Here is a 72,089-nt window from a genome sequence, read left to right as displayed (position 1 = left end):
GGCTATTAAAGAGCTCAACTATGATTTCAAACTTGCCGGTGAGAAAAGGTTATTTGACATTAGCTCACTTGATGAATGGAGAACCCAAGCTTATGAAAATGTCAAATTGTTTAAAGAAAAGGTTAAAAGATGGCATGACAAAAGGATACAAAAGCGTGAGTTTAACGTAGGTGATTATGTATTGATATACAACTCTCGTTTAAGATTTTTTGCAGGAAAACTTCTCTCTAAATGAGAAGGCCCTTACGTTATCGAGGAGGTCTATCGTTCCGGTGCCATAAAAATCAACAACTTCGAAGGCACAAATCCGAAGGTGGTGAACGGTCATATGAATTTGGTATTCGTTCGATATTTTGATGAGATGTATGTTGTCTACTCTAGTGGTGTTATGTGAACGTCGACTACATAACACTTCACCATTATTTGGGCCTAGAGGAAGGCATTGGGAAGTAATAAGTAGATGACGGGTTGCTAGAGTGACAGAAGCTTAAACCCTAGTTTATGCGTTGCTTCGTAAGGGGCTGATTTGGATCCATATGTTTCATGCTATGGTTAGGTTTACCTTAATACTTTTGTTGTAGTTGCGGATGCTTGCAATAGAGATTAATCATAAGTGGGATGCTTGTTCAAGTAAGAACGGCACCTAAGCACCGGTCCACCCACATATCAAATTATCAAAGTACCGAACGCGAATCATATGAACGTGATGAAAACTAGTTTGACGATAATTCCCATGTGTCCTCGGGAGCGCTTTTCTCTATATAAGAGTTTGTCCAGGCTTGTCCTTTGCTACAAAAAGGATTGGGCCACCTTGCTGCACTTTATTTACTTTTGTTACTTGTTGCTCATTACAAATTATCCTATCACAAAACTATCTGTTACCACTTATTTCAGTACTTGCAGAGAATACCTTGCTGAAAACCGCTTATCATTTCCTTCTGCTCCTTGTTGGGTTAGACACTCTTACTTATCGAAAGGACTACGATAGATCCCCTACACTTGTGGGTCATCAGTGGGCCACGGCAGTCAGACTCGTGCTTGGCAGCGAGTCGGTCCAGCAGCCGGGACATGCTGGCTCGCCAGCGAGCTCGCCGAGCTGAGCGACGACAATCAGACGATGGACGTAGCTTCCGACCAGGAGCCGGCGCCACTGTCCAAGCCGGTTCATGCCGTGTTCACAATAGAGCAGGTGCGGCCCACTTCGACGCCCTAATGGCGGAAGAGCTACCAGCCGCAGGAGGACCTGTGCTGCAACCTCCGTCTCCTCAACGAGCACCGATGAACAAGCGAACGACAATGCCGTCGCGGACATGTGGCCCAATGAGCAGCAGGCGCTGTATCAGACCATCCGTAGGGCCCGCGAGGCCCTCTCCGTCATCCTTCGAGTTGTTGCGCTCACCGTGGCGCCGCCGTCTCGCATTGTCAACATGGTCAACGGCATGAGGAATGAGGAGATGACTTTACTTGGAGAGGATGACAGTGGGGACCCACCAGGGCCATAGCCGCACGTACGCAAGTGCCTCCTTATTATATACAACTGTAATATTTTTTGCTTCCTCCTGGTTTCCTGACATCACGGTCCCACACCATTGTCAACCTATGTAGTCAATAAACGAGAGAATTGCACAAGGAGCGGCCGACAGCTGGGACCAAGCAGCTCGAGCAGTATTTGTCTTTTTGAGGTGTGAGCACTATAGAGTTTTTCTTGAGCGATGTTTTTGTTGTTGTTTAGAGGAGAGCAGGGTATTAACTAGGCGGGCTGTGGCCCATCTAGCCCAAGCCAGATATCCAGCCCAGATATTAATTCTTTTTAAGCTGAAAATGGCTAGCCCAGCTATACTTTTTTTTAGGAATACCCAGGCAAGGTCAACTTGTTATTCTCCGCCCCGCTGGGCTGCAAATCTTTCCTAGGAGGGATGCATTAGGCTTAACAAGAAAATGGGCTTTAAGGAATAATAAATGGGATGTAATTATAAAAATTGTGCAGTAACTATACAAAAATGCACCAAACACGTAATTACTTTATAAAATTATATTTTTGGATTTTGAAAATTTTAATTTCATTAATTGTTGCGCGCGCAATGTTTCGTTGGATTTTTACGTAATACAAATTTATATTGAAATTGTATTTAATCTGACTAGAAATTTCGGGATAAAAATATTTCGGATCCCATCAAAATGTGGGAAATTTTATTGAATTCTGTTTTGAACGGTTGGTTGAAATTATTAATCGTTGTCCTAGCTAGAAAATGGGCTGTACTTTTAACAAACTGTAAATGGGCTATAGTAAATTCCATTAGAATTCAAAAATGGACTGTACATTCTTACAAATCGCAAATGGGCTATAAGTTCTCCGCCACACACTTGTGGGCCTACTAAGTTGACGCGTATGCAAGGCTTTGTCAACTTATAGTCAACACACGGTTCTAGCAGCAGTGTCCGTTGGATGTCCATCCAACGGATGTCGTGCTTCTTCTTCAATCTCGGATATTCTAGCTTCAGCCGCCCAAAAAATGATTCATCCCCCTGACATCTGGGGCGCACCGTTTCGGAGGCTGGCCTGTGGGCCTACTAAGTTAACGCGTACCAAGGGCTTTGTCAACTTAGTCAATATAAACGATTCTAGCTGCAGTGACCGTACGATGTCCATCCAACGGCCGTTGTGATTCTTCAACCTCTGGTCTTCTTGCTCCAGCCGCCCAAAGCAGCGCCGACCGTGCCTCCTGCTCCTGCCTCCCGTAGCCGGCTGTGCTGCCGTGGAGGCCTCACCTCCCCCTACCACTCCCACCGCTGGCCAGGCCCTGCGGCGACGACATCCTCACACCGTAGCCGAACCAGTGAACCCTCATACTCCTCTCCCCGTGGGCATCCACTGCCGCGTCTTCCCCGGCTCCGCATCGTCCCCTTCCTAGGCCTCGCCATCATCCACCGCCTTGGTGCTCTCGGCGCGGCGTGGTCAATGTGGTCAACGACCGACTTCCATCGGAAGAGTACTGTACGTGGAGAGGCTGACAGCTGGGTCCACGGCCGCAGCAAGGAAGTGCCTCCTTATTATGCGGAAAATAATTATTCCTCCACCTGACAGCAGGGACCCACCGGACGGGCCACCGTATTTCGCGAAAAAAAAACGTTTCCCCCTGACTGCTGGGACCCACTAGCTACATCTTCGCACGCAAGGAAGTGCATCCATATTACGGGCAAAAAAATGATTCGCCCCCTGACTGCTGGGACCCACCAGCTACATCTTCGCATGCAAGGAAGTGCGTCCATATTACGGGCAAAAAAATTGATTCGCCCCCTGACTGCTGGGACCCACCAGCTACATCTTCGCACGCAAGGAAGTGCCTGACAATCGGGACCCACCCGGTCAAGGAGTACATAGCGTTGTCATTCTGGTCGCAAACGTGTACGTACATACTGGTCGATCGGTCTGTCTGCAGGCTGCAGCGATGAACTATGGTCGTGTAAGGAAGGGCACGTGTGGTAGTAGAGGCGCGCACATGTGGTAGTAGAGGCGCGCACGTAGCATGTACACGTACGTACAGCGGCCATGTTGCAAGAAAGTAAATACGGCCACGTACGTACATACGGGCGGGGTCTCGAACGCCTACTCGCGCATACGTATGGCCAGGGCTCGTTTACATGGCTGGGTCAGAACGGAGAAACCGCGTCGTCATCGTGTTCATCGGGAGGCAACAGAATGCGTCGTGTTCACCGGGAGGCAACGGAACGCGTGCTGTTCATCGGGAGCCAACCGGCTTGGACGGAACAGACAATGGAAACGAGGCCTGGCGTACCGCAGAACGGAGGAAATGGCCTTGTGTTCGACCGGACACGGTGGAAACGGGATACTGTTCATCGGGAGGGGTCTGGCATACCGCAAAACGGAGGAAACGGACCTCCTACGGTCAAAATGGGGTCCTGTTGATCGGGAGGGGTGTGGCGTACCGCAAAACGGAGGAAACGGACTTGTGTTGGAGCGCTACGGTCGAAACGGGGGTCCTGTTCATCAGGAGGGGTGTGGCGTACCGCAAAACGGGACTCCACGGGATACTGTTCATCTTCACCGTCGACCTCCTCCAGCCTCCACCTGCGCTGTTCATCCACAGGCTCCTGTTCATCCAGCCTCCACCGCGCGCTCCTCCACCGGCTACTGTTCAACCAGCCCTCTCCACGGGGTCCTGTTCAACCACCCCTCCACGGGCTTTTATTCATCCAGCCCTCCACCGGCTACTGTTCAACCAGCCCTCCACCGGCTACTGTTCAACCAGCCCTACACGGGGTCCTCTTCATCCAGCCCTCCACGGGGTCCTGTTCATCCACCGGCTCGATCGGTCGGGGTACTGTTCATCCAGCGGCAACGGCCTCTACTACCACGGGGTCCTGTTCATCCAACCCCCCACTGGTAACTGTTCATCCAAACCCCCTCAACAACGCTCACTATTCATCCAGAGGCAGCATCGATCGGCTTCAGTTAGCAGCAGTAGCGAAGGAATCACACTCGGGTTTAGTTAACAGCAAGGGATCGATCGATCGCTCGGGTTCAGTAACGCGTAGCCTGCAGTGCAATCGCTCGGGTTCAGTTAGAGCCCAACGCCTCGCTCGGGTTCAGTTAGAGCCCAACGCCTCGCACACACGCGCATACGTATGAGAGAAACGTGCATCGCTCGGCCCCCGAACAGCCACCGTAACCGGGAACTCCCCGATATTTTCCTCACCCTCGCTTCTACCACGGTTTTTTCCGTCATGGACGGCCCAAAGAATGTCATGCAGCTCTGTCTCCGGCCTGCCCAGGACGAAAAGCCCATTTTCTGTCATAGAAGTAGGAGCCCACCACATCCATGATGATACCGGGTTTTGTCATAATTATCGTCATAGAAGTGTCATAAGTATGACATAATTTTTTTTCGTTCGGCCCTAAATGTCACAGATGTGTCTTTTTTTGTAGTGCCTGGAACACATTTCACTCTCTCTCTCTCACTCCTCCACACCAAATCTTAGATCCCCAAGGGATTTGAGAGCTTTTGAGAGAAGTTGTCCGACCAAGTGATAGATCCACTCCTTCCCCATCTTTGCACCAAAGGAATCCGTGATTTGAGCAAGTCTTGAGCTTTTCCCCATCGTTCTTGTTACTCTTGGAGGTTGGAGACTCCTAGGCGGTAGGAGTCTTTCGGAGAGGAATCGACCATTGTGATTACCCCCGGAAAAGTTTGTGAGGGTTTGGAGACCACCCCAAGGTCTACCACTAGTGGTTGAGAAACGCCTCTGTGGTGTTGTCTCAAAGGGAGAATAGGGTGAGCCTTCGTGGCATTGGTGTGCCTTCGTGGTAACATCCACCTCTCTAACGGTGACGTAGCTTCCCTCCAAGGAAGTGAACATCGGCATACATCCTCGTCTCCCGGAGTTGCGGTTATCCCTAACTCTAACTCTCTACTTGTGGTTACTTGTCTCTTAGCACTTACTTATCTCTTATTGTGCTTGCTTACTTACATACTTGTGTTACTTGTTTATCTTGCTTAGCTCTTAACATCACACTTACAATTGTTAGGCTCACTTTCATATTGCCTAAAATTGCTAAGTAATAATTAAAATTTGTAATTGTACCTATTCACCCCCCCCCCCTCTAGGTCCATCTCGATCCTTTCACTCGCGCTTTTGTATCCTCTTGTCATACCATCTTTTGACTTTTTCTTAAACAACTTGGCATTCTCATAGGCTTGGGTTCTCCATTCATTAAGCGAGCTAATCTCAAATTACCTCTTCTCACCGGCAAGTTTGAAATCATAGTTGAGCTCTTTAACAACCCAATATGCCTTATGTTATAGCTTGAGAGGTAAGTGACATGCTTTTCCATAAACCATTTTATATGGAGGCATACCCATAGGATTCTTATAAGCAGTTCTATAAGCCCATAATGCATCATCAAGTTTCTTAGACCAATTCTTTCTAGATCTATTAACAGTCTTTTGCAAAATCAATTTAATCTCTCTATTGCTCGGTTCTACTTGACCACTAGACTGAGGATGATATGGAGATGCAATTCTATGGTTAACATCATACTTAGCAAGCATTTTACGGAAAGCGCCATGAATAAAATGTGTACCACCATCCATCATTAAATATCTAGGGACTCCAAACCTCGGAAAAATAACTTCTTTAAGCATCTTAATAGAAGTGTTATGATCAGCACTACTAGTTGGAATAGCTTCTACCCACTTAGTAACGTAATCAACAACAACTAAAATATGTGTATACCCATTAGAGGAAGGAAAAGGTCCCATATAATCAAAGCCCCAAACATCAAATGGTTCGATAACAAGTGAATAATTCATAGGCATTTCCTGACGTCTACCAATATTGCCAATTCTCTGGCATTCATCACAAGACAAGCTTACGAGCATCCTTGAAGAGAGTAGGCCAATAAAAACGAGATTGCAATACCTTATGTGCAGTTCTATCTCCAGCGTGGTGTCCCCCGTAAGACTCGGAGTGGCACTTGCGTAGGATCTGTCCCTGTTCATGCTTAGGTACACAATGTCTAATAACACCATCTACTCCTTCTTTATAAAGGTGTGGGTCATCCCAAAAGTAATGTCTTAAATCATAGAAAAACTTTTTTGCTGGTATGTGAAACTAGGTGGTATAATTTAGCAACAATGTAATTAGCATGATCAACATACCATGGAGTATTACGAGAAGCATTTATGACAGTTAATTGTTCATCAGGAAAGCTATCATCAATAGTCAGTGGGTCATCAAGAACATTTTCTAACCTAGACAAGTTATCTGCTACGGGTTCTCAGCTCCCTTTCTATCAATAATATGCAAATCAAATTCTTGTAACAAGAGAACCCATCTAATAAGTCTAGGTTTAGCATCTTTCTTTTCCATAAGATATTTAATAGCAGCATGATCAGTGTGAACAGTTACTTTGGAATCAACAATATAAGATCTGAACTTATCACAAGCAAAAACAACTGCTAAAAAATATTTTTCAGTAGTAGCATAATTCCTCTGGGCACTGTCTAGAGTTTTACTAGCATAATAGATAACATTCAATTTCTTATCAACTCTTTGTCCTAGAACAGCACCAACAACATAATCACTAGCATCGCATATAATTTCAAAGGGTAAATTCCAATCAGGTGGCTGAACAATAGGTGCAGAAATCAAGGCTTTCTTAAGTATTTCAAATGCTTCTACACAATCATCATAAAAAACAAAAGGAACATCTTTTTGCAAGAGATTAGTGAGAGGCCTAGAAATTTTAGAGAAGTCTTCAATAAACCTCCTATAGAAACCAGCATGACCAAGGAAACTTCTTATACCTTTGATATCTTTAGGACACGGCATCTTTTCAATAGCATCTACTTTAGCTTTATCAACTTCAATACCTCTTTCAGAAATTTTATGCCCCAAGGCAATACCTTCATTAACCATAAAGTGGCACTTCTCCCAATTCAAGACAAGATTAGTTTCTTCACATCTCTACAAAACTCGATCATTGTTGCTTAAGCAATCATCAAAAGAAGTTCCGTAAACGGAGAAATCATCCATGAAAACTTCAACAGTCTTTTCAAAAAAGTCAGAGAATATAGTAGTCATACATCTTTGGAAGGTAGCAGGTGCATTGCATAAACGGAAAGGCATACGCCTATAAGCAAAGGTACCGAAAGGGCAAGTAAAAGTGGTTTTCTCTTGATCATCTTTTGACACAGTTATTTGGAGAGAAACCAGAATAACCATCTAGAAAGCAAAAATGCGTATGCTTGGATAATCTTTCTAGCATTTGATCAATAAAAGGTAGAGGGTAATGATCTTTTCTAGTAGCTTATTCAATTTGCAAAATTCAATTACCATTCTATAACATGTAACAATTCTTTGTGGAATCAATTCATTCTTATCATTAGGAACAACAATAATACCTCCCTTCTTAGGGACACAATGAACATGACTTACCCATTTACTATCAGCAATAGGATAAATTATACCTGCCTTTGGAAGCTTTAGTATTTCATTTCTTACCACTTCTTTCATCTTAGGATTTAACCGTCATTGGTGATCAACAACTGGTTTAGCATCAGACTCCAATTTAATTTTGTGCTGACATAGAATGGGACTAATGCCCTTAAGATCATCAAGAGTATATCCAATAGCGGCACGGTGCTTCTTCAAAGTTTTCAATAATTTCTTTTCTTCATGCTCTGAAAGGTTAGCACTAATAATAACATGATATATCTTCTGTTCATCGAGATAAGCATATTTCAAAGTATCAGGTAATTGTTTAAGCTCAAACACGGGATCACCCTTGGGTGGAGGAGGATCCCCAAGGATTTCAATAGGCAAATCGTGTTTCAAAACAGACCCTTAATTAAAGAATATTTCATCTATTTCTCTTCTTTCATTCATGAACATATAATTTTCATGGTGTAGCAAATATTGTTCTAAAGGATCAGTAGGAGGCACGGCAATAGAAGCAAGACCAATAATTTCATCCTTACTAGGCAATTCTTTATCATGGGGTTGTCTACAAAATTTAGAGAAATTAAAATCATGAGACATATCCCCTAAACCAGCAGTAACAATATCTTTCTCGCAGTCTATCTTAGCATTAACAGTATTCAAGAAAGGTCTACCAAATATAATGGGACAAAAATTATCTTGTGCGGAAGCAAGAACAAGAAAATCAGTAGGATATTTTATCTTCCCACACAAGACTTCAACATCTCTAACAATCCCAATTGGTGATACAGTATCTCTATTGGCAAGCTTAATAGTAACATCAATATCTTCTATCTCAGCAGGTGCAATATCATTCATAATCTCTTTATATAAGGAATAAGGAATTGCACTCACACTATCACCCACATCACATAAGCCATGATAACAATGATCTCCAATTTTAACAGAAACAACAGGCATGCCAACAACATGTCTATGTTTATCTTTAATATCAGGTTTAGCAATTCTAGCAGCTTCATCACAGCAATAAATAACATGCCCATCAATATTATCAACCAAGAGATCTTTAACCATAGCAATACTAGGTTCAAATTTCATTTGCTCGGGGGTGTAGGTGTTCTAGTATAACTCTTACGAACCACAGTTGAAGCTTTAGCATGATCCTTTATTCTAACAGGAAAAGGTGGTTTCTCAATGTAAGCAGTAGGAACAATAGGATCAACATTATAAGTGATAGTTTCTAATAGGTTCTACTACTTTAACTTCAATGGGAGGATGGTATTTAAACCACTTATCCTCAGGGAGATCAACATGAGTAGCAAAATATTCACAGAAAGAAGATACTATCTCAGAGTCAAGTCCATATTTAGTGCTAAAATCATGAAAAGCATCGGTATCCACAAAAGAATTAACACAATCAAACTTGAGGTTTATACCTGACTCCTTACCTTCGTCGAGTTCCCAATCTTCAGAGTTGCGTTTAATTCTTTCCAGTAAATCCCATTTGAATTCAATATCCTTCTTCATAAAAGAACCGGTACATGAAGTATCGAGTATGGATCGATCATTATGAGAAAGCCGAGCATAAAAGTTTGGAATAATAATTTATCTTGAGTGCTCATGATTGGGGCATGAATATAACATTGACTTAAGCCTCCCCCAAGCTTGAGCGATACTTTCTCCTTCACGAGGCCAAAAATTACATATATAATTCTGATCACGATAAACCAGATACATAGGATAAAACTTCTGATGAAATTCCAATTTCAATCGGTTGTAGTTCCATGATCCAATATCATCACATAGCCTATACCATGTCAATGCCTTTCCCTTCAAAGATAAAGGGAAGACCTTCTTCTTGACAACATCCTTGGGCATACCTGCAAGCTTAAATAATCCACAAGCTTCATCCACATAGAATAGGTGCATATCAGGATGTAATGTTCCATCTCCTGCATAAGGATTAGCTAATAGTTTCTCTATCCTACCCGAAGGAATTTCATAATAAATATTTTTAGTAGGTGCAGTAGGTTGAGGAGCAACTCTTTGCTCTTCCGGTCAAGGTGAATATACCCTGAACAAGCCCCTTAAAGGATTATTTTCCATAGTAACAAGTGACAGTAAATTTCAGCACACTATATAAATGTTTCCTTACCAAATTCCACTTACCAAAGGCGCTTCACTCCCCGGCAACGACGCCATAAGAGAGTCTTGATGACCCACAAGTATATGGGATCTACCGTAGTCCTTTCAACAAGTAAGAGTGTCGAACCCAACGAGGAGCAGAAGAAAATGACAAGCGGTTTTCAGCAAGGTATTCTCTGCAAGCGCTGAAATTATCGGTAACAGAAGTTGTATGATAAGATAATTTGTAACGGGTAACAAGTAACAAAGGTAAACAAGGTGCGGCAAGCTGGCCCAATCCTTTTTGTAGAAAAGGACAAGCCTGGACGAACTCTTATATAAAGCAAAGCGCTCCCGAGGACCATGGGAATTGTTCTCAAGTTAGTTTTCATCATACTCTTATGATTCGTGTTCGTTACTTTGATAGTTTGATATGTGGGTGGACCAGTGCTTGGGTGCTGCCCTTCCTTGGGCAAGCCTCCCACTTATGATTAACCCCTCTTGCAAGCATCCGCAGCTACGAAAGAAGAATTAAGATAAATCTAACCATAGCATGAAACATATGGATTCAAATCAGGCCCTTACGAAGCAACACATAAACTAGGGTTTAAGCTTCTGTCACTCTAGCAACCCATCATCTACTTATTATTTCCCAATGCCTTCCCCTAGGCCCAAATAATGGTGAAGTGTCATGTAGTCGATGTTCACATAACACCACTAGAGGAGAGACAACATACATCTCATCAAAATATCGAACGAATACCAAATTCACATGATTACTTATAACAAGACTTCTCCCACGTCCTCATGAACAAACATAACTAATTACAAAGCATATTCATGATCAAGATCAGAGGAGTATTAATTATCATTAAGGATCTGAAAATATAATCTTCCACCGGATAAACCAACTAGCATCAACTACAAGGAGTAATCAACACTACTAGCAACCCACAGGTACCAATATGAGGTTTTGAGACAAAGATCGGATACAAGAGATGAACTAGGTTTTGAGAGGAGATGGTGCTGGTGAAGATGTTGATGGAGATTGACCCCCTCTCGATGAGAGGATCATTGGTGATGACGATGGCTTCGATTTCCCCCTCCGGGTGGGATGTTTCCCCGGCAGAATAGCTCCGCCGGAGCCCTAGATTGGTTCTGCCCAAGTTCCGCCTCGAGACGGCGGCACTTCGTCCCGAAAGCTTCCTTCTTATTTTTTCCAGGTCGAAACACACCATATAGCAGAAGATGGGCGTCGGAGGCCTGCCAGGGGCCCCACAAAGATGAGGGGCGCACTCAGGGGGTAGGGCGCGCTCTCCACCCTTGTCTGCTGGCTGGTGGCCCCCTCTGGTGCTTTCTTCGTCCAATATTTTTTATATATTCCAAAAATATTCTCCGTGAAGTTTTAGGACTTTTGGAGTTGTGCAGAATAGGTCTCTAATATTTGCTCCTTTTCTAGTACATAATTCCAACTGCCGGCATTCTTCCTCTTCATGTAAACCTTATAAAATAAGAGAGAAAAGGCATAAGTATTGTGATATAATGTGTAATAATAGCCCATAATGCAATAAATATCAACATAAAAGCATGATGCAAAATGGACGTATCAAACTGCTGCAGCGTCATTGGACGAAACTGCCGCGGCTGCATGCTCCAATCAAGCGCTCCATGCGGATCGGCTAATCGATCATGCGAAGTCAGCGGCATGCATCAATCACGTGGACGCTGGATCCAATACTCACGCGGTGGCTGGTGGGCCACGAGTGCGTGTGACTCCGCATTTGGGCCATACTCTCAGGAGGATCGATCTGTTTCAAGGCTCATGTCGCCCTAGTACGCAATACCCATCGCTCAGCCGCACGTCCTCCCTGGTCGCGCCACTTTGCTCGTACGCCGCCATCCTGTGACAGCCATCCCTGCCGATAATGTCTGGCCGAAACAACAACGCTACCAAGGGATCCACGCCGGCCGGGACAGCAACGACGAACCCGATGATCTTAGCAGGTTTTGGGGCTGCCGCCGGTCCGCTTCGCTTTGGCGCACCACCGGCGTACATCGCACCATCCGTCCCACGGGCTGCAGCACCGCCGCCGACGCCGGCCGTCTTCGGGGCCACCAATCAACCACCGCCCGCAGCTCCTGCTCGCCGCAACAAATACAAGCGCAAGGGGGGACGCCGTGATGGTGCTACCGCCGGTGCTTCCGGTGCCGTCCCTCCGGCTGCGCGACCTCCGCCGTTGTTCCCGCCACCACCGGTTATCGGCGCCGCCCCTGCAACGCTGACTCATGAGGCTACCAACTTTGCTCCGGTGGTTGCGGCCTCGACGAACGCCGCTGGACAGGGCCCAAAAGGAAAGAAAACAGGCCTTTGGTGCTTCAAATGTCGTTCAGATGATCATCTCTCCAAGAACTGCATGGTGTTAGTATTACCATATTTGTGACAATTACAAGCACCCTATGCATCGTTGTCCTGTGCTCAAGCAACCAAGGCCCATTGCGTCGCTCGGTGGATGCGGTCTGGTAAACGCTATGTTCGTGCAACTACCTGACTCGCTCTTCAAGGAACATCTAGCACCACCAACACTGCCGACTGCTCTGGTCACGATCTCCGGTGGTTCTTTGTGCGCTGCTGAGGTGGATGTAGAGGTCGTTAAGAGCGCCTTGGTCCAGTCATCTTGGAATTGGGAAGCCGTGCCGCATGGAGATAATGCTTTCCTAGTTTGTTTCCCTTCCCTTGAGATTTTGAAACATGTGGCAGCTTTTTAGTATAATGTCAAATCACACGACGTGAAGGTTGCATTCAGTGAATGGATAGCTGAGGAGGTCACATCCGTTCTTCCTTTGCAGCTCTATGGGTTCACGTCACTGGCGTTCCACCACCTCTCCACCATTTCCTCGGTTTGTGGGCGGTTGGATCAGTTATAGGAGCCACACAAGATGTTGATTTGGTTTCTTTGCGCCGGCATGGTATTGTGCGAATTCAAGTGGCTGTACATTCTTTGAATATTTTCTCCAAACAAGATGGGTATGTTGATGCTTCGGTCTCCTCGGATGTCTATGTTAAACTTAATGGCTATTCGCTTCGGTTTGTTGTGCAGGAGGAGCACTACGTCCCGGATGTTGACTTTATCCCACGTATTTGGGAAAACCATGATGATGGCCATGAGGACGGCGCTAACCAGGATGAGGATATGCCTGACAGAGATGCTAGCAAAAGGTCTAAAAACGTCCAAGCTGTTGGTGAAAATACGACGTCGGATGCTCAAACTAGTTTGACTGTTCCCATGAAGTATGTACAGAGATCAGTACAGGCAGCGGATCTGGGCTATTCGGCCGGCCGACCAGACGTGAATGTGGCAGCAACGGGTTTGCCCGTGGCCGCCGCTGCTCACGTGAATGAAGTGGACCAAGCGCGGTCCACGGCTGCGTGTGCCATACATGCAGCCCGTGGAGGGCCGGCCTATGGCTCTCGGCTGCATGCGCCATGCACCACTCACAGAGACTGGCCTAGCCGACCATACAAGCATGGCGCTCAAGGAGACAGATGTTGCTGCCCCGATGCAGCATGCAGCTGCAGCGCATGCTCCTGCCAGGGATTCAACGCCGATAGAGCCGGTCGTGGGTCCTGTCGCGCCACCAGTCGTGTCACCAGCTCGTGCGGTTGTCGCCACGGTTCCACTAGGCTCAACACCTTGTTCATTCTCGCTGACCGCTGGGACTGTACGGACACCTTCGCCATCGTTAAAGTCTGCGCCAACGGCTACTCTGTCGACGCTGATGGGTACTATGTTTGGAGGCCTGACCACACCCCTTCGCCGTAGTAACTGTCATTCCCTTGCTGCTGATGGTTCCTCTGCGACTGACGAGCACTCCCTTGAGAAGGCGATGCGTCGTCAGGCCTTGAGGAATTTGGACCCCACGCCAGGTACCTCATCTGCTCAATCTTTTCTTTTCTTTCCAGATACTCGTATTACTAGTAGCTTAAAGAATGCTGGCGTATCTATGGGAAAGAATGATAATGGAATCAATCTGTCGGTTGGGGCACTTAAACACTTGGAGATTGACTGTTTAAAGGTTTCTCCGAAGTGTAATAACGCCCCACCAAACCCCGAAACAGAGGACAATGATGAAGCGGATGCCAAATATGATGGTGCGCTAATCTCCCACTTGGTTGGTGAGGTTACCGAGGTGGGTTTAGATGATGCAAGACCCGGGTCAATGTTTTGTGACTTCACAGTGTCTTCGCGGAAATCTAAATTGCACTCCTCTAAAAAGAAACAAAAACAACCCAAGAAGGCGAAAAGTTCCACACCAATTCAGGTTTTCACATGAGAGGCATGGTTTGGAATAGCAGAGGTCTCTCAGACTTGGCTAAACATAAACACGTCGGTCATTGTGTGCGAGAACATGAATTGGATTTTGTGGCAATTTCCGAGGCTGGTAAATGTGACTTCTGCCCGCACGTCCTCGATCACCTATCAGGTGGTTTCGACTACACATGGCATAGTCTACCAGCTCGTGGAAGGTCTGGAGGAATCCTTCTTGGGATACATACCACGGCCACGGACTTGTTGGCTTTTTCGACCGGTGATTTTTATATCAAATTTCACCTACGAAACAGAGCCGATAATTTTACATGGAGCCTGGTCGCAGTGTATGGGGCTGCCCAAGATGAGCATAAATCTGTTTTCCTCCATGAACTAGTGAACCTGGCTAAGGATAATCCGTATCCAATGCTTATTGGAGGGGATTTTAATATCCTTAGGTACCAGGAAGAACAAAAATGACCGCTTCGACACTCATTGGCCTTTCCTATTCAATGTTGCGATTGACAGTTTGGATCTTCGGGAGGCCTGTATGTCGGGGAGGCAGTTCACTTGGGCTAATAACCGTTTTGTCCCGACGTACGAGAAGCTTGATAGGGTACTCATGGATATCGAATGGGAGCTAAATTTTCCTATGGTAACCGTGCGAGCCCTAGAGCGAATCGAGGCATTATCGAATCATGCGCCAAACATTCTTGATTCTAATTCTACGAGCCATTCGGCCTGTCGCCCTTTCAAATTTGAATTGGCATGGCTGCATCGGGATGGTTTTGTAGACATAATCAAGAACGTTTGGGAGAGGCCCGCCGTTGGTCGTACACCGATTCAGAGATGGAATTATAAAATAAGGGCCATGAGGCAACACCTCTCTGGATGGGCGAACCACACCAACGAATTGTACAAAAAAGAAAAGTAGCGCCTTTGTGCCATCATTGATGACCTCGACAAAATCGTAGAGACATGCACCTTATCTCAACAAGAGATTGAATTGAAAAATCAATCTAATGAGAAGGTTGCCCATCTATTGCGCGAAGAGGAGATCAAATACTACCAGAGGTCCAAAGCTGACTTCATCCTAATGGGATACAGTAATACAAGATACTTCCAATTGGTTGCCAATGGTCGACATAGGAATAAATGTATTCATAGTCTCCAGCAGGATGCGGGGCTGATCAAAGGTCAGGAGGAGCTCAAAAAGTATATCACCAGCTACTACAAATCTCTATTCGGGGCGCCAGATGAAGGGAATGTCACCCTTGACGAGGCCCGAACAGATGATATTTCACAAGTCACGGCGGAAGAGAACGATATCCTCACGACACTTTTCTCGAAAGAGGAGGTGAGAGCGGCGGTGTTCCAAATGGAACACAACAAAGCTCCAGGCCCTGATGGTTTCCCCGTAGAATTCTATCAGAATTTCTGGGATATCATCAGAACTGACCTTTTGGAGTTGTTTAAGTGTCTTCATGCCGATCGACTTGACCTATTTAGGCTAAACTTTGGCGAGATTATTTTGTTGCCAAAAATTAAGGAGGCCGAACGGATCCAATAGTTCAGACCCATATGCCCCTTTAATGTTAGCTTCAAGATTTTTGCCAAAGTGGCTACAAATAGGTTAAATTTGATAGCTCACCATGTTGTCCGCCCATCTCAAATGGCCTTCATGAAAGGAAGGAATATACCAGATGGTGTAGTAATCCTTCATGAGACCGTACATGAGATGCACCGAAAAAACATGAGTGGAGTGGTATTCAAAATTGACTTTGGAAAAGCCTATGACAAGGTCAAGTGGTCTTTTCTCCAACAGGCCCTAAGGATGAAAGGTTTCTCTGATAAATGGCGCCAATGGATCCAAAATTTTGTAAGTGGAGGTTGTGTGGCCATCAAAGTCAATGATGATATAGGTCATTACTTTCAGACAAAAAAAGGACTACGACAGGGTGATTCCATGTCCCCAATGTTATTTAACATTGTTGTTGACATGTTGGCTATTCTGATTGAGCGCGCCAAGCAGGATGGACAGATTGCGAGAGTAGTGCCACATCTTGTGGATGGTGGCCTCTCTATTTTGCAATATGCCGATGACACAATTCTTTTTATGGAACATGACCTGGAAAAAGCTCGAAATCTGAAGCTCTTGCTCTCAGTGTTTGAACAAATGTCGGGCCTGGAAATTAACTTTCATAAAAGCGAGTTGTTCTGCTTTGGAGAAGCCGTTGAGGCGGCGACCGATTATGCTGATCTGTTTGGTTGCGCACTTGGACAATTCTCGATTAAATATCTGGGAATACCGGTTCATTATCGACGTCTCACCATTGCAGAGTGGAAGCATGTGGAGGAGCGTCTAGAGAAACGGTTGAGCAGTTGGAAAGGAAAACTGCTCTCAATTGGAGGTCGGCTGGTTTTGATTAACTCCGTCCTCACAAACATGGTTTCTCTATATGCTTTCTTTCTTCCAACTCCCAAAAGGGGTCCTACAAAGACTAAACTACTTTAGATCCAATTTTTTTTGGCAAGGAGATGGTGAAAAGAAAAAATACAGGCTGAGCAAATGGAGCGTGGTTTGTAGGCCTAAAGACCAAGGTGGCCTTAGAATTCATGACCCGTAGGTCAAGAATGAGGCCCTTCTCAGTAAATGGTTATTTAAACTTCTTACTGAGGATGGTGTTTGGCAAACCATGTTGCGCAACAAGTATCTAGGCCAAAAGGCGGTTTCTCAGGCATATTGGAAACCTGGTGACTCGCATTTTTGGGCTGGCCTAATGGCGACAAAGAAACATCTCTTTCGATTTGGGTCTTTCGCGATAAAGGATGGGTCGGAGATTCGTTTCTGGGAAGACATCTGACTAGGCAATGCCAGTCTCAGAGAATAATATCCAGCCTTATATAACATTGCTCGTGAAAAGAATAATACTATTGCGCATGTGCTCAGTTCTTCCCCGCCGAATATTTCGTTCAGGCGGGATTTGATTGGCCCCCGACTTGTGTCATGGCATGATCTTTTATCCCGCCTGGATTCGATTAACCTGACGCAAGGCCAGAATGTGTTTCGCTGGAACCTTACTACATCAGGGTCTTTCACAGTAAACTTTATATACCGTGCACTCACGCACTCTGAGGTACCAGTGTGTAATAATAAGAAAATTTGGAAGTCTAAGATTCCACTAAAAGTGAAAATCTTCATGTGGTATCTTCATAGAAGGAGTTGTGCTAACCAAAGACAACCTCGCACGGTGCAACTGGCTAGGGATAAGAAGTGTTCTTTTTGTACTCATGATGAGATAATCGAACACCTCTTTTTCCAATGCAATTTTGCCCGTTCTACGTGGTCAATCATTCAAATAGCGTCAAATTTGTATCCGCCCACAAGTGTTGCCAATATTTTTGGTCATTGGTTGGACGGTATTACAAATAGGTTCAAAACGCTAATCAGGGTGGGAGCGTATGCCTTAATTTGGTCGCTTTGGATATGTAGAAATAATTTGGTTTTTAATGACAAAAATGCTTCTCCTCTGCAGGTTATTTTCCGGTGTATGCAGTCGCTACGTAGCTTGGTCTATGCTACAATGGCTGGAGTACCAACCGTTGTTCATGGCGGTGTGCGCGCGATTGGAGCAGGTGGCTACGGAGGTTTTTTTTCCCAACATGGGTGGCAGCATAACCTACAAATCGATCCGTCACCCCTTTCGACAGACATAGGCATAGCGTCGGTCTATAGGACTCTACTTGTTGCCGATTTGTCGGTTTTTATTTTATGAATTTTTGTCAGACTTCTGGATTTGGCTGTGTGTACCCTAGTTATGCAGAGGTCGGATGTTACTCATAAGGTTTTGTATCCGCTTGATGCTATATATTTTAATAACATAATAAAGTCGCCCTTTATCGAAAAAATTTCCATGTGCTTTAATGGAGAGTAAAAGAGAAAACAAAATCATATATAAGAGCACCTAAATCAGCAGATAGCCCCCGCTTTCGATAAGGGAAACACTCCCTATCTATAGTCTGATAGATTTCCTGCGCCAGACCAGTCCAATACCGTCAATTCAATTGAAATCTGACGGCTCACAAATTGTGCTTCTTATGTAAAAAAAAAAACATTCCGCGTTGAACTAACTACCCGTAGCCCCTAATCTCTCCCCTAATTTCTCCCCGTTCGAACCGCAACACACCGGCCTGATCTCCTCCACGTCGCCCAGATCCCTTCTCCCCCCGCCTCGCACACAGCTCCGTCCCGCTCTCCTCGCCGTCGAGCACCACGGCCGCTCCACCTTTAAGCTCCGCCCTGCCTCTCCAAACCTCAGGGTCTTCTCCACTGATCGAGCCCCCATCCTCATCTACGATTCATGCTTTTTTCATGTCAAATCGGGTGTGCCAGCGGCTGAATCGGCTACCAAAGTAGCACCGCCCGGCCGGAGAAGCTGCAATAGATTGCAAAATACGGCCGCCACCACCCCAATTACAAGCGCCCCATATTGAAATCGACGTATTGCAGCGCATCTACCACCGCAGATTTGATTATCCAACAGCCGAGTACTTATTGGTTTGTATCTTCATTGACTGCCTAGTATCGTTCTGGTGATGTGTTAGGTCATTTGTCAACAAACTTTTTGTAGGTAGAGATTTGTAGATAATTTGATAACCCATAGCTTCCAAATGTTGAGAAAATATTCGTTTGTCTCAATATTCAGTGCTTCGAATGATGGTGAGAAATGTTGAGAAAATATTGTTTCATCATTTCCTGTATAAAGAGCTTCCAAATATATGCATACGCAGTTGGTGGCAAAAATTTTGCTTTCGTTTTTCAGGATTCCATGCTTCCACTCAACACGAATAATGCACCATATGTATTATTTTCCAGCTTCATACCTCTAGAAAAATGGAAGCATGACTGTACCAAATATATGCATCGAGGGTTGTTTGTTCGATTATTGTTAAAATGCTTGTTTGTTACTATGCTTCCGTGCAAAATATTCCCAGCCAATTACTATTAGATGGGAGCTTCCAAATATATACATCTGCAGTTGCCGGCAAATTTTTTGGTTTCATTTTCCAAAATTAGATGCTTCCATCCAACACTAATAATGCACCATTTGCATTATTTGCCAGCTTAATACTTCTAGAACAACGGAAGCATGTCTGAACCAAATATATGCATCAAGGGTTGTTTGTAAGAGTTACTGTTAAAAGGCTTGCTTCCGTGCAAACCGTCTCTTATATAGAGGTACTACGGCACTACGACCATGCTTCTCAAATTTGTTCTATACATCCTATCATTTATGTTGTGGTTGATCAAACCGTCTGTTATTTTCTTATGTGTCTTCCAATATACATACAACTGTTTTGCACCACATGATAATTCGCTTCCATGTTTTTTTGCTTCCATAGTCAACCAAATTCTGAAAACATTTTGGAATGTAGGTGATAGAACCATCTGTAAGTTATGCTCTCGGCACTGCCCTTGATGACGAAGTAGTCGTAGCCTCAAGCTGTGCGTGCGACATTTATGCTGGTGTGGAAGACATAAGGGAGCCCGTGGCCATGACATGCCTAGCGAGGAGATCAAGGGTGGATAAGATTAGAGGCCGGTGATGATATTGTCTGTGCTAGCATCTGTCTCGAGTGGAAGCATTTTTTTATTTCTTGGATGCAAATTCAATTTTCTTCGAAGCAGATTCTAATATCTCTAGTAGCAATGTCAGATTGATGGAAAGAAATATATTTTTTATGTTGAGAGCAATTCCTTGAAACAATTGTTGGTCATTGTATTGTCTATGCGTAGCAAACAAAATGCACTGATATGTTATACGTAATTTTTCACTAGATCGAAGCAATCATCCGCTGGCATGAAACAATTTCTCAGCGAGTATGTAACTTAGTTACTTTCTTTTCCCTGCTTTATACAACTTGTCTCATGCTTCCATGGACTCTTGCTTCAAATACATTTTGTTTCTCTACATCATACAACTTGCTTTCATGTTTCAATGGACGCATTCTTCGAATTTGATCACCTGGTCTGTTCTCGTCAACCAATTCAGTGTGTCAGTTCACGATGCATCTCGCCTGCGGCGGCTGCTGGCTTGTTCAATATATAAAGCATGTAAGGAAGCACACATATAGTGGAGTGAAGCAAATATTATTGTGAATGTGTAGTGTATGATATGAAACATGTTAATTCAGGTCGATGTGGAAGAAATTTTTTGGAGACCGGAATCAAGCAAACATTTAGGTCACTGGAAACAAAATATTATGATGAAGCACTATGATTTTGGCGACCAGAAGGAAGCAAATATTTACATCATTGGAAACATGTTATACGAACAGATGAACCATGCTAATTTTCAGTCGACTGGAAGCAAAAAAAAAAAGTCCACATAAGCATAGTTCTGGTTTTTTTTGGAGTAAAAATAACTTCTATTTGCGCTGGAAGCAAATTTTGGTAACATTGGATACAAAGTTTGCTTCATAAGGAAACAAATTGCATAGTGCCGAAGCTTATTTAGCCAGATTAATTATTTTCCGTTAAAATCCAGAATTACTCCCTCCGTTCGGAATTACTCGTCCACAAAATGAATGTATCTAGATGTATTTTAGTTGTAGATACATCCATTTTTATGACAAGTAATTCCGAGCGAAGGGAGTACTTTCCTAAGATTTGTTTTGCTTCCTAAAATCATGGATTAGTTCCCTGGAATCACGTGACCTGTGCACACGTATTAGTTTCCAGCAATTACGAAAGGCTGTGCATCGTTATTATTTTCCTCAAATCACGCATGGAAATTGCTTTGCTGATGCACGTCCTACCATCTAATCGAACGCGGGTAGCTTCCAATCTAACGGTGATGGAGTAGTCTGATAGATGATAGATTGCTAGGATGAGTAGTCTGATCCTAGTGGTTCCCTTTCGATAAAGCCCTGCGACGGCACGACCCTCCGAGGGCGTCGACCGCTACTCCTCTCTCTCCGATGGCGTCCCTCGCCGCCTTCCACCCTAACCTCCCCCACGCCCACGGCCACCCCTCCCATCCCAACCCCACCAGCGGCCTCCTCCGTCTCCTGCCTTCATGCCGCCGCCATCGTGCCCCTCGCCGGCGGGGCCTAGGCCTCGCCGTCTCCGCCTGCGCCTCCTCCGCCGCGTCACCGTCTGCCGCCGGGCGAGGCGATCGCTCCGAAGCAGCCTCTTCGCTCGAGCGTTGCCTCGCGGCGTCCGCCCTCAGCGCCGCGGCACCCGCGGCTGCGCCTCCCCGCGTACCGCCGGCGATGAAGGGCGGGAAGCAGTACGGCGCGTTCGGCGCCGTCACGCTCGAGAAGGCCAAGCTTGACCTATCCCAACGCAAGAAGAAAATCATGCCCGAGGTAGCCAATCCTGTTATTTCCAGTCGATTAAAACTGCAAAAACAAGTGAATTTATGAGTTAGGTTTAGGGAATTTCTGAGAGATATGTTGTCCTTGCCCCCTCGTTATTGAGTAACATTCGCTGATATATATGAATCAAGTAGGAACCCGCTCTGAAAGCAGATGGCTGTACAAGTGGACGGGGATACCGAAATAATGGATAAAGCCTGTTGGTGCGGAGAACCTTGTGTTTTTGTGTTGAGTAGTGTTATATATATTATTTGTGATGATTAGCAAGTATAAGTACTACTCCTTTTCCATCCTTTTGACTTAGGATTGGGCTGTACAATTCCTCCACCACCTGCGCCAGCACATTAACGAAATATCAAAATCAGGAGAACACAATAAGTTTGTACTGTTTGGGATTGAAACAACAAGACATAGATGCATGATGTTTAATGTACTCCCTCCGTCCGGAAATACTTGTCATCAAAATGAATAAAAGGGGATGTATCTAGATGTATTTTAGTTTTAGATACATCCTTTTTTGTCCATTTTGATGACAAGTATTTTCGGACGGAGGGAGTACACGCCAATGGTTCAAACATCAATACTTAGGTATCCAATGTTTATTTATCATGAACTATGACTTATACACAATTTTTAGTTGGTGTATTGAAATACAGATTAATTAAACATATGAGGCTAGTTTACTACAAAGTTCTCATTGCTGTTACCATCCATCATGTGCTTCTTCGCACATTGCAGCTGGCGACAGGTGGTGGTGGTGGAGATATTGGGAAGAGAATTGGCCATGGTGGTGGTGATGGCGGGGATGATGACGGAGATGATGACGATTACTTTGATGATTCTGATGATGGAGAGGAAGAAGATGGTGGACTTTTCAGGAGACGAATTGTTATACAGGAGGTGAAATTTCTGATATTTTCTTCAGAGAAGAAGCATCTGAATCCTGACAAAGATTGGGCTTGTGTGTTGATTACTGCTTGTTCTATTGCAGCTTTTTAATAGAGAGTTTATAGATGCTGTAATGCAAGAGTGGTGCAAAACAATGATTAGTTTACCTGCTGGTCTCCGTCAGGCTTATGAGATGGTAGATGTTTGTCTTGCTCATTCTCATTGCATACTTTGGAGTGGTTTGAACAGTAGACTAAATGTGATAGATCAATCTAGGGTTTGGTAAGTTCTGCTCAGATGGTGCGATTCTTGTCAGTGTTTTCAAGACCTACACACACTAGGTCTTTTTCACGAGCTCTACCTGGATGGCTATCCCGAGGTCTTGTTGGAAGGTAACACCCAAATCATGTGCACACTTCCTTCAGGCATTCTCTATATATTGATATTGATATATGCAGTTTGGATGCTAGGCATGTGTTCCTAATGTTGCAGCTTTGTGCCCTTGGTACAGCTTGTGTTTACATTTCTCCGTACTTATGTTATTTCTCCATTCTATCGCTATGAAAAATTAAAGGGCAGCGCTAGGCACCGGTCGACCGGCCAGAGGCCTCGGTTGGTGACCCTGCGCGCCGTATGATTGGCCCAGGCGCAGCCGTTGAATCTGTGCGTCCTCATGCCGTTGGGTCCTGCGCCCCGTACGATTGGCCCAGACGCAGCCGTTGGATCTGCACATCCTCATCCCGTTGGGTCAACCCACGCGAGGAACAAAAGATCCCCTGCCTGTGCAAGGAAAAAGACTTCGTGCACGTGCGCTCCCGGTGAGGCGAGACAGCACCGCCACACGTCACGCTCGCCGCAGCATCCCCGCATCCGTTGGTGTCGTCGTCCCCGGTGAGGCGAGGCAGAACCGCCCTGCCGTGCCGTCGACTCGCAGCTTTCCCCGTCGCCGCCGGTCGCCATCGTAGCAAAACAGCTTGTCGGTTGCCCATTGTAGCATCACGGCTGGCCGGTTGTAGCGTTGTCGTCTTCCGCTCGCAGCTCGTCGCGTCGCAGGTTCCAGCATCGTCGGCAACGGGTTGTAGCATCCCGCGCTCACAATTGCCGCTTTCCCAAGCGACGGTTCCCAGCTCGCAGCGGTCGAGGTTGCAACATCTCGCGGTCACGAGTTCCCCAGCTCATCTCGATCACCATTTCGCTTTGCACCAGTTGAAGCTTTTTCCGTCACTGGTTGTAGCTTTTTGCGGTTGCGCACTGGCCGGCCAGCCCTTTCTCTCGCTGGTTGTAGCTTTTTAGGCCGTCGGTCGTCCCGTCCCGTCCCCCCCCCCCCCCCCCCCCCCCCCGGTCTCTGGTTCCAGCAAAAAAACAGCACTGCTCATAGCATTTGGTGCTGCTGGTTGCAGCCCTCGCTTTCTCTGGTTTCAGCAAAAAAAGGCTGCAGCTCGTTGCCGCTCCGCCTCGTGCCGGTTGCAGCACGTCAGTGCCATGCAGCTTAGCCGGGCCTCGGCCGCACTCCGATGCACGCCGGGGAGCTTGAGAATTGACGGAGGGAGAATAACGCAACGCCGGGGCGCGGGGGGAGGTGCTCGCCGCAGCGGTTGATGCGAGACGAGAGAGAGAGCAGAAAGAAATTGAGCGAGGGAGAACAGCGGAAGGGAGAGGATAAGGTTTGATAGTAATGGGCGAGGTGGAGAAGGCGATAAGATAAGGGAAAGGATGGGCATGGTGCGTGGGCACCGCGTGGACGCCCGTCCGTGAGAGGTCCATGAGAGGCGACCGGCGCGAGGCTGCGCTGGTCGTCCGGCTTAGAACGTTTCCCAAAATTAAATCCTAGTGCAGTAACACAAGTAATAAATAAGAAAAACAGAAGAACATGTCAAGCTGAACACATTGAAGCGATAGCTAGTACAGTGGCTGTGAAGGTAGAGCTGTAGGCAGATATTTTCATAATTCATGCTGTCCGGATACTGATTGTTCATCTGTAGATGTGGATTCACACTTGGCAGTTCATGCTTTATGTCAATCCTTGCTCATCTTTCGGTTGCTGGTTATTTCTGAAATCATATTTGTTTGTCTCCATTGGAATGCCAGATCTACTTACTAATTAATATGCATCCTTCCAAGTTGTCTAATGACTGCTTACATATGATGGGTGACTTGGTTTCGAACCTTGAATATTCATTACCACATCAGTGCTACCATCGCCAGTTTTAGTTATTATGTTTTCTTTGTAATGCAGAACACTTGCAGATCCTTCATTCCCACATAAGATGGCTTTCGAGTTCTTGGCTACTTTTGCCTCATCTGTTTGGTGGGAGATGAATATTCGTAAGGAGAGGTATGTTGTACCTTATCTGATGTTTAATAGGTCAATACTTACTACTTCATCTAAACCATGTTACACCTTCAAGTAATCAGGTTTGAGCAAGAATGGGATTTGGCCGTTGTCAATGCTTTGACTGCATCGTGTTGCAACCTTGTGGTTCTGGGGCTTCTGGCACCATGCCGTTCATATGGGAGTACATCCCGATTTGACTTCCAAAATGCCATTGAGAAACTTCCTAACAACATATTTGAGAAGAGTTATCCTTTGAGAGAGTTTGATCTGCAGAAACGAATTAGTGCATTCCTTTACAAGGCTGCTGAGCTTAGCCTGGTCGGGGTAGTTGCTGGATCTATTCAGGGTGGTATGTCGAAAGCCCTATCCGCAAGGAAGGATGGCAGGTTGGCTTGGTCATTAACCGTTTCTTTGTCCATTAAAGCTTTCTTCTGGTGGTTCTCTAATCCATTCATGGAAAACTTCTGTCAATCCCTTGGTAGGTTATCGGTGACCCTTCCTAATGTCAGCGCCAATGCCCTTGGTTATGGAGCTTTTCTAGGATTATATGCAAACTTGCGATATCAATTATTGTGTGGACTAGATCAATATATGATCAAGCGCTTTGATGTTCTTGGCATGGCAATCTTCATTGGTACAACACTAAGGTAAATCTACACTAACCTATTGTCTTAGTGCATTAGTTTTACATGGAATATCTCACAGGCGAATGACTTCCTGTTGTTAGTATGTATAATAGCAATGCCAGTTATACTCTCTCTGTTTCACTATAGCATGCATGCTAGGGAGTACAAAATTGTACCACGTGATGGAATTGGACGTTACTTCAATTTTGTGCTTACTGGATATGTACACTGCACATATATTATTGAACAGAGTTGTTAGCTGACTGCCCAGGTTAATCTATTGACAATACATGCCATACTAGTATATTACTCTTCTCATAATTGTCATGTTGTCGAGACATGGTGAGAGTATGAGCTAAATCCCGTGTTTTTTTTTCCTTTCCCTCTCTCTAGATTGACGCTTGGCTTCCATTGTTTCATCTCACTGTTGGTGCTGGATACTAGTTTAGTTGTTGACATTGATAAGCTATATTTGCAGTCTGCCGCCCCTTATCTATGTTTGCTTGATGAGTCAATGATAAACAAAGATCTTATTGATATTCTTGTAACATTCTTACCTTGGAATGTGAAAGTAGAGAGAAATCAAGCATTTGGCACTGGATGTAAACTAGTCAAACATATAGATCAATCAGCTTATGTCTAAATACCCGTTTTCCTAGCTTGACTAAGCTGCCCCTAGACGTTTTATATGGTTGTGAAGGGGAAGAAAGGGCAGCGCTGTGCCCTAGGAGGGAAGATGCGAACAGGAAAACTGAGCTGTGTGGAGGTTTGAAATCCTGTGAGATCATGGTGGTGCTGAGCTCCGGGAGGTCTCAGTGGCAAGTTGGGAGCGTGAAGTCCCTCTGATTCGGCCTATTGACAACATAGCCCAATAAGGCCCACTCAGAAACCCTAGTACCATCTCTGCGCCCCCCTCTCTCTCTCTATGGGTCACTCTTTCCTTCGTCCTCTGTTTCATGCAGCAACGGCGGCGACGCATGCTGCTCCTTCCCTTCCCCGCATCCCTCTCCTCTCCTCTCCTGCTGCCCCTGCCAGAGGGCCTCACTGAACGCATGCACCATTGCCAATGGCCAAAGCGGGGTCGTTGGCCTCTGCCCAGCGCCTAAGTAAGCGCCTTTATGCAGCCTAATTTTTCCATACACGGTCAATATGTCATTTGTAGATAAGATAAAAACCATACAATTTTTATTGTCAATGCATTACATAACATGGGTTTCCCGGGGTTTTAATGCAAAGCCAGTGGCTGTTTCCTGCCATTAACATTCGAGAAAAGGAAAGCACTGGCCTGTTTGTTTATTTGAACTGGTATGTTACTGTTTTTTGAGCAGGTACCTGGAAAACTCTCTACCTATAATGATCAGTTACCTATAATGATCAGTTACCACATTCCAAAAAAGTATCTAATCCATAAATATGAATTCATTCATCCTTAGCTTGCTTTGCTATCCAGTAACTTCTGGATTTGACCTTGCTATCCTTGATCTAGTGTGCCTAATTGTCTAGGTTTTGGGTTCATTTCAGTTTAGTTTCATGCACCAACCAGTAGAACCAACAATCTGAACTGACTAACCAACTGGTTCATGAAACTTAATATGGTATCAGAGCCAAGAAGTCATGGGTTCAAGTCTCGGCGTTGGCCATCTAAATAAGAAAGTTGTTTTCCCCTCCTTCTGTCCACGGTTAGGCCCATCTTCTCCCATCAATTGGGACTATTTTTTTCTTTTGAGGCAGAAAGCAAAAGCTTAAATTACTGCGAGGGCACATCGCCCCTTACAACTTCAGCAACTTGTGCTGGAACATCGTACTCCCAAAACAATGCATTATCACCATTCTAACAAAGGCCTATTTTAGCTAAACAGTGGGCCGACATATTCGCTTTTCGGCAGCATTTCTTAATTTCACAAACGGAGAACCACGTCCTCATTTGCATCTTCAGGTCATCCAGCACCACAGCGTGTTTAGAGAAATCCATTGCCGGGTTACTCAGGGCGTTGGCCAGCTGCTGGGAGTCCGTCTCCATCTCCACACGAATAGGTCCCAGTTCAGACGCCAAATCAAAAGCATGTGTCATTGCCCAAAGCTCTGCCGCGTATGCGCTGGAGGCGCCAACAGTACGCCCAGCCTTGCAGGCCACCACAGTACCTGCATGATCCCTAACAATAACCCCCATGCAGTGTTGTCGGTTTCCGGATAGAAAGGAGCATCAATATTAAATTTCAGAGTGTCCAGCCGGGGCATTTGCCACTTCGAATCCTCCCTATTCCTTTGCACTTTTTTCTTTGGCCATAGTTCCAGGCACTCGGCTGTATCAATTCTGGCATCATGAGCAATCGCCTGCCCGAGCCTTTCCTTCTCCCCATTCCTCTTTTTATTTCTGTTATTATTCCACCAGTGCCACATAAAATGAAAAACTTCCATTCTTTTTTGTTCACGCAACCCCCAAATGATGCCAGAGCCTCACCGGCAGAGGCAGTGGCCTCAAGTCGCCCTCTAATGCATTCTAGCTCAAGAGCCCACCCCACCACACTTCACCTTTTTGCATTTTATAAACAGGTGTGCGCTGTCCTCTTGCACAGACCCACACATGGGGCATCTCAAATCATCAAGGACCATGCCTTTTCTACTCAGGTTTGCACGGACGGCAAGGGAATCATGGGCGAGTTGCCACACAAACATCTTGATCTTGCTGGAACAAGCCATTCTCCATATTCTCTTCCAGAAACTCTCATCTCCAGCGATCAGTCCGCCAATACCACTGGAGCTGGAGGTTCCCCTGTCCTTGCCATTCAGCCCTGACAGTTGCGCATGCAGCTTGTATGCCATCTTAATTGAATGCAGGCCCTTTGAATCATAATGCCACGCCATGAAATCATCCATGCCATCACACAAAGGAATGTTTAGGATCAAATGAGCATCAATAGGCATGAAGGTGTCCCTCACCAATTGCATGTCCCACTTCCCATCAATCGGACTAATTAGCTCATCCACGGTCTCCAAGAGATTCCCGTTTCCTGGTGTAGTGACACCCCTTGACCAGGCCCTGTGGATCCAAGGATCTCGCCAAATATTCACACTTGAGCCCCACTTCGTGAGATAGAAACATGACATAGCAAAGGAGGGGATCGCTTGCGCTACTGCCTTCACTAGTACCTCTTTGCCTGCCTTAGTGATTAAATTTTCTATCCATCCCTGAATTTTCTCCCAGATCTTATCCTTAATATAGGCAAAAGTGTTCCTTACGGATCGCAGCCCCAGGTAGCGACCATTCCTAGCCATGTTCGTTGTACCCAATGGCTCCATGACTGCCTTCCTCCTCTTCTCGTCCACATTAGGGTTGAACCCGATCGCACTCTTCTTGATGTTTATGCACTGTCCCGAGCAGTTTTGGTACAACTCCAGGATCCTTTTTAACGCTTCAGCTTCTTGTTGTTTTGCCTTAATGAGCAGCAGAGAATCGTCCGCGAAGAACAAGTGTGACACATTGGGTGCAGCAGGGCACACTCTAATACCACTAAGGGCACCTCTCTCTTCTCCATCCCGCAGCAGCGCCGACAAGCCTTCTGCATAGATCACAAATAGGTATGCTGAGAGCGGGTCCCCCTGCCTCGGGCCTCTCGATGGCATGAATTGCTCCGTTTGGGATCCATTCAGCTTGATCTTGTACTTACAGTGGTCACACACCTCATGATCACCTCCACCCATTGCTGACAGAACCAAGCTTGGTCATCATGGCACGCAAGAAACTCCACTCCATGTGGTCGTACGCTTTACTCATGTCAGCTTTCACCGTCACGTAGCCCTCCTTCCCACCCTTTTTGTTTAGAAATGTGTCAACTCGTACGCCACAAGAACATTGTCAGTTATCATCCTTCCACTCGCAAAAGCGCACAGGCTCTCGGATATGATATCTGGCAGGACAAGCTTCAGGCGGTTTGCCAAGACTTTTGACACCAGCTTGTATAACATGTTACAAAGGCTAATGGGTCTCAAGTCCTTTATACGAGATGGGTTCTTCACCTTCGGTATAAGTACCACAAAAGTATCATTCCACCCCTTCGGTATCGGACCCCCGTTGAGCACGCGTACAACCTCTTTCACCACTGATTCACCCATGAAATGCTTTTTGTACATCAAAGACGGCATGCCATCTGGCCCCGACGCCTTCAAGTCCCCTATGTTGTGAAGGGCAACTTTAACCTCAGCCTCTGTGAACTCCCTACACAAACAATCATTCATTTGGCGGGTGACCTTCAGCATCACTTTATCAAGTAGCTCATTAGTACGAGTTGGGTTCCCTCAGATGAGATGAATAATTCCTGAAAAAAAGAGCACATAATTAGTTAGGTCGCCCCCCCCCCCCCCTCCACTACCACTCCGTCATCTCTCCACAACGCCGAAATTCTATTTTGCTTCTTCCTGTTTGAGGCATATGCATGGAGAAATTTAGTGTTCTTATCTCCGTCTCTCATCCACCATACATGTGCACGTTGTCTCCATTTGATATGAACCATTTCCTCTAGCTTCTCCACCTCGCACCTTAATCTTGTCTCCTGCCTTACCTTCCTCTCCGACACGTCCTCCCTCATACATGCCTCCAGGTCTTTGCCCTTCTAAGCCTACCTTCTAGCTCACACATCTCTCGGCTCCACTTTTGCATACGTCCAGCCACAACTCAGTGCATCAGACACCTTTTCTCCCATGTTTCCACCACCCCCTCTCCCATGCCTCCTTGATTACCTCCTCACATCCATCCTCTCGGAACCACCGCGCCTCAAAGCGGAAAGAGTTGTCCTTTTCTTGCCAGCGATTTTCTTCCCCACTCGTACATACGATGACGGGCCTGTGATCGGAGTGCCGCGGCTCGCCATTAATCACCATGAAACCATGGAACATACCGCATCACTTCGAGTTAGCCGTTGCTCTGTCTAATCTTTCACAGATATAGTTGCTCACATCATAATTATGATGTCTAATCTTTCACAGATATAGTTGCTCACATCATAATTATGATTTCTCCAAGTAAAGGTGTCTCCATTGTAGCCCAAGTCGTCTAGCTCACAACATTCCAACGCTGATCTGAAATTGTTCATATATTGCTGCGAACGAGGCACACCACTAATTTTCTCAACATTAGACAACACCTCATTGAAATCGCCAACACACAACCACGACTGCCCCTCTTGCTGCTGTTGCTTTAGAGTGCGCAGAACCTTCCAGGTCTCCCTCTTCCTCTCCATTTTAGACTCCCTGTACACCCTTGTTAACCTCCAAACCACCCCCTGTTCATCCGTAACGTCCACATCTACATGCCGCCCCCCCATCGACCGGAGCGAGACTTGCAACCCTCTCTTCCAAAACAATGCCACCCCCCTACTGCTGTCCAGATTCTTCACAACCATGCTAGCGAGCCCTACCTTCCACCGAAATCTCTCCAACTCCTCCTCATATAGTTTAGTCTCCGCCAAGAATAAGATGTCGGGCTCCTCCCATCTCCCCACATCAAGGAGACCTCAAACTGCCGGGCCGTTCCCGAGCCCCTGGCAGTTCCAGCTTACAATCCTCATTGATCCTAGCGGGGCTGCTCCTGCAGCTCGGCCGATAAGTCTGTGTTGATTGTGCTCTTCTCCTCGTTCGCCTCCTTGGTCCTTCCCTTTTTGTTTGCTGGTTTCCCACCTTCCTCATCAAGCTTACTCCTCTTCTTACCAATAACTTCCTCCCTTCCCCCCTTGCTTTTTGATCCCCCCTTCTCCCTAGTCACCCTCTTATACCTCCTACCCTCCCTCCACCTTCGTGCCCTCTCTTCCATCTTTGCCCGCCTTATTATCTGCTCGCTTCTTTTCCCTTTCCCTCTCCACGGACACACTCCCATCCCCTTTCATTTTGTTCGCCTCCTCCTCTCCTACCCCCTGATCTCCCTTTTCTTCCTGCCTCCCTAGGCTATCATCCAGAATGGCCTTCCCCCTCCCTCCACCTTCTTTTCCTCCCGCATCTTATCTTCCTGAAACTCTAGTTTCTTTCTTGCTTGATCAGAAGATCTTTTACCGCCCTCCAACTCCTTGATTGGATTGGTTACCTCCTCCCCACCCTCTCTCCCAGGTCCCTTCTCCTCATTTGAGGCCTTCTCCTCATTTGACTGTGAGCACTTCCTCCAAGATTGGCTATCACTTCCTGACCCACCGCTGACCTGTCCAAAACCATAGCTCCTGTTCCCACTATTACTTCTGCCACTTGGCTGCCATACCCGATCCTCCTCATATGTCCTCCTTTTCCCCATATCCGCCTTTAGCCACCTGTCGTACTGCGATCTCTCCCCTTTCTTTAGCTTGATTGCACATTCTTTTTCTCCGTGGCCCAAAATACCGCATGCATAGCAAAAGTTCAGTAGGTACTCGTACTAAAACGGGCACCAAGACTCCTCATCCTCCTCCTCCTCACATAGCACCATGGCCTGCTTGCCCCTCCCTTCCTCATCATTATAAAGAGTAAATCCTCTCATCAACGGTTTAGCAATAGGAATCCGGAGTTTTAATCCGGAGGTACTTTTCCCACCGCTTGCCCATTTAGACCCATACCCATCTCTACAAACTGGCCTAACATCTCTCCAATCTGCTCGCCGGACTCATTCATCATCCCTGGTGGAAGCCGGTAAACCCTCACCCAAATCGGCACATCCTTAAATTCATACTTTCTCAATCCTCCTGCTCGGGACGTACTCCTCCATGACATCCATGGCCCATCCTCTAATGCCTTCCCCTTTCCCGACTCTTGTTTGAAAGTGAACAAAAAGATGTCGGCCAATTCCTTACAGTCGATCCCTTTGATCGGGCACCATGCTTTACCCAGCACGAGTGCGACTGCTTCGGGGTGCGCAGGCTTCTCAGATAGGATTTTCTCCACTGCCTGCGGCTCGGCCCCCTTCCCTTTCTCCTTCGCTGACACCCGCAGCTTGACACCCTTACTATCTACCTCGGACAGCCTCATGTTCTTCATCAACCCTGCTACTCTCACCATGGATCCTCTCCAATCCAGCCACTCAGACCAGCTCACAAGCAAAGGGAACAAGGAACTGTAGTTGGTGATTTACGACCACGTGCCCCAGGCTCACAAGGGAAGATTTGGGGATGTTGGGAATGGGGCCCCGTCTGACGGACGGGGTTTGCGTCGGACTGAGGACGAGGGAGAGGAGCGAATGGCTGGCGGCGAGCCGGCGGCCAGATCCAAACGGGACGAAGGCAGACGCGGAGGGGGACACGGTCTCGTACGGAATCGCCAGACCACAACGCAAACCGTCACCCAGTTGGGACTGACCTAGTACCTCCACTATCAATTGGGACTATTGGTTCTAGTGGGTGGTGCATGAAACTTAATAATTTCAATGGTCCCTCAAACATCTAGACATCGTTAAGCATGGAACAATCCTGTTAGAAGAAGTCAGCTTTACAGAGTTTCCTGGTAGCCATCATCTGAGATTTCTTAAAAACTCAAATTTGAAACTTGTTTGACAGAAATAAAAATAAAATAAAGTGCATGCGTTGCTAAACTCAAACCCAGAACCTCAACCTTCCAATTCTTCTAGGTTACAACCTCCCGATTAAGCGTTACTGCTATAATTTAGGAGCACCTATGCGTCAGACAACTGTTTTTTTCCTTTTCAGTTTCAGTTGATTTCCCCTCTCTCCCTCAACCTTGAAATCCAATGGCTGCTGCTCTTCTTCTTCCTCCAGAAGCGTCACTGTTCTTCTTCCTTACGCTTCCTCCCTTGGGCGATGTCCTGACTTGTCCTCACCAGCGACGCTGTGGCCTGTCCCGGCTCACCCTCGCCGGTGACGCCACACAGCATCCCCGGCTCAAGCCCGCCTCTGTCTAATCCGAGCAGCATCAGTACAAAGAAGCCCCCAACCTGCACCAGTCAACCCTCTTCCTGCTCTACCGCAGCAACGCCACAGCAAGCCGCGTCGTCCCTGCTTCCGCTGAGGTCCTGGCTTTGCCTTGCTGGCGACATCGCGTATGGCCATGTTGTCCTTTCTAGCTAAGTCGACTGATCTGAGTTGCATTTTCAGGCAACTGATAAATAGCAAAACTGCTATAATTTAGGTCGTGCAATCTTATCTTGCAATCTGCAGTGGTATTTGAAATTTTCCACTGATCCGCAGAATCTTTGACCCAAACGAAAACCGGTTTTCGCTGGTTATTGACCAAGATTTGTTCTCCCAGTTTTGTAACTGCCCCCAATATTTTATTTGAAAGCTCAGACTGCAGGGCAAAAACCCCATAGCATTTCATTTTATTCCTTCCAGCAGTACAAGAGGTAAATACAAAGGCAAGATGCCCAATAAAAAGAAAAGAAAATTCTAGTTACAACATGTACAAAAGGTCAGAGAGGAACTCCTTTAAAGGAGGTAAGTTGGATACCCATCTGAGAAGTTTATCTTTGTATCTAGCCTTAATCCTGTGTGCCAATAATGAAATATCATGGATAAAGCCAGCTCTCCATCTACCAAGAGTAGGTCTTTCATTTCTGAAAACTTTGCCATTTCTAGTGATTCAAATATTCCACCATGCAGTAAACACCACCTCAGAAAAGAATGGCTTGGCAAAGTCTTTCCTTGCTTTGACAGCAATATCAGTCATCATTTCCAGCATGCCAGTAAATTTACAGATAATTCCAAATTCTGATACTAAAATTACACTGAAAGAAAAAATGGTTCCTGTCCTCCCTAGAATGGCTACGGCAAAGAATACAGTTATGTCCATCAGTTATATTCCAGTGTCTCCTCTCCAGCATATCCTTGGACTTCAGCCTATCCATGATCAACATCCAGGCAAAAACCTTTATCTTTAAAGTGCAGCAACTTTTCCAAATCCACATCAAAAGTGAACTAGGAGTAATTGGAGAGTGGATCATCTCATAATACCTCTTAGCTGTATATGACTTGTCAGAATTGCTCCAGCTCCAAATATCATTTTTATTCTGTACCCTGTTAAAATTTGCCAAAAGGCCCTGAATTGCCTGCAATTCCTGGAATGCATTATCAGACAAAGGCAGGTGGAAAAGGGTGGATAAATCAGAGCATTGCAACACCTCCTAGACAGTAATAAAGGTGTCCCTTAGCAAAAGAGAAGCCTTTGATAACCTTGTTGCAGAGGAACCACAGGTTTAGAGTGCTGCCAAAAGTCATTCCAAAAAAGGACTGTTTCCCCCTATTAATCATCACCCCTGACACATTCCTGTAGGAATCCACCAGACCTAAAATATCCTTCCACCAAAAGGAGCCACAGAACATAGTTGCATGAGGTACCCTACATCATAGTATGAATTCCAAATAAGTTGAACCCAAGGTATATCTTCCTTATTAGTAAGTTATTATATAATTTGTTTGCATCATTTGAACAGCCAATTTAAAATTCCCAGACCACCCTTCTTTTTAGGTCTACAAATCAAATCCCAGGCAGCCAAAGAGGGCGCAGATTCCTGTTTATTCTTCCTCCAAAAACATTGCCTCTGAATTCTCTGCAACTGTTTAAGGATCCCAGGTGGAATTTTCAAACTGCACATAAAGAAGATTGGCATAGAAGATATAGCAGACTTTAGCAATTGCAGCCTTCTCCCCTATGCAAGGAAGGAGGAGCTAGCTGTGAGTCTCCTCTCCATACCGTCTACCAGTGGCAAAAGGTCCACAATTATTGGTCTGGTAGTACCTACTGGAAGACCCAAGTAAAGGGCATCTTGCCCAGATTACAAGTAAACACGCCAGCCAGCCTAGCAGCCTCTTCCCCACTCAAGTTAATTGGCACCAAGGAAGATTTATGATAGTTGACCTCCAATCCCTGTTTTCGAGTCGAACGACTAGTCGTGACTAGTCGATGAGTCGTAACTGAAAGTCGACTCAAACACCTCGACTAGTTCAGGCTAGTCGATCGGCATGGCACGACTCGTCGACTCGAAAACCTTGCCTCCAATCCAGTGGACCTAGGAAAAATGGCGAGCATATCCTTGAGAGCTAACAGCTGCGAACCCACAGCAGGCATAATCAACAGTGAGTCATCTGCATACTGGATGATTGGAAAATCTTTTATCATGGCAAGGAATGGGTAATTGCAGCTACCCCTTGTGTAACATCATTTACTACTATAGACTGTAAAAGGTCAGCTGCCAAAACAAAGAGAAGAGGGGACAGAGGATCTCCCTGCCTTGACCCTCCTTGTACATTGGAAATGTTTACCAGGAACCCCATTAAGCAAAACAGAAGAAGTTCCAGAGGATAGCAACTCCTGCACACAAGAAATTCACTTGTTATCAAAACCCTTAGCCCTGCTCATGCCCTTGGTAAACAGCGAGTTGGTTATTTACGGAGAGTGTCAGTCATGGACTTTTCAGAAAAATAAAGAAGACTTGGATGGTTTCTGTTTATTTTCAGATTAAAGAGTAGTTAACCCGAAATTTGCTGCATTTTTTATACTATAGCTTAGGTCCTTTGATCTTCTTTGAAACGAATTTCTTATATTTGCTTTAGTTCTAAAAAGCTCCATTTTGTATACTTTCCTTGGCCACTCCATTCACTTACTCTATGTAACTGCTCTATGTAGCAGTATTTTATGGAGGCTACGTTCTACCATTAAACATGGTGTCATATGTACTGCAGATTCATGAATATTCAGATAGGTGAATCGTCAAGGCGCGCATGGCTTGGAGAGGAAGCTGATCCACAGTACTCTGATCGATTACTTAGGGCATACACCAGACCAGTGGAGGTTACTACTGCTGCGGATCAACAAGAAGAGTCAAGGTGGTTTATATCCAAGGATGCAGTTGTGTCAGGCCTTGGCCTTCTTGGCATCAAGCAGGGTGGGCCTGAGGCGCAGCTGTCCAAGCCCCGGCGAAAGAGAGTAATCCGCAAGAAAGTTGCATCAGGTTGAAATTAGTGGATTTGCTTGCGGTGCTGGAACAATTTTGCTTCAGTTCCACTCCTACCGTACTGAGAGTCATACCAGGTGTGAGCAGTGAGGAAAGCCATCATTGGGAATCAGAGGCCAGTTTACCGGCCAAGGCATCGAAGTGGGGTGGTTGAGAGCTTCGGGCTGTTTGCCATTTTGTATGTTTTGTTGATTTCTGATAATAATTGACATCTCAATTTCTCGCATTTTTCTGAGCCAAATTAGGCACACTTAGGTAGGCTTGAGAATTGACATTACTGTCGGTAATATGAGAAATGATATTTGCATATTTTGTTTGGACCAAGCAGCTTTTAGTGTATGCTTGTAGCGTGGAGGTGAGGTGTAATAATAGCACTTGGTCGGGTTGCCTTTGTCTCAAAGAAAAAGAAATAAACTTGGTCGGGTTGCCCAAATATCCATAAGGTCTCCAAAGCGGAAATTTGAGCAGTTCCGGTAGGTACTAGCAGATCCATAGCCTCTCTGTGCAGTATATTAAATGTGAATAATTTTGCTTTGGGAATACACGGGTATACAACCATTATGTCTTGCATGCATGTGCTGCCCGTTATGATACTCAGGTGCCATCAATCTTAGCTTCTAATGAAATGGTACAGCAGTCTTGCATGCATGTGCTGCCCGTTATGTCTTCTAAACTACTTCATGTATTTATTTGACCTTTATCTCAAAATCATTCATATCTCTTAGACAAAAAATTTGATTTCAATTTTTATATATTTGAACTCATGGCGAGGAGACCTTTAAAACAAGGCGGACCTTGAATATATCTGAGTTTAAAAGACCGATATTCCACTCATTTCATAATAACATGTTTCACTAATTTCAAAACTGATTTCACACATTTGAAAATAGATTTGACTCATTTCATATAAGATATTTCACTCATTTGAAATAAATAAATTCATAATAACATATTCCACCCATTTCAAAAAGGGAAATGATTCCACTTAGCCGACTGATTTTTTTAGTCCTTCTGCCGCCTCCCAAGGGCGATGCGTGTCCTAGTGGGCCTACGGATGGCCCTGCTGCCTTATCTTCTTTCCCGAGGACTCCCATCCACATCTCTTTCCTTACCTTTTCTTGTCCCCTTCCTCAGCCATCCAGCCTCCTCCATCATGCCGCGTCTAGAATGTAGAGCACCCATGGAGGTAGCATTCAAGGAGCAGCTACCGGCTTCAACAACAAGCATCCATGAAGGAGGCATGTGAGCTCGCCGCCGACGCTCCCGACGACGGGGCGGTGCTCCGGACTGGAGCTTGGGGGTGGATGGCCTTGTGGTTGGTGGCGGTGACGGCTATGCAGGTAGTCAAAGATGGCGACGGCGAACGACGGTGCTCAACGGCGGCAACTTAGACAAGCTTTGGCAACATTATCTTTGTTGCAAAAAAAAATCTGCAACAAGACCAGTGTTGGAGTAAAAAAATCTGCAACAAACCTCAATTGCAATTTCTTCGCAACAAAACCTCTGTTGCAAAAAAATTCTGCAACAACACCTCAGTCACGTGATGATAACAATGTTCAGCCCCTGATGGATCAGGCCAGGGCACGTCAAGAGGCGGAGCTGGCAGCTCAGTTAGCGGATCATCAACAACTTCAGCGTAACCCATCGACGTCTGTGGAAGCCGGGATGGCGTTCAGGACAGTGGGCGTGCCATGCTTAGTACCGCTCTTCGCAATGAGCGGTTGCCTAAGGATTTCAAGGACCCTCGAAAGGTGCCCAATTACACAACTGATCAACCTCCCGAGGCTTGGATCGAGAGCTATGAGCTGGCTATGGAGATGTTAGATGTCAATGACGCTGTGTGCGCCAAGTACTTCATCATGATGTTGGATGGGCCGGCTCGAACGTGGTTGAAGGGATTACCCCCTAATTCTATCAATTCATGGGCGGAGTTGAAGGCGCGTTTTATTCAGAAATTCAAAGACACGTGCAAACAACCTCTATTGATCATCGACCTAGACGCTTGTGTCTAGTGCAAGGATGAGTCAGCCCACCATTGGGTTCGTCGGGTTTCCACTATTATCCACTCATCGGATGGCATCGACGCCGGCTCTGTTGTTCTAATTCTGGAGAAAAATTGACGTTTCATCCCTCTCAAACAAAAATTAGGGCGGCTTAAACGTCACTGCAATGACATGGGAGAGCTCATGGCGGCTCTTATCAAATACGCTGACTCCGAGAATACTAAAGACCCTGGGTCTGATGAGAAGTGTAACAAGGGAAAGAAGAACGACAATGGAAAAGTGCAGCAACCAAACATGGTAGGGCATAAACAGAGTGGTAACGGTAAGCACAAGCAGCCTGACGGCAGGTCAGATTTTGTGGCCAATACCAATACACAGAACAACGGTCAACGTCCTAAGGGAAAGCCACTACCTAGTTTGGGAGGGTCGAAGTTCAACCTTGAGGCGATGTTGAACCAGCCTTGCCCGAAGCATAGTTATCCAGATAGACTGCCGACTCACATGTGGAAAGATTGTTTCATCATGAAGGAATATAAGAGCTCTGGTTTTCCTCAGGACCACAATAACAATAATGGCCCGCACGGCGTGCCAGGATCCGGCTCACATGGGCCCGGCTTTGGAGGTGGCGGCTCAAATTATGGATATCAGGGTTAGGGCAATCAAGGCGGTTATTGTCAGCACCCCGGTCAGGGTAACCAGGAACAACAGTCAGGGTATCAGAGTAATCCAAAGCAGCTGAATAGTGGCCAATATCATGTTTTCACTACAAGCCTGTGCAAGCGAGATCAGAAGGTTCATAAACGAGCGGCAAGCGCAGTTGAGCCGGCGGTCCCTCGATACTTACGATGGTCACAACAGCCAATTGTATGGAGCCGTGAGGATCACCCGCCCCGGATTGACAACCCGGATCAGCTGGCTTTGGTGGTAGCTCCTCAGGTTGGAGGTTACAAGTTCACTAAGGTGCTTATGGACGGAGGAGGAGTATCAATATCCTTTATTATGATACTTTTCGCCGGATGAATTTGACTGACAAAGATCTTAAGCCGTCCTCTATAGTTTTTCATGGGGTGGTGCCTGGTAAGTCGGCATACCTAGTGGGTAAGATAGCCTTGGAAGTGGCTTTTGGCAATGAACTGTTGTGAAACGTAGCATGCAATTTCAAAATTTTCCTACGCTCACGCAAGATCTATCTAGGAGATGCATAGCAACGAGAGGGGGACAGCATCTTCGTATCCTTGAAGATCGCAAGCGGAAGCGTTTATCAACACGGTTGATGTAGTCGTACACCTTCATGATCCGTCCCGATCAAGTACCGAACATACGGCACCTCCGCGTTCAGCACATGTTCAGCTCGGTGACGTCCTCGCCTTATTGATCCAGCAAGACGGGCGACGTAGTAGATGAGTTCCGGCAGCATGACGGTGTGGTGACGGTGTTGGTGAAGACCAATCTCCGCAGGGCTTCGCCAAGCACAATGGAAACTATGACGGAGGATAAACTAGAGGGGACGTGGTTGCCGGCACACGACTTGGTGATTCTTGATGTGTTCCAGGTGCTAGCCCTGCCCCTCTATTTATATGTTGAGCCCTCGGGTCGAAACTTGGAGTAAAAGCCTCCTCAGAGTTGGTTTTGCCCGCAAGGAAGAGTCCTTCTCGGACTTCCAGGACCAAACGCCACGGTCCTTGGCGTCTGGCCCAGACGCCATGGGCCTCAGCGTCTGTCCCAGGGCCAGACGCCAGGGTCTCCAGCGTTTGGCCCCCTGGCCTCCGAAAAACTCCTTTTGCACCGACCTAAAGCCCCGTGGGCTTCACCCCTTGGCCGAACCATATCATCCTATATATATCAATCTTTACCTCCGGACCATTCCGGAGCTCCTCGTCATGTCCGTGATCTCACCCGGGACTCCGAACAACATTCGGTCACTGTTGGGGATATAACTACTGGTGTCACCTGCCCAGGAGGGGCCGGGTTACATTGAGACGATCATCGCATGAAGCCCAGAGTCAAGCTCAAAGATGGCGGGCCAGTAATGGGCTTAAGGCCCGGAGGCGGCTTAAGGCCCGTAGTGGTACCGCCGTAAGGCGTGACTTGTAGTGTAAGGCAAGAATAGTTAAGAGTCCGAGCCGGACGCTGTTTATAAGCCGGCCGGGACTCTGAGAGCCGCTGGGCGTTAACCTCTCTATATAAAGGGGCGACCCGGCGGCGGTTCAGGACAAGTAAGATCAGATCGATAGCCAAGCAGAGCGGTTTAGCTCCTGGTCATCGAAACCCTAAGTAATACCACCTCAACTGGAAGTAGGCTTTTACCTTCAACGTAAGGGGCCGAACCAGTATAATCTTCGTGTCCTTTGTCCCGTTTAACCCCTTTAAGCTTCCTAGAGGCGATGGCTCCACGACTAAGTCCTTGCTCGAGGACATCTGCCGTGACAATTCCACGACAGTTGGCGCCCACCGTGGGGCCAGCGCACGGTGGATTTGAGTTCTTGAAGGGCAACTTCGAAGGGCTCAAGGGATACGCTGTGGGCCGGATGACCAAGAGTCGTCGCGGCAAGCTCTACATCAACGATGCAAGCTGGGGCCCCGACGCCGGCTCAATCGAGTACGGGTACCGGGTCCCCTTCGACGGAATCCATGTTTTCATTGGCAAGATTGGCGAGCCGGGCCCTGAGTCGGACCTCTGCGCCGACCTCATCGAGACGGCTCAGCGTGCAAGACCCGCCCGGACTCTGCCTGCCTTGAAGCGTGCTTTCGTGGGATGCGTCCATGGAGGACTCTCTGAAGGATCTGGATCTGGCGATGAGACGGCCGCTCGCTCTGACGGCGAGTCATCCACAGACGAGACCAACTCGTTATATCAACTTCAAGATGGCAGGCTCAGGGGTTGTTCCGATGGCGACAGTATTCCGGACCCCTTTGAGCCGCCCAGCCGGGTTGGAATCTTCATGGCCGGCGCACAACCTGTTCAAAACCCCGCCGCTGGGGCAGGGGTCCTTGCGCACTCGCCGGCTCAGGTGCTAATGGATCTCACAGATAAGATGACAACCCTGTTAACCGCTACGGTCGTCCCAGCGGATCAAGCTCAACATGATGCGGAGGTGGCACAGTTAAAGCTGGATATAGCCAGAGCCAAGGAAGATCTGGCAGCGGAAGGGGTCAGGATGGCTGCAGAGCGGGCGGCTCTCGACGCCCAGACTCAGCTGATTCAGGCGCAGTCTTTCCGGCTCACGATGGATCAGAACGCGTCCAATGAGATCATGAGAAGGAGGCATCAGAAGGCCCAATCTCGACTCCCTCCGGTTTACGATCCTCGAAACCTTTTCAACACGCCTGGTGCAGGGCCCAGTAACCCGCCAGAGATCACGACACCCAGGGCTGGAACGCCGATTCAGCCGCAAGTGATGGGGCCTCCCCATGTGAACACTACCCCGCCTCAGTACGTGCCAATACCACCGGGTCATTATGCCAACCCGTTGGAAAACATGGTCGCCGCGGCGGCGCGACTGACGGCTCTTCCAATCGAGGGCGATTCTCCAACGGCGGTCGAAACCCGCCGGGTCAGAGAACTTCTTCAGACGGCTCTGGCGCAACAGGAGGCATATTCATATAGCCGTGACAGGATTCATTCAACCCCTCGTCCAGGCCGGAGCCCAAGTTATAGCAAACACATGGTTTCAGCGACCGGCTCAAGCAACGTCCGGCGCCGTGACTTGCCAGCTGGCCACGGCCCGACTCATAATGGGGCCTTTAACGCGGCAGACCAAGACAGAGCACGGCAAGAGGCGGAGCAGGCGCCTCAGTTGACGGCTTACCAGCCCCTTCCGGTTTATCCGACGGCTTCTATTGAGGCGGGTGTACCTACGAGGACCGGAGGTGTCCCTTGTCTGGTGCCGGCTCTCCGTAATGAACGTCTGCCCAAGGATTTCAAAGGACCTAGGAAGGTACCTAATTATACGGCTGATTTACAACCCGGAGCATGGATCGAGAGCTACGAGATGGCTATGGAGTTGCTAGAGGTCAGCGAAGCGGCAATGGCCAAATACTTCACCATGATGTTGGATGGGACCGCCCGCACTTGGTTGAAAGGACTGCCGCCTAATTCTATCGGGTCATGGGCAGAGTTAAAAGCCCGGTTCATCCAAAACTTCAAAGATACATGTAGGCAGTCTATGTCAATTGTGGATTTGACTAACTGCAAGCAGCAGGAGGGCGAGTCTACAACCCATTGGGTTCACCGAGTCAAAGAGATAATACATTCGTCTGATAAGATGGATGCCGGCTCTGCAGTTTTTATGTTGGAGCAAAATTGTCGTTTTGCGCCCCTGAAGATGAAGCTCGGGCGGCTCAAGCGCGATTGCAATGATATGGGTACGCTGATGGCGGCTCTGGTCAAGTACGTCGACTCTGATAGTACCAAGGATCCCCCGTCGGATGATGAAAGGACAGGGAAGGGAAAGAAGAACGGCAATGGCAAGGGCCCTCAGCATAACCCGGCGAACCAGGGAGGTAACAAACGTAAGGCTGATGGCAGTATGGAGTTTGTGGCCAACGCCAATGCGCAGGGTAACAACCACCGACGCAAGGGGAGACCACCTCCCCGAGCCGGCGGGTCAGGCCCGACGCTTGAGCAGTTGTTGAATGAACCTTGTCCAAGGCACGACTCTAGGGAGAAGCCGGCCACTCATCTATGGAAAGACTGCGCAATCATGAAGGCCTTCAAAAATTCCAACGCTTTTAATGGCAACAATGAGCCGGGCGGCGGCTTTCATGGCCCGGGCGGCGGATCAAATTCCAATTCTCAGAATTTTCAAGGGGGTTTTAATCAGCAATCTGGCCAGGGTAATCAGCAACAGCAGCAGGGGGGATACCAGACCAATCCAAAGCAGCTCAATGGTGGACAGTATCATGTGTTCACTACCAGTCTGTGCAAGCGAGACCAGAAGCTTCATAAGAGGGCTGTAAACGCTGTTGAGCCGGCAGTTCCCCGCTATTTAAGATGGTCTGAGCAGCCTATTGTATGGAATAGGGAAGATCATCCTCCCCGGGTTGATAATCCTGGTCGCCTGGCCTTGGTGGTGGCTCCTCAGGTTGGGGGGTATAAATTCACTAAAGTGCTCATGGACGGAGGCAGCAACATCAACATCCTCTATTATGAGACCTTCCGTCGTATGGGATTAACTGATAAAAACCTCAGCCAGTCCAATACTGCTTTTCATGGGGTGGTGCCCGGTAAGTCGGCGTATCCAGTCGGTAAGATCGAGCTGGAAGTAGCCTTCGGAGATGAGTACAACTACAGGGCGGAAAAACTAACCTTTGAGGTGGTTAAAATAAGAAGCCCGTACCATGCTTTATTTGGGCGGCCGGCTTACGCCAAGTTCATGGCACGGCCGTGTTACGTGTATTTGCAGCTCAAGATGCCGGGTCACAATGGGACTATTACGGTTCATGGCAGCCGAAAGATAGCCTTGGAGTGTGAGGAAGGTGACGCTGCTTACGCTGAATCTGTTTGTGCGACAGAGGAATTGAAGTTTTACAAGGATAATGTTGACCCGGCAGATATGACGTCTTTCAAAAAGCCAACCACGGATCATGAGCCGGCAATGAAATTTAAGTCAGCTGATGAGACTAAACTTGTTGACTTTGTTCCAGGTGACTCATCTAAGCAGTTCAGCATCAGTGCCAATCTGGATCCGAAATAGGAAGGCGCGCTCATCGAGTTCATCCGTGAGAACAGGGACATCTTTGCATGGAAACCTTCTGACATGCCGGGTGTACCAAGAGAACTCGCTGAGCACACTCTCAATATTGATCCGAAATTTAAGCCAGTCAGGCAATTCCTCCGGCGGTTTAATGAGGAGAGGCGGAAAGCCATTGGTGAGGAAGTAGCCCGGCTCTTGGCGGCCGGGTTTATCGTTGAAGTCTTTCATCCAGAATGGTTAGCTAACCCGGTGCTCGTGCTCAAGAAGAACGGCACCTGGCGTATGTGCGTGGATTATACGGATTTAAACAAGGCTTGTCTGGCTGATCCTTTTGCTCTCCCTCGTATTGATCAAATTATTGATGCTACGGCGGGTTGTGAGCGTTTGAGTTTTTTGGATGCGTATTCTGGTTACCATCAGATCAAAATGGCTGTTAAGGACCAAGAGAAGACGGCGTTCATTACTCCTTTTGGAGCCTTCTGTTATGTGTCTATGCCTTTTGGGCTCAAGAGTGCACAGGCGACTTACCAGCGTTGCGTGCAGAATTGTCTTCATAATCAGATTGGGCGCAACGTTCATGCTTATGTGGATGATATCGTGGTCAAATCCAGAAAGAAGGAGACCTTGATAGATGATCTGAGAGAGACCTTTGATAATCTCCGGGTCTACAAGATGATGCTTAACCCGGCCAAGTGTGTCTTTGGTGTTCCTGCAGGCAAGCTCTTGGGTTTTCTGGTTTCTCACAGAGGCATTGAGGCTAACCCGGAGAAGATCAAGGCAATCACCTCTCTGGCTAAGCCGGCGTGCATAAATGACATCCAGCGTTTGGCGGGTCGCATCGCTGCTTTGAGTCGGTTTATAAGCCGGTTGGATGAAAAGGCCATGCCACTGTATCAGATGATGAAGAAAACAGATGACTTTGTCTGGAATGATGCTGCTAATGCTGCTTTTGAGGATTTGAAAAAACAACTAGCTGAGCCGCCAGTCCTTGCTGCTCCTGTCGACAAGGAGCCTTTATTGCTGTATGTCGCCGCTAATACACGAGCCGTCAGTGTAGTTGTGGTGGTGGAGCGTAAGGAGGCGGGTAAAGAGCATCCGGTTCAGCGGCCGATTTACTACGTCAGCGAAGTGCTCATTGAGTCCAAGCAATGGTATCCACATTGGCAGAAGCTTGTTTATGGGGTGTTCATGGCAAGCCGGAAGCTTAAGCATTATTTCCAGGGCCACCCTATCACTGTGGTCAGTTCTGCTCCCCTAGGAGATATCATCCAAAATAGAGAAGCCACAGGAAGAGTTGCTAAGTGGGCTATAGAACTTGGGCCTCATGGTCTAAAATACGTGCCACGAACTGCTATCAAATCTCAAGCATTGGTGGATTTCATCAACGATTGGACAGAGCTGCAGGTGCCTGAAGAGAAACCGGATAATACATACTGGACTATTCACTTTGACGGGTCCAGGCAATTGGAGGGCTCGGGGGCTGGAGTTGTGTTAGCTTCCCCTCGAGGTGACAAATTTCGTTATGTACTACGGTTGATGTTTCCCTGTACTAACAATGCAGCTGAGTACGAGGCCTTGCTCCATGGTCTTCGGATGGCTAAGGAGATGAGCTTAAGCCGGGTAAGGTGCTTTGGCGACTCAGATTTAGTGGCCCAACAAGTATCAGGCAAGTGGGATTCCAAGGATCCCCTCATGGCGGCTTACCGCCGCGAAGTTGATGTCATTGCTGGACACTTTCAGGGTTACCAAGTAGAGCACATCGATCGCAGAAAGAATGAGGCGGCTGATGCATTAAGCCGGCTGGGCTCTCAGCGAAAGCCGGTGCTGCCTAATACTTTCTTGGATATTCTACATAACCCTTCTGTCAAGTCGCCTACAGAGGAAGACTTGGCTGTTCCTGACCCAGAAGCACAGTTGGTGGCGGCTCTCCATGTTATCCCAGATTGGACAGTGCCATACTTAGCTTACATGACCCGGGGAGAATTGCCTGAGGATGAAACTTTGGCCAGACAAATAACCCGGCGGTCTAAGTCAATGATAATTATCAATGGCGAGTTGCATCATCGCAGTGTCACTGGAACTTTTCAGCGCTGTGTTTCCTCTGAGGAAGGTCAAGCAATTTTACGTGAGATTCACGAGGGGGATTGTGGCCATCATGCCGACTCAAAATCCCTTGTGGCCAAGGCTTTTCGTCATGGTTTTTATTGGCTGACGGCTCATGCTGACGCAGAGGACTTAGTCAGTAAATGTGACGGTTGTCAGAAGTTCTCAAGACGTGCTCACGTGCCGGCTCAAGAGTTGAGGATGATTCCAATCACTTGGCCGTTTGCAGTCTGGGGGCTTGATATGGTTGGGCCTTTCAAAAGGTCCAAGGATAAGAAGACCCACCTCTTGGTGGCGGTTGACAAGTTCACAAAGTGGGTTCAGGCAGAGCCCGTTAGTAAGTGTGACGCAGCCACGGCGGTTCAGTTCATGAAAAAGGTGATATTTCGCTTTGGTTTTCCACACAGCATTATAACTGACAATGGTACCAATCTGTCTAAAGGCGCCATGGAGGAGTTTTGTCAACGAGAGCATATTCGGCTTGATGTTTCATCAGTGGCTCACCCTCAATCCAATGGTCAAGCTGAGAGAGCCAATCAGGAAATCTTGAAGGGCATCAAGCCCCGGCTTTTGGTCCCTTTGCAACGGACGCCGGGTTGTTGGGTGAAGGAGTTACCCTCCGTGTTATGGAGCATCAATACTACTCCTAACAGGTCTACGGGTTATACGCCTTTCTTCATGGTTTATGGAGCGGAGGCGGTCCTCCCTAGCGACATCCGTCATGACTCGCCTCGAGTGGCGGCTTATGTCGAGGCGGATAATGAGCAGGCGCGTCAAGATGCTCTTGACTTGTTGGAAGAACAACGCGACGTAGCAGCAGCTCGCTCGGCGATTTACCAACAAGACCTGCGCCGCTATCACAGCCGCCGGGTTAAGTCCAGGGTCTTTCAGGAAGGTGATCTGGTGCTCCGGCTCATCCAGGATCAAACAGACGCACACAAGTTATCCCCGCCTTGGGAAGGGCCCTTTGTGGTCAGCAAGAACTTGCACAACGGGTCATACTACCTTATCGATGTTCGGGAGCACAAAGATTCACGTAAGTCGGAGGAGGAGACCCGCCGGCCGTGGAACATAGCTCAGCTTCGGCCTTATTACACTTGAGCCACTGGCTCTCATAATGTATATATTTCTATAGCCATGTATATATTGTGATAAATAATAAAGCAGGGCCTCTGTCCCTTTTTCCTCCAAAGGTAAATGTGTCATTGTTATTTTCATTGCAACATTACATGGTCACTTGGAGGTTGATCCGGCTTATGATCGTATTCGAATCTAGCCGTTAAAAATATGATCACTTGGGGGCTTCCTGTTCAAACATAGGTCGTATCCGAACCAAAGAGAACATAGCTGTCGATACCCACTTGATTGGCATATTGCCGAGCTCATTGGGAGTTTTTCTTGATCATATTTGAATCATAGCTCAACCCCCTTTGGGAACCGACGTGGATCGTAGTCGAATCAGCGTCGTTAAACAACTCTCAAGGTCATTTGGGGGCTTCCTGTTCAAACATGGGTCGTATTCGAACCAAAGAGAACATAGCTGTCGGTACCCTCTTGATCGGCAACGCCAAAGCCACTGGGGGCTATATGATCGTATTCGAATCTTAGCTTAACCCCTTTGGAACGGTTCTCTGGTCGTATTCGAATCAGAAGCCTCCAGATTTTTGACATCTTTTTGTTGCAAACAAGTTCTTTTGATCATATCAAAAGTATTCAAGGGTGGTTCTAATTCCACCGGCTTAACCTTGATTAATAATGTTGATGGCACATAATAAGTATTATAAGTGCTGGTGAGCCGGAGTTCTCAACCTCATTATTCGGGCTACATAAACCGGAAGTGTATTTGAAGGCTCGCAGGACAATTAAAGACAGCTATTTAAACTTTAGGAAAGCAGAGGGTCAAACATAACCCGAAAGAATATAAAAGAGCAGTTTAAATGGAGTTAAGCACTACACACGTGCACGATGGCACGACAAAATTAAGCGTTCGTCCTACTCTATTACATGACTCCCCGAGTCTGAAAGGTGAGGCATCGTCTTTTAAGACATCATATGAGCCACCTGCGAGATCAAGGGCGTTGTTGGCCTGAGGTTTCCGGGTCATCCCTCTCCGCTCCTCCGGCTGTGTCCATGACCTGGAAGGTTGATGATTTCCAGTCAATGCCACTCAAGGCTTCAAATTGAGCCTCATCATCAATTAACCCGGCCGGGTCAACTTCAGGGGCGAAGGTATGCTTACGAGTCAGAGGAATCAGGTTGACTGCTTCATAGCGTGGTGTTGGGATCCTCTGATTCTCCGCGTCATAGCCCGGTTGATACTTGGTAAGGTCTGTATCATTACCAATCAAGGTGGCCACCGGGCGCACGCTCTTCACACAGGCGGCGAAGTCTTTCTGGTCAAAGGGGGTGCCATCTTCCTTCAAGCTGGGGTATCCAAGAGCGATGTCGGCCGGGTCTAGCTCCGGTAGAAACGCCTTGGCCCGGCTCAGAGCGGCTATAGCTCCGGCTCTTGCAGAAGCCCGTCTCAACTCTTGGAAGCATTGAGGAAGTACGGCAAGCCGCCTGAGTACATCTGCCAGGTGAGTGGGAACCTCATTTGACAGAGCCACAACGGCTAAGGCATGCTGTGACCCGGTGTACAGTTGCTCTACCAAAGTATAAACCGCCTTCAATTTGGTCAGCACATTTTGATTAAGATTGGAGCTCCTGGGGCCTGCATGACAAAGTCAGGTGAGCTGATGGCAATGGTGATACTTATGGGAAATGAACGAAGTAAACTAGTTAGAAACTTACAGAGTAACTTACCGAAGATTGCGGAGGCCATCTGAGATACATGGCGTTTTAAGCCGGAAAGTTCGGCGGTTCTTTCAGTAAGAGCGGCCTCCGCTTGTTCGGCCCGGCTGAGCAAGGCAGTCTTCTCATCCGCCCAGGCTTTTCTTTCTGCTTCAAACTTTTTCTTCAGTTTCTCTTGTGCAGATACACTGAATTCAAATTTGGAATTGGCCTTTTGGGTCTCACTTTCCTGGGTATTCAGGCGGTTCCTTAGATCAGAGATTTCTGATTCAAATTTCTTACAGGCGGCCTGTACAAATTCCGGGTTACAGTTAGGGTGATTATAATGCAACATTAAGTCCCAAGCACTTTGCAAGCAAAGACACTTGGCACTTGGGGGCTAATGTATGCTGAAAAGCTCTATTTACAGTGCCGGTTCATGAAAATAAGTCCCAAGCACTTTGCAGGCAAAGGTACTTGGCACTTGGGGGCTAATGTGTACAGTTGCTCAACTACTTGATTAAAGTAAGGAAAGAACCGGGTCAACTATGACTGTTTAAGCCGGCCCTTGAGTGTGACCAGGTAAGCCGGTTTCTTGCGGTAATTATTAAGCCGGTATTAAGTCTACAACATATTTTATCATAAGTCATAGACTTGGGGGCTGGCATGGTAAGGATAACTATGGAGTAAGCAAGAGAGTCATACCTCAGATTTTTGCTGTATTTGCTTCACCATGTCAATTTCCAGGTCCCGGCTGTTGTGCACTTGATTAACATAGCCAGAGACAATATCTCCAATGCTCAGATTGGCATAGTCAGTGATGTCCATCCTGGCCCTGCGGCGTTCTAGAAGCTCTTCCTTGGCAGAGCATCTAGCTAACACGGTGGGTCTTCCTGGTTCGACAAACTCTGTTCGGGTGATTACAACGTCCGAATCATCTGGATGAGCCGGGCTGGGGATCTCCGGGTTATCGGAACCTTCCATGACTTGTTCATCAGATGGAGCAGTGGTGGTTTCAGGAGCTGGTGCAGTTGGCGGCTCATGAGCAGAAGCCTCAGGTTCAGTCAGGACCGGCTCTTCGGCCGGCTTATTTTTCTTAGCCCTCTTGCTGGGCTTTACTTGTACACTGAAAGTCAAAGAGTTAGTGCAAAAACATGAGTAAGATAAGCACAAAGTAAGCTGATCATCATTACTCGGGTGCGGTCTTGAAGGCCGGCAAGCTAGACTGCATTGAGTCACCGGAGGAAGGTGAAGTTCCCTGGTAGTTTGAATCAGAAGAATTGAGTGGTTGACGAGTGACGCCCGCCAAAGGATGAAAAGGATATAAGTCGGAGATAACCTCAGTCCGGCGCTTCCTTGTCGCTTCGGGTAAGCCGGAGGAGAGGTCTGCGTCTTTGCTAGTCCGGGTCTGCCTCCGGCTCTCATAAATCTGTCGCTTCAAAAGAAATTGAGGATCTTGATAAGCTAAAGGATGTGAAAATCTTACTTTCCGGGTTACTCTTCGAACTTTCCGTCTCGACAAAGGCTCGGAGTCGGATGAAATTATAGTTACCTCTTCATTCACTTCATGACTTGTTCTAGTGTCCTCTTGCTGATAATCCGTGTCAATAAGATGGTTTAAAAAGGAGCCTAAAGAGTCAAGAGCTACCTCTGACTCGGAGGTGTCTTCCAGACGAAGCAGGTCCGAGGCGCTAGGTTTACTCCCCTTCTTAAGGGGAGCGGCTTTCCTGGCAGCTTTTTTAACTTTCCTGGCTTTCTTGGCAGCTTCGTGGTCATACTTGACCTTCCAGAATTTATCATTAGCCTGTAAAATACAACAAAGGTTAGTAAGTTAAGACAAAATCGTTAAAATGGAAGGAGAAGCATTCAGGTTAATGGTTTACCGCTGGAGCTGGGTTAGTCTTGCAGAAAGGGCTTAAGCCCACTCTCCCGCAATCTGCCAAGCTCTCGTTCAGAAGCGACTTGGTTGTATCATCAATGACGTCCTCAGGTAAGTCGTCTGGGCCGTGTCGTAGAGGATCATCTTTCTGGCCTGTGTAATCACACATCAAGCCGGGGCGGCGGCTTAAAGGAATCACCCGCCAGGCAACCCAGACCCGGACCAGATCAATACCATTCAAGCCGTTCCCCAGAAGAGCTTTGATTTTGTTGATGGTGGGTGTAAGTGGTTGACGTTCAGCTTGAGATAATTTGTCCGGCAAGGGGTGATTTGATTCCAGGCGCTGGGCGCGAAAGCCGGGCAGAGGGTTCTCGTCAGCCGGAGAAATGTCCTGGCAGTAGAACCATGTCTGGTTCCAATCTTTCGGGTGGCTTGGCGGCTCAGCATAAGGAAAGAGACAATCTCTCCGTCGTTGGATTGAAATTCTGCCAAGTTCCAAGCTAGGCCCGTTGGCACATTCATTCTGGCGGTTCAGGTAGAATAACTCCCTAAAGAGCAGCAAGCTGGGTTCTTCTCCGAGGTACACCTCACAGAACACTTGGAAGTTGCAGATGTTTGACACGGAATTGGGTCCGATGTCTTGAGGTCGCAGGTCAAAGAAGTGCAGGACATCTCTGAAGAATTTTGAGCCGGGAGGAGCAAAGCCCCGGTTCATGTGATCAATAAAAATGACAACTTCCCCATCCTTGGGTTGAGGCCTCTCTTCTGATGGGTCAGGAGCACGATAGGACATGACCTCTTTCTTTGGCAGATAACCCGATTTCACGAAGTCAGCTAAGATGTTGTCGGTGACGTTGGATCTAACCCAGTTGCAGGTGATGGGTGCTTTGGGAGCCTTAGGTGGCATTGTGAAAGATGGAAGCCTATGACAAAATAAAGTTTCCGGTTCAAATTTAAGCCGGAGGAAAATTTCAGTTCAGTATTCAAGATGGCGGCTTATGAAAGGGCCTAATGATATATGGTTAATTGTGTCAGGTTATTTAAGCCGCCGTGGATATCATGAGCAATTAAGTTATTTAATTTTATTATGAATGATCCAGAAATTTCATAAAGCATGGCTTCTTTTAAGCCGGCGATATGACCCGCCATGGTTAATAGATGCAGTTTTTGCCTAAGTGTTGCACAAACAAGTTTCACAGATGATGAGGACATCAATACAATTATTACACCCACAGGCCCTGCTGCTATACATACTGGACCAATTACTAGAGCTCGCGCACGCCAATTAAATTACCAGGTACTTTCGTTTCTTGCTAATGATTCTAATGTTCATGAGAATATGATGCTGCCTAAATTGGATACATTTGTTTTGCTTACAAATGAAGGGCCTAGCTTTGAGAAGGATGAACATTGGAGCAAGAACAAGCATGGAGATGATGGCATGCGCATGGGGAACAAGAACGGAGTTACAAGTGATGATTTCAGGACGTTGAAGCCACCATAATGCGTGCATGAAGCCTTGGACGAAATATACAAGATGCTACTTCATAACTTTCGTCCAGAGGCTATTCTAGGTGCTGCGTCACCTTATTATTGGGCCAGGCCCATGTAATTTCGAAATACATAAGTATAGGCTGTTTTTAGAGTCCGTATGTGTGGGGAAACAAGAGATAGGGTTGGTTTCGGACCCCTTCCTCAAGGGCCACGAAATTCCCCCCCTCTTCCTCCATATATACAGCCCTTAGGGCGTCGTTTAGACTTTGGGTTTTGTTTAGATTAAAAGTTCGCCATAGCTGCAACTTCGCGTACTTCGTTTGTGTTCAGCGACCAGACAAAGGCGTCACAGAACCCCACCTTGATCAATAAAGCTTTCATCTTATATTCGCAATATCCAGATTGCAATCTCAGTTTCTTGCCTGTTCTTCGTTTGCTCGCAGGAAACAGACCCTCGTGGTCAGGTTGATCGTGCTCTGGCGTGGTCGATAACCTCTCGGAGTTGGTTTAGCGATTGCTAAGGCGCGACGTCCTCGCACGTTCGTAGTCGGATCGTCAAAGTCGACTTCCATCAAAGCGATATTCATCATCTCATCGAAAGACGGGACACCTTTGCCTCTATCAAGTGGTATCAGATTTCCAGGTTGCTCGGTGAGATTTTACAGTTTTTCGTAGTTTAGATCGAGTCTGTTCTTCATACCTACAGTCCACGAAAAAGCCACAAAAAAAAATTAGGGTTAGTTCATCATATCCGAACCAATCTGAGCCTTTGCATAATCTTTTTAGGGTTTTTGCTTTGTTGAATTTGCGGTTGCATCGTCGTGTCAAGTTGCTGGTCTTAGAGTCTAGTCTTTTAGAGTTTCGAGTTCTGGTCATAAGTTGTCACGCCGCCGCCGCACCATCATCATCGCCTTGCCATCTACCACCATTGCTTATCCGCCACCGCTTTGAATCCGTATCCATATACCACCACCGCTGCCATATACTACCGCCATATATCCACCACCAATCCGAGTTCTTTTCATAGTCGGTTTGTTTTAGAGATCCATATATTTTCCGTTTCGTGTTTCCTTGCCTGAGTAGGTCTCGGAAAAAAAAAAAACTCGGAGACCCCCGGGCAGTTTTTAGGCCAAAATTTCGGCAACCAAAAATATTTTTTCCCTATCCTATTTTTAGGCCCCGGGTAGTGTTTTGAGACACTCGCCATCATAGTGATTTTTTGTCGCACTTTTTCGTCGTCGCTGCCCTGATTTCCGAAAAAAAAAATAGTCAAAAAATTTTGTGCCCATCCTGTCAGTTTGACCTGGGAAGAGTTTTGAGACACTCGCCATTATAGTGATTTTTCGCAAAAAAAAAAAAAAAAGAGGAGCGCAAAAAAAAAAAAAAAAGAGAGCGAAAAAAAAAATTCCTGAGTGTGCTTTTCCCTTGTTTACGTGCAGCGCCGTGATTTTGTTAGTGTTCTAGGCTCGCGTCTCTAGCACGGTCTAGCCTAGGACCAGCACAGTACCGTCGTTGAGCGTTTATTCAACTTTGCATCTCTGAATTGATTATTGCTTACCATTTTGCTACCATATTATAAGCCTTCCCAGCTCCACATAAGTCTACATCGTGCGTTTGACTCTCCCTGGTAATCGCTATATCCAAGCTTTGAGAGTTTTTGACTACAACGGTTGCCGATCACCACCTGCTGCTGGGTAAGAACTGGTAAGAATTTGAGATTCGCTTGAAGGTTTTGTGACACACCACCATCCCACCACTTCTAGTAGTCTGCAGGATCATATTCTTTTGTGTTTCTATTGCTGCTAACCATGGCAGGTTCACAAGCCGATGAGACTGATTGGGCGAACATGACGAACAAGGAGTTGCATGATAAATTTCAGCAAATGATGAGTGGCCAGGTGGGAGATGTGCTAAACAGATTTGAAGAGGCTATGGAGAAGATAGATGCCGTGGAGAAGTCGTTTGAGACAAAGCTGGATAACAAGTTTACTGAATTACTAAAGCGTCTTCCCCAACCACCACCGGCTGTACATGTCGCACCTCTACAACAACCACATCTCCAACGCCGCCTTCCAAATCAAGTGGGACGGGCACAGCGCGTTCCAATTGAGATTGGTCAAAATTCGGGTGCTGCTGTCCCTACTGTTGATGCTTCTTTGGCTCCTGCTCCTGCGGCGGCTGAGGAGGATGACGATTATGCGGGCGATTATGAGGATGAGGTTGATCAAAATCAGAACTACGTGCAGCCACCAGCACCACCACCAGCAGGTCGACCTCAGGTATATATTCGCAACGGTAGGCCGGCACCACCACCTCAGGTACGAGATCATGACCATCTCCCTAAACTGAAATTGAATATTCCACCATTTGAGGGTAGATATGTTCCTGATATATATCTTACTTGGGAGTTAGAAACTGAACAACGATTTACATGTTTACAATATCCTGAGGAGAGACGTGTTCCTGCTGCTGTTTGTGCTTTCACTAGCTTTGCATGTGTTTGGTGGTCTGAACATTGTAGATTATATCCTGTTCCAGCTACTTGGGCTGCTTTGAAAACTGCTATGCGTACTCGTTGGGTTCCACCATATTATCAACGTGAATTACTTCAAAAATTGCAGCGTTTAAGACAAGGAAAAAATTCTGTAGAAGAATATTATCAGGAATTACAAACTGGCATGATTAGATGTGGTATTGTTGAGGAGAATGAAGCTATGCTTGCACGTTTTATGGGTGGATTAAATAAAGAGATTCAGACCATTCTAGAGTATAAGGATTATAATAATATCACTCGTTTATTCCATCTTGCTTGTAAAGCTGAACGTGAAGTGCAGGATCGACAGCCATTGGCGCGAACTAACTCTTCTGCAGGTCGACCTTCATCATGGACACCGCGTGCATCTTCTACTTCCACTTCACCATCACCTCCATCAGGTGCCACCTCCAGCCGTGATACAAGAAAGCAGGCACAACCACCACTCTCTGCCAAGAGCACACCTGCCGGGCCTGTGCAGAGCTCTTCTTCTTCCATGGCATCGACAGGGCACACAAGTGATATTATTTGTCGTCGTTGTAAGGGAAGAGGACATTTTGCGAGAGAATGCAAATCTCAGCGTGTCATGATTGCTACTGAGGATGGTGGGTATGAGTCCGCTAGTGACTATGATGAGGAGACTTTGGCTCTTATTACACGTGAAGAACATGGTGGAGATGATTCTGAAAATGAGACGCAATACATGGCTCCTGAAGATGCTGACAGGTATGAATGTTTAGTTGCTCAACGTGTTTTGAGTGTGCAGGTCACACAAGCAGAGCAAAATCAGAGGCATAATTTGTTCCATACAAAGGGAGTTGTGAAGGAACGTTCTGTTCGCGTCATCATAGATGGAGGGAGCTGTAACAACTTGGCTAGCATGGAGATGGTGGAGAAGCTATCTCTCACCACAAGACCACATCCACATCCTTACTACATCCAATGGTTCAACAACAGCGGCAAGGTTAAGGTAACACGTACTGTTCGTGTGCATTTTAGTATCTCTACATATGCTGATTATGTTGATTGTGATGTGGTACCCATGCAAGCATGTTCCTTATTACTAGGTAGACCATGGCAATTTGATAAAAATTCTGTACACCATGGTAGAAACAATCAGTATACTCTTGTTCATAAGGATAAAAATATTACTTTGCTTCCTATGACTCCTGATTCCATTTTGAAAGATGACATTAATAGAGCTAATAAAGCAAAACAGGAGAAAAATAAGAGTGAAAATCAGATTGTGGCAAAGGAATTTGAGCAACAAATGAAACCTAATAATAAACCATCTAGTGTTGTTTCTGAAATTAAATTGAAAAGTGCATGTTTACTTGCCACAAAATCTAATATTGATGAACTAGATTTCAGCAAATCTGTTTGCTATGCTTTTGTGTGCAAAGAGGCATTATTTTCATTCGAGGACGTGCCTTCCTCTTTGCCCCCTGCTGTCACTCACATTTTGCAGGAGTTCGCTGACGTCTTCCCACAAGACGTGCCACCGGGATTACCACCTATTCGAGGGATTGAGCATCAAATTGACTTAATTCCCGGTGCATCGCTACCCAACCGTGCACCATACCGTACCAATCCAGAGGAGACGAAGGAGATTATGCGTCAAGTACAGGAGCTGCTCGACAAAGGTTATATACGCGAATCTCTTAGTCCTTGTGCTGTTCCTATTATACTCGTGCCTAAAAAGGATGGTACGTCGCGTATGTGTGTTGATTGTAGAGGCATTAATAATATTACTATTCGTTATCGTCATCCTATTCCTAGGCTCGATGATATGCTTGATGAATTGAGTGGCTCTACAATATTCTCCAAAGTTGATTTGCGTAGTGGATACCATCAAATTCGTATGAAATTGGGAGATGAATGGAAAACTGCATTTAAAACTAAGTTTGGTTTATATGAGTGGTTAGTCATGCCTTTTGGGTTAACTAATGCACCTAGTACTTTCATGAGACTAATGAACGAAGTTTTACGTGCTTTCATTGGACGATTTGTGGTGGTCTATTTTGATGATATACTGATTTATAGCAAATCTTTGGAAGAACATTTGGAACATTTACGTGCTGTTTTTATTGCTCTACGTGATGCACGTTTGTTTGGTAACCTTGGGAAGTGCACCTTTTGCACCGACCGAGTATCTTTTCTTGGCTATGTTGTTACTCCACAGGGAATTGAAGTTGATAAAGCCAAGATTGAAGCTATTGAGAGTTGGCCGCAGCCCAAAACGGTCACACAAGTGCGGAGTTTTCTTGGACTCGCTGGTTTCTATAGGCGTTTTGTGAGAGATTTTAGCACCATTGCTGCACCTCTCAACGAGCTTACAAAGAAGGATGTGCCTTTTGTTTGGGGTACCGCACAGGAAGAAGCCTTCACGGTATTGAAAGATAAGTTGACACATGCTCCTTTACTCCAACTTCCTGATTTTAATAAGACTTTTGAGCTTGAATGTGATGCTAGTGGCATTGGATTAGGAGGTGTGTTATTACAAGATGGCAAACCTGTTGCATACTTTTCTGAAAAATTGAGTGGGCCTAGTCTGAATTATTCTACTTATGATAAAGAACTATATGCTCTTGTTCGGACTTTAGAAACATGGCAACATTATTTATGGCCCAAAGAATTTGTTATACATTCTGATCATGAATCTTTGAAACATATTAAAAGTCAAGCTAAACTGAATCGTAGACATGCTAAATGGGTTGAATTCATTGAAACTTTCCCTTATGTCATTAAACACAAGAAGGGTAAAGAAAATGTTATTGCTGATGCATTGTCTCGTCGCTATACTATGCTTTCACAACTTGACTTCAAAATATTTGGTTTGGAGACCATCAAAGATCAATATGTGCATGATGCTGATTTTAAAGATGTATTGCAGAATTGTAAAGAAGGAAGAACCTGGAACAAGTTTGTCGTTAATGATGGATTTGTGTTCCGTGCTAACAAGCTATGCATTCCAGCTAGCTCTCTTCGTCTTTTGTTGTTGCAGGAGGCGCATGGAGGAGGATTAATGGGACACTTTGGCGTGAAGAAGACGGAGGACGTACTTGCTACACATTTCTTTTGGCCAAAGATGAGACGGGATGTTGAGCGTTTTGTTGCTCGCTGCACTACATGTCAAAAAGCTAAGTCACGACTCAATCCTCATGGTTTATATATGCCTTTGCCTGTACCTAGTGTTCCTTGGGAGGATATATCTATGGACTTTGTTTTAGGTTTACCTCGAACAAAGAAGGGGAGGGATAGCATATTTGTTGTCGTGGATAGATTCTCGAAAATGGCGCACTTTATACCATGTCATAAAAGCGATGATGCTGTTAATGTTGCTGATTTGTTCTTTCGTGAAATTATTCGCTTGCATGGTGTGCCAAATACTATTGTTTCAGATCGTGATACTAAATTTCTTAGCCACTTTTGGAGATGTTTATGGGCTAAGTTGGGGACTAAACTGCTTTTTAGTACTACTTGTCACCCCCAAACTGATGGACAAACTGAAGTAGTCAATAGAACATTGTCTACTATGCTTAGGGCTGTTTTGAAGAATAATAAGAAAATGTGGGAAGACTGCTTGCCTCATATTGAGTTTGCTTATAATCGTTCATTGCATTCTACTACTAAGATGTGCCCTTTTGAAATTGTGTATGGTTTCCTACCTCGTGCACCTATTGATTTGTTGCCTCTTCCATCTTCGGAGAAGGTTAATTTTGATGCTAAACAACGTGCTGAATTGATCTTAAAAATGCATGAGTTAACTAAGGAAAACATTGAGCGTATGAATGCTAAATATAAACTTGCTGGAGATAAGGGTAGAAAACATGTTGTGTTTGCACCTGGAGATCTTGTTTGGTTACATTTGCGTAAGGATAGATTTCCTGATTTGCGCAAATCAAAGCTAATGCCACGTGCTGATGGTCCTTTTAAGGTGTTAGAGAAAATAAATGATAATGCATATAAACTTGAGCTGCCTGCAGATTTTGGGGTTAGTCCCACTTTTAATATTGCAGATTTGAAGCCTTATTTGGGTGAGGAAGATGAGCTTCCGTCGAGGACGACTTCATTTCAAGAAGGGGAGGATGATGAGGACATCAATACAATTATTACACCCACAGGCCCTGCTGCTATACATACTGGACCAATTACTAGAGCTCGCGCACGCCAATTAAATTACCAGGTACTTTCGTTTCTTGCTAATGATTCTAATGTTCATGAGAATATGATGCTGCCTAAATTGGATACATTTGTTTTGCTTACAAATGAAGGGCCTAGCTTTGAGAAGGATGAACATTGGAGCAAGAACAAGCATGGAGATGATGGCATGCGCATGGGGAACAAGAACGGAGTTACAAGTGATGATTTCAGGACGTTGAAGCCACCATAATGCGTGCATGAAGCCTTGGACGAAATATACAAGATGCTACTTCATAACTTTCGTCCAGAGGCTATTCTAGGTGCTGCGTCACCTTATTATTGGGCCAGGCCCATGTAATTTCGAAATACATAAGTATAGGCTGTTTTTAGAGTCCGTATGTGTGGGGAAACAAGAGATAGGGTTGGTTTCGGACCCCTTCCTCAAGGGCCACGAAATTCCCCCCCCCCTCTTCCTCCATATATACAGCCCTTAGGGCGTCGTTTAGACTTTGGGTTTTGTTTAGATTAAAAGTTCGCCATAGCTGCAACTTCGCGTACTTCGTTTGTGTTCAGCGACCAGACAAAGGCGTCACAGAACCCCACCTTGATCAATAAAGCTTTCATCTTATATTCGCAATATCCAGATTGCAATCTCAGTTTCTTGCCTGTTCTTCGTTTGCTCGCAGGAAACAGACCCTCGTGGTCAGGTTGATCGTGCTCCGGCGTGGTCGATAACCTCTCGGAGTTGGTTTAGCGATTGCTAAGGCGCGACGTCCTCGCACGTTCGTAGTCGGATCGTCAAAGTCGACTTCCATCAAAGCGATATTCATCATCTCATCGAAAGACGGGACACCTTTGCCTCTATCAACAGATTACAGGGATTATTTTGGATCAAGCGATCGTCCAGAAAAGAAAATTTTCTAGACCTAAAAACTGATACGGAGAAGTTCATCAGCTCTAAATGAGGTCTTTTTGCAAGCAAAAAGGGTCTGCTAATATGGAAAATGGGCGTGAAACGACTACCGCCGAAGTTGTTCCTTACTCTTGGATCAAAGGGAGCCGTTGTGGAAGAACTGCGAAGGAATCGCGAGGAACCACGAAGAACACCGAAGAACTTGCGAACCCTAATGTGGATCTAGTAGACGGGATGGCGAGGACTTACTGGTGCTGACGAGCAGCGGAGATGCGTCGCGGTTCTCTGGTCAAGACAGGTCGATGCAGCGGCCTTGGTTGGTGCAGACGGGATGCGCGGCGGCGGCGGCGGAGCTCGGGCTCTGGGGTGTCGAGAGGAGGAAGACGATGGAAAGGGAGAGTGACGAAGACCTGAGGGCCGGGCCTATTTATAAGGGACGGCTGATGAGTGGGCGCGAGAAACGAGGAGGCTGAAGACATGATTATCCAGTTGCAGAGGCGCCTCGATTTTCGGGATAGTTATTAAGATAAGGATCCGTTGAGATACGTTGGACGGAACGTGCATTAATGGCGGATGACGTCACGGCGGGTTACCAAGAATCTAGAAGATGACGTCATGGCGGGTTATGACCTTCGCACAAGCAGAAGCCGGAAGATTTTCTCTTAAGGTATTGAAGATTGACATGATCCGGTTCAAATCAATCTAGGGCCTAATGTTGGGGATATAACTACTGGTGTCACCCGCCCAGGAGGGGCCGGGTTACATTGAGACGATCATCGCATGAAGCCCAGAGTCAAGCTCAAAGATGGCGGGCCAGTAATGGGCTTAAGGCCCGGAGGCGGCTTAAGGCCCGTAGTGGTAAACCGCCGTAAGGCGTGACTTGTAGTGTAAAGCAAGAATAGTTAAGAGTCCGAGCCGGACGCTGTTTATAAGCCGGCCGGGACTCTAAGAGCCGCTGGGCGTTAACCTCTCTATATAAAGGGGCGACCCGGCGGCGGTTCAGGACAAGTAAGATCAGATCGATAGCCAGGCAGAGCGGTTTAGCTCCTGGTCATCGAAACCCTAAGTAATACCACCTCAACTGGAAGTAGGCTTTTACCTTCAACATAAGGGGCCGAACCAGTATAATCTTCGTGTCCTTTGTCCCGTTTAACCCCTTTAAGCTTCCTAGCGGCGATGGCTCCACGAATAAGTCCTTGCTCGAGGACATCTGCCGTGACAATTCCACGACAGTCACCAACATACATAACTCATATAGTACTATATCGTCAACGAACGTTAAGCGTGCGTACCCTACGGGTTCGAGAACTATGTAGACATGATGGAGACACCTCTCTGGTCAATAACCAATAGCGGAACCTGGATGCCCATATTGGATCCTACATATTCTACGAAGATCTTTATCGGTCGAACCTTATGACAACATACGTAATTCCCTTTGTCTATCGGTTTGTTACTTGCCTGAGATTCGATCATTGGTATCTTCATACCTAGTTCAATCTCGTTACCGACAAGTCTCTTTACTCGTTCTATAATGCATCATCCCATAACTAACTCATTAGTCACATTGCTTGCAAGGCTTATTATGATGTGCATTCCCGAGAGGGCCCAGAGATACCTCTCGGATACTCGGAGTGACAAATCCTAATCTCGATCTATGCCAACCCAACAAACACCTTCGGAGATACATGTAGAGCATCTTTATAATCACCCAATTACGTTATGACGTTTGATAGCACACAAGGTATTCCTCCGGTATCCGGGAGTTGCATAATCTCATAGTCGAAGGAATATGTGTTTGACATGAAGAAAACTGTAGCAATAAAACTGAACGATCAATATGCTAAGCTAACAGATGGGTCTTGTCCATCACATCATTCTCCTAATGATGTGATCATGTTCATCAAATGACAACACAAGTCTATGGTTAGGAAACTTAACCATCTTTGATTAACGAGCTAGTCTAGTAGAGGCTTACCAGGGACACGGTGTTTTGTCTATGTATTCACACATGTATCAAGTTTCCGGTTAATATAATTCTAGCATGAATAATAAACATTTATCATGAATAAGGAAAATATAAAACAACAACTTTATTATTGCCTTTAGGGCATATTTCCTTCAGTCTCCCACTTGCACTAGAGTCAATAATCTAGGTTACATTGTAATGATTCTAACACCCATGGAGTCTTGGTGTTGATCATGTTTTGCTCGTGGAAGAGGCTTAGTCAACGGGTGTGCAACATTCAGATCCGTATGTATTTTGCAAAACTCTATGTCTCCCTCCTTGACTTATCACGGATGGAGTTGAAGCGTCTCTTGATGTGTTTGGTTCTTTTGTGAAATCTGGATTCCTTTGCTAAGGCAATTGCTCCAGTATTTTCACAAAAGATTTTCATTGGACCCGATGCACTAGGTATTACACCTAGATCGGATATGAACTCCTTCATCTAGACTCCTTCATTTGCTGCTTCCGAAGTAGCTATGTACTCCGCTTCACACGTAGATCCCGCCACGACGCTCTGCTTGGAACTGCACCAACTGACAGCTCCACCATTCAATAAAAATACGTATCCGCTTTGTGACTTAGAGTCATCCGGATCAGTGTCAAAGCTAGCATCGACGTAACCATTTACGACGAGCTCTTTGTCACTTCCATAAACGAGAAACATATCCTTAGTCCTTTTCAGGTACTCCAAGATGTTCTTGACCGCAGTCCAGTGATCCACTCCTGAATTACTTTGGTACCTCCCTGCTAGACTTATAGCAAGGCACACATCAGGTCTGGTACACAACCTAACATACATGATAGAACCTATGGCTGAGGCATTGGGAATGACTTTCATTTTCTCTCTATCTTTGAAGTGGTTGGGCATTGAGTCTGACTCAACTTCACACCTTGTAACACAGGCAAGAACCCTTTCTTTGACTGATCCATTTTGAACTTCTTCAAAACTTTATCAAGGTATGTGCTTTGTGAAAGTCCAATTAAGCGTCTTGATCTATCTCTATAGATCTTGATGCCCAATATATAAGCAGGTTCACCGAGGTCTTTCATTGAAAAACTCTTATTCAAGTATCCTTTTATGCTATCCAGAAATTCTATATCATTTCCAATCAACAATATGTCTTCCACATATAATATTAGAAATGCTATAGAGCTCCCACTTAATTTTTTATAAATACAGGCTTCTCCAAAAGGCTGTATAAAACCATATGCTTTGATCACCTCATCAAAGCGTATATTCCAACTCCGAGATGCTTGCACCAGTCCATAAATGGATCACTGGAGCTTGCACACTTTGTTAGCACGTTTAGGACCGACAAAACCTTCTGGTTGCATCATATACAACTCTTCTTTAAGAAATCCATTAAGGAATGCAGTTTTGACGTCCATTTGCCAGATTTCTTAATCATAAAATACGGCAATTGCTAACATGATTTGGACTGACTTAAACATCACTACGGGTGAGAAAGTCTCATCGTAGTCAACTCCTTGAACTTGTCGAAAACCTTTCGCGACAAGTCGAGCTTTGTAGACAGTAACATTACAATCAGGATCAGTCTTCTTCTTGGAGATCCATTTATTCTCTATGGCTTGCCGATCATCAGGCAAGTCAACCAAAGTCCATACTTTGTTCTCATACATGGATCCTATCTTAGATTTCATGGCCTCAAGCCATTTTGCGGAATCTAGGCTCATCATAGTTTCTTCATAGTACGTAGGTTTGTCATGGTCTAGTAACATGACTTCCAGAACAGGATTACCGTACCACTCTGGTGTGGAACGTGCTCTGGTTGACCTACGAGGTTCGGTAGTAACTTGATCCGAAGTTTCATGATCATTTTCATTAGCTTCCTCTCTAGTTGGTGTAGGCATCACGGAAACGGTTTTCTGTGATGAGCTACTTTCCAATTCAAGAGAAGGTACAGTTACCTCATCAAGTTCTGCTTTCCTCCCACTCACTTCTTTCGAGAGAAACTCCTTCTCTAGAAAGGATCCATTCTTAGCAACAGAGATCTTGCCTTCGGATCTGTGGTAGAAGGTGTACCCAACAGTTTCTTTTGGGTATCCTATGAAGACGCACTTCTTCGATTTGGGTTCGAGCTTATCAAGCTGAAGCTTTTTCACATAAGCATCACAACCCCAAACTTTAAGAAACGAGAGCTTAGGTTTCTTGCCAAACCACAGTTCATACAGTGTCGTCTCAATGGATTTAGACGATGCCCTATTTAACGTGAATGCAGTTGTCTCTAATGCATAACCCCAAAACGATAGTGGTAAATTGGTAAGAGACATCATAGGTCGCACCATATCTAATAAATTACGGTTACGACGTTCGGACACACCATTATGTTGTGGTGTTCCAGGTGGCTTGAGTTGTGAAACTATTCCACATTGTTTTAAATAAAGGCCAAACTCATAACTCAAATATTCGCCTCCGCGATCAGATCGTAGAAACTTTATTTTCTTGTTACGATGATTCCGCACTTCACTCTGAGATTCTTTGAACTTTTCAAATGTTTCAGACTTGTGTTTCATTAAGTAGATATACCCATATCTGCTCAAATCATCAACAAAGGTCAGCAAATAACGATACCCGCCACGAGCCTCAACACTCATTGCACCGCATACATCGGTATGTATTATTTCCAATAAGTTAGTAGCTCGCTCCATTGTTCCGGAGAATGGAGTTTTAGTCATCTTACCCATGAGGCATGGTTCGCAAGCATCAAACGATTCATAATCAAGTGATTCCAAAAGCCCATCTGCATGGAGTTTCTTCATGCGCTTTACACCAATATGATCTAAACGGCAGTGCCACAAATATGTTGCACTATCATTATCAACTTTGCATCTTTTGGCATCAACATTATGAATATGTGTATCACCACAATCGAGATTCAACAAAAATAGACCACTCTTCAAGGGTGCATGACCATAAAAGATATTACTCATATAAATAGAACAACCATTATTCTCTGATTTAAATGAATAACCATCTCACGTTAAACAAGATCCGGATATAATGTTCATGCTCAATGCTGGCACCAAATAACAATTATTCTGGTCTAAAACTAATTCCGAAGGTAGATGTAGAGGTAGTGTGCCGACAACGATCACATCGACCTTGGAACCATTTCTGACGCGCATCGTCACCTCGTCCTTAGCCAATCTTCGTTTAATCGGTAGCCCCTGTTTCGAGTTGCAAATATGAGCAACAGAACCAGTATCAAATACCCATGCGCTACTACGAGCATTAGTAAGTTACACATCAATAACATGTATATCAAATATACCTTTGTTCACTTTGCCATCCTTCTTATCCGCCAAATACTTGGGGCAGTTTCGCTTTGAGTGACCAGTCCCTTTGCAGTAGAAGCACTCAGTTTCAGGTTTGGGTCTAGACTTGGGCTTCTTCCCGGGAGTGGCAACTTGCTTGCCATTCTTCTTGAAGTTCCCCTTCTTTCCCTTGCCCTTTTTCTTGAAACTAGTGGTCTTGTTAACCATCAACATTTGATGCTCCTTATTGATTTCTACCTCCGCAGCTTTGAGCATAATCATATCCATCCCTTGCATATTATAGTTCATCACGAAGCCTTTGTAGCTTGGTGGCAGTGATTGAAGAACTCTGTCAATAACACTATCATCTGGAAGATTAACTCCCAGCTGAGTCAAGTGGTTATGATATCCAGACATTCTGAGTATGTGTTCACTGAGAGAACTGTTCTCCTCCATCTTGCAGCTATAGAACTTGTTGGAGACTTCATATCTCTCAACTCGGGCATTTGCTTGAAATATTAACTTCAACTCCTGGAACATCTCATATGGTCCATGACGTTTAAAACGTCTTTGAAGTCCCGATTCTAAGAAGTAAAGCATGACACACTGAACTATCGAGTAGTCATCAGATCGAGCTTGCCAGACGTTCATAACATCAGCATCTGCTCCTGCAGCAGGCCTTTCACCTAGCGGTGCATCAAGGACATAATTCTTCTGTGCAACAATGAGGATAATCCTCAAGTTACGGACCCAGTCCGTGTAGTTGCTACCATCATCTTTCAACTTATCTTTCTCTAGGAATGCATTAAAATTCAAGGGAACGGTAGCACGGGCCATTGATCTATAACATAGATATGCAAAAACTATCAAGACTAAGTTCATGATAAATTAAGTTCAATTAATCATATTACTTAAGAACTCCCACTTAGATAGACATCCACCGAGTCATCTAAATGATTATGTGATCCAAATCAACTAAACCATGTCCGATCATCACGTGAGATGGAGTAGTCTTCAATTGTGAACATCTCTATGTTGATCATATCTACTATATGATTCATGTTCGACCTTTCGGTCTCCAGTGTTCCGAGGCCATGTCTGTACATGCTAGGCTCGTCAAGTTAACCCGAGTATTCCGCATGTGCAAAACTGTCTTGCACCCGTTGTATGTGAACGTAGAGCCTATCACACCCGATCATCACGTGGTGTCTCAGCACGACAAACTGTCGGAATGGTGCATACTCAGGGAGGACACTTATACCTTGAAATTTTAAGGGATCATCTTATAATGCTACCGCCGTCCTAAGCAAAATAAGATGCATAAAATATAAACATCACATGCAATCATAATATGTGACATGATATGGCCATCATCATTTTGTGCCTTTGATCTCCATCTCTAAAGCACCGTCATGATCTCCATCGTCACCGGCTTGACACCTTGATCTTCATCGTAGCGTCCCGGTCGTCTTGCCAACTATTGCTTCTACAACTATCGCTAACGCATAGTGATAAAGTAAAGCAATTACATGGCGTTTGCATTTCATACAATAAAGCGACAACCATAAGGCTCCTGCCAGTTGCGGATAACTTTTACAAAACATGAGCATCACATACAATAACGTATATCACATCATGTCTTGACCACATCACATCGCAACATGCCCTGCAAAAACAAGTTAGACGTCCTCTACTTTGTTGTTGCAAGTTTTAGGTGGCTGCTATGGGCTTCTAGCAAGAACTGTTCTTACCTACGCATCAAAACCACAACGGTGATTTATCAAGTTTGCTGTTTTAACCTTCAACAAGGACTGATCGCAGTCAAATTCGATTCAACTAAAGTTGGAGAAAACAGACACCCGCCAGCCACCTTTATGCAAAACTAGTTGCATGTCTGTCGGTGGAACCGGTCTCATGAGCGTGGTCATTAAGGTTGGTTCGGGCCGCTTCATCTAACAATACTGCCGAATCAAAATAAGACATTGGTGGTAAGTAGTATCACGATCACCGCCCACAACTCTTTGTGTTCTACTCGTGCATATCATCTACGCATAGACCTGGCTCGGATGCCACTGTTGGCAAACATAGCATGCAATTTCAAAATTTTCCTACGCTCACGCAAGATCTATCTAGGAGATGCATAGCAACGAGAGGGGGAGAGCATCTTCATACCCTTGAAGATCGCAAGCGGAAGCGTTTATCAACGCGGTTGATGTAGTCGTACACCTTCACGATCCATCCCGGTCAAGTACGGAACGTACGACACCTCCGCGTTTAGCACACGTTCAGCTTGATGACATCCTCGCCTTCTTGATCCAGCAAGACGAGCGAAGTAGTAGATGAGTTATGGCAGCACGACAGCGCGGTGACGGTGTTGGTGAAGAACAATCTTCGCAGGGCTTCGCCAAGCACAACGGAAACTATGACGGAGGATAAACTAGAGGGGACGGGGTTGCCGGCACATGGCTTGGTGATTCTTGATGTGTTCCAGGTGCTAGCCCTGCCCCTCTATTTATATGTTGAGCCCTGGGGTCGAAACTTGGAGTAAAAGCCTCCTCAGAGTCAGTTTTGCCCGCAAGGAAGAGTCCTTCTCGGACTTCCAGGACCAGATGCCATGGTCCTTGGCGTCTGGCCCAGGGCCAGACGCCAGGGTCTCCGGTGTTTGCCCCCCGGCCTCCGCAAAACTCCTTTTGCACCGACCTAAAGCCCCGTGGGCTTCACCCCTTGGCCGAACCATATCATCCTATATATCAATATTTACCTCTAGACCATTCCAGAGCTCCTCGTCATGTCCATGATCTCATCCGGGACTCCGAACAACATTCAGTCACCAACATACATAACTCATATAGTACTATATCGTCAACGAACGTTAAGCGTGCGGACCCTACGGGTTCGAGAACTATGTAGACATGACCGAGACACCTCTCTGGTCAATAACAAATAACGGAACCTGGATGCCCATATTGGCTCCTACATATTCTACGAAGATCTTTATCGGTCGAACCTTATGACAACATACGTAATTCCCTTTGTCTATCGGTATGTTACTTGCCCGAGATTCGATCGTCGGTATCTTCATACCTAGTTCAATCTCGTTACCGGCAAGTCTCTTTACTCGTTCCGTAATGCATCATCCCGTAACTAACTCATTAGTCACATTGCTTGCAAGGCTTATCATGATGTGCATTACCGAGAGGGCCCAGAGATACCTCTCCGATACTCAGAGTGGCAAATCCTAATCTCGATCTATGCTAACCCAACAAACACCTTAAGAGATACCTATAGAGCATCTTTATAATCACCCAGTTACATTGTGACGTTTGATAGCACACAAGGTATTCCTCCGGTATCTAGGAGTTGCATAATCTCATAGTCGAAGGAATATGTATTTGACATGAAAAAGCAGTAGCAATAAAACTGAACGATTAATATGCTAAGCTAATGGATGGGTCTTGTCCATCACATCATTCTCCTAATGATGTGATCCTATTCATCAAATGACAACACATGTCTATGGTTAGGAAACTTAACCATCTTTGATTAACGAGCTAGTCTAGTAGAGGCTTACTAGGGACACGGTGTTTTGTCTAGGTATTGACACATGTATCAAGTTTCCGGTTAATATAATTCTAGCATGAATAATAAACATTTATCATGAATAAGGAAATATAAAGTAATAACTTTATTATTGCCTCTAGGGCATATTTCCTTCATGAACATGATTACAGGGCTGAGACATTGAACTTTGAAGTGGTTAAGGTCAAAAGCCCCTACCACGCTCTGTTTGGACGGCTGGCTTATGCCAAGTTTATGGCGCAGCCTTGTTATGTGTATCTATAGCTTAAGATGGCGGGTCGCAAGGGTACCATCACGGTACATGGTGACAGGAAGATAGCCTTGGAATGTGAAGAAGGTGATGCTGCTTACGCTGAGTCTGCCTGTGCCATAGAGGAACTTAAGTTTTATAAAGACAATGTTTACCCGGCTGATATGACTCCGTTAAAGAAGCCAACCACAGAGCATGATCCTTTGTTGAAGTTTAAATTGGCAGATGATACCAAGCTGGTTGACTTTGTCCCTGGCGACTCATCTCAACAGTTCACCATCAGTGCCAATATGTGATCCGAAATAGGAAAGTGCTCATCGAGTTCATCCGTGAGAACCGGGACATCTTTTCATGGAAGCCTTCAGACATGCCAGGTGTTCCGAGAGAACTGGCTGAGCACACTCTCAATATTGATCCCAAATTTAAGCTGGTCAAGCAATTCCTTCGGTGTTTTGATGAGGAGAGATGTAAGGCCATTGGAGAAGAGGTGGCCCGGCTCTTAGCAGCCGGCTTCATTGTTGAAGTTTTTCATCTTGAGTGGTTGGCTAACCCGGTGCTAGTACTTAAGAAAAATGGCACTTGGCGTATGTGTGTGGATTACACAGACCTTAATAAAGCTTGCCCAACTGATCCTTTTGCTCTTCCTAGTATTGATCAGATCATTGATGCTACGACGGGTTGTGAGTGTTTGAGCTTCTTGGACGCTTATTCTGGTTATCATCAGATCAAGATGGCAATTAAAGACCAGGAGAAAACGGCTTTTATCACGCCCTTTGGAGCTTTCTGCTATGTGTCTATGCCTTTCGGGCTCAAGAGTGCCCAGGCGACTTATCACTGTTGTGTCCAGAATTGTCTCCATAATCAGATTGGACGTAATGTTCATGCTTATGTGGATGATATTGTTGTGAAGTCTATGAAAAAGGAGACTCTGTTGGAAGATCTGAAAGAGACCTTTGATAATCTCCGGGTCTACAAGATGATGCTTAACCCAGCCAAATGTGTTTTTGGTGTGCCTGCAGGCAAGCTCTTGGGTTTTCTGGTCTCTGAGAGAGGTATTGAAGCTAACCCGAAGAAAATCGAGGCTATTACTTCATTGGCTAAAACAGCGTGCATTAATGATGTCCAGCGTTTGGTGGGTCGTATTGCAGCTTTAAGCCGGTTTATAAGCCGCCTGGGAGAGAAGGATATTCCTCTGAACCAGATGATGAAGAAAACAAATCATTTTCTCTGGAGTGATGCTGCTAATGAGGCGTTTGAGGCGCTTAAAAAATAGTTAGTTGAGCCACCGGTTCTTGCAGCTCCTGTTGAGAAGGAGCCCTTGCTCTTATATGTGGCTGCTAATAGCAGAGCCGTCGGCATGGCGGTTGTAGTGGAAAGGAAAGAGACGGGTAAGGAATATCTGGTTCAAAGGCTGGCTTATTATGTTAGTGAGGTCTTAATTGAGTCTAAACAGGGATACCCACATTGGCAGAAGCTAGTATATGGGGTGTTCATGGCCAGTCGCAAGTTGAAGCATTATTTTCTTGGTCATCCTATTATTGTGGTCAGCTCTACTCCCTTAGGCGATATTATTCAAAACAAAGAAGCTACAGGTCGAGTGGCCAAGTGGGCCATTAAGCTGGGATCCCATGGTTTGAAATATATGCCAAGGACAGCTATCAAGTCTCAAGCTCTTGTGGATTTCATCAACGACTGGACAAAGTTGCAGATGTCTGAGGAGAAGCCTGATAATATGTATTGGACTATTCATTTTGACGGGTCCAGGCAATTGGAAGGCTCGGGGGATGGAGTTATTTTGACTTCCCCACGAGGTGACAAATTTTGCTATGTTTTAAGGCTGATGTTTCCTTGTACTAATAATGCAGCAGAGTATGAGGCCCTGCTCCATGGTCTTCGGATGGCCAAAGATATGAATTTAAGCTGGGACAGGTGTTTTGGCGACTCAGATTTGGTGGCTCAGTAGGTCTCTGACACTTGGGATTCTAAAGACCTGCTCATGGCGGCTTATCGCCGGGCGGTTGATAGTATTGCTGGTCACTTCAAAGGTTATCAGGTGGAACATGTTGATTGCAGAGAATGAGGCGGCTGATGCTTTAAGCCGGCTGGGGTCTCAGCGTAAGCCGGTGCCACCCAATGTTTTTCTTGATATATTGAATAACCCTTCAGTTAAGTTATCGACAGAGGAGGACCTTGCAATTCCTGACCCGGAGGCACAGTTGGTGGTGGCTCTTCATGCTATTCCTGATTGGACGGTGCCGTACTTGGCTTATATGACCTGGGACGAGTTGCCTAAGGATGAAACTTTGGCCAGGCAGATAACCTGGCGGTCTAAGTTGATGACCATTGTTAATGGCGAGTTACACCGATGCAGTGTCACAGGTGTGTTCCAACATTGTGTTTCTCCTGAAGAAGGTCGTGAGATTCTAAGGGAAAACCATGAAGGAGATTGTGGACATCACGCCGGCTCCAAATCTCTTGTGGCTAAAGCTTTTCGTCATGGATTTTATTGGTTGGCGGCTCATGCTGATGCAGAAGATCTGGTTAGCAAGTGTGATGGCTGTCAGAAATTTTCTAGACGAGCTCATGTGCCGGCTCAAGAATTGAGGATGATTCCAATTACTTGGCCGTTTGCAGTCTGGGGGCTGGATCCTCTTTTGATGATTGCTTGAGCAACCTTGATCGAGTTCTGCAGAGATGTGAAGAAACTAATCTTGTCTCGAATTGGGAAAAATGCCACTTTATGGTTAATGAAGGCATGGTCTTGGGACATAAAATTTCTGAAAGAGGTATTGAAGTTGATAAAGCTAAAGTTGATGCTATCGAAAAGATGCTGTGTCCCAAGGACATCAAAGGTATAAGAAGTTTCCTTGGTCATGCCGGTTTTTATAGGAGGTTCATTAAGG

At 46.0% G+C, this 72,089-nt stretch overlaps 1 protein-coding gene and 1 long non-coding RNA gene across 3 annotated transcripts; both read left to right on the top strand.

Annotated features, from left to right (window-relative positions):
* Window positions 1-18,664: 18,664 nt before the first annotated feature.
* Window positions 18,665-20,161, top strand: LOC141023349 (uncharacterized). Of its 2 annotated transcripts, XR_012184478.1 has the most exons (3): window positions 18,665-18,951; window positions 19,518-19,632; window positions 19,830-20,161. It is a non-coding gene; the product is annotated as an uncharacterized lncRNA (long non-coding RNA). The 2 variants fall into 2 exon arrangements; XR_012184477.1 differs by lacking the exon at window positions 19,518-19,632.
* Window positions 20,162-21,286: 1,125 nt separating this feature from the next.
* On the top strand, window positions 21,287-36,980 carry LOC109764924 (uncharacterized). The gene is made up of 8 exons (XM_020323706.4): window positions 21,287-21,764; window positions 22,512-22,673; window positions 22,765-22,857; window positions 22,938-23,053; window positions 24,898-24,996; window positions 25,077-25,382; window positions 25,479-25,643; window positions 36,266-36,980. Exons 1-8 carry the CDS (start codon window positions 21,375-21,377, stop codon window positions 36,537-36,539), a joined length of 1,605 nt encoding a protein of 534 aa, XP_020179295.1. The 5' UTR covers window positions 21,287-21,374; the 3' UTR covers window positions 36,540-36,980.
* Window positions 36,981-72,089: the final 35,109 nt, after the last annotated feature.

Source organism: Aegilops tauschii, chromosome 5 (genome assembly GCF_002575655.3).
Source record: "Aegilops tauschii subsp. strangulata cultivar AL8/78 chromosome 5, Aet v6.0, whole genome shotgun sequence".
NCBI lineage: Eukaryota > Viridiplantae > Streptophyta > Magnoliopsida > Poales > Poaceae > Aegilops > Aegilops tauschii.
The sequence above is the reverse complement of the archived record's forward strand: the minus strand, read 5'-3'. Positions and strand labels throughout refer to the sequence as shown.

Bases quoted from the DNA above. Each gene is read 5' to 3' on its own strand.
- LOC109764924 (XM_020323706.4), top strand. From the start codon at position 21,375: ATGGCGTCCCTCGCCGCCTTCCACCCTAACCTCCCCCACGCCCACGGC. The intron at 21,765-22,511 runs GTAGCCAATCCT...CGCACATTGCAG, and splicing joins AGAAGAAAATCATGCCCGAG to CTGGCGACAGGTGGTGGTGG. The intron at 25,644-36,265 runs GTAAATCTACAC...TATGTACTGCAG, and splicing joins TTCATTGGTACAACACTAAG to ATTCATGAATATTCAGATAG.